General features: G+C 38.3%; 2 protein-coding genes across 2 annotated transcripts; one reads left to right on the plus strand and one right to left on the minus strand.

Moving 5' to 3' along the window:
* Positions 1–859: 859 nt before the first annotated feature.
* On the plus strand, positions 860–35871 carry CHPT1 (choline phosphotransferase 1). Its single transcript, XM_029206136.1, has 9 exons — positions 860–1349; positions 16261–16408; positions 16688–16829; positions 24685–24769; positions 27564–27695; positions 29935–30093; positions 30559–30684; positions 32871–32981; positions 35704–35871. Exons 1-9 carry the CDS (start codon positions 1077–1079, stop codon positions 35746–35748), a joined length of 1221 nt encoding a protein of 406 aa, XP_029061969.1. The 5' UTR covers positions 860–1076; the 3' UTR covers positions 35749–35871.
* Positions 35730–42262, minus strand: SYCP3 (synaptonemal complex protein 3). Its single transcript, XM_029206137.1, is given in 10 exon segments — positions 35730–35783; positions 35913–36017; positions 36978–37076; positions 37715–37814; positions 38643–38760; positions 40459–40493; positions 40660–40726; positions 41089–41231; positions 42070–42197; positions 42200–42262. Coding segments are annotated over 10 exon segments (912 nt in total).
* Between the last annotated feature and the right edge of the window lie 29827 nt (positions 42263–72089).

Below are 72089 nucleotides of genomic sequence, written 5' to 3' on the forward strand. Positions count from 1 at the left end.
ATGACATGTTTATGACAGGCTATCCCCTGTCTAAATGGGGTGCATTGTGAGGTAAGGAGCTGGTGAACTGCCATTGTGTGGCAAGCATGCTTGCTCTGCAGGCCAGTGGAAGATACCACCTGGATCCCTGTCTTTGGGACGAAGGGTGTGTGTAAAAATATCCATTATTATTGGTATCGGATGCTCTGACAAATAGGCATTTATTTGGCTTTCAACGATTCAGTCCCCTTGTTAGACGGTGTTTCTGAGTCCTGAGTGGTAGGTCCAATACCTTGGAATCTGAACCCTGAACCTTGATCCCTGAACCTGCAAGTGAGGGTTCTCTAGAGCTAATACACAGCCAGGGCCCCAGTCCTCGGGGTTGGAAGAAAGAACTGTGCCCGTGTGTTTATCAGGCGGGACCTCTCTTTGGGCCGACGGATGGAGACCTCATGCCGGTGACCCAAGACGTGCAAAAATCATGTTCTCACACAATACCTCGCTCCCCACCCCCCGGCTCTGCAGGCTGCGGCGTCCTGCAGTGTGGCTAAAGGCCAGAGCGTTCGCACACTAGATCTGAGCTGTGCACACCGCATGAGTTAGAGCAACCCGCTTCTAACTGTCCAGCCGTCGAGACTTCCCTCTGGGGAGCGTCACCAGCCGTCCCCGGAGAGGAATCGGGTCTTAGAAGCAGGTGCATCAGGCTCTTGGGGAAGTCTGGGCCCTTTTCGCGCCAATTAGAAAGTGACGATCGGCGGAGCCACCCCGGTGACCCGGTGGCCAGTGCGGGCCTGTCCCACCTGCCCCGACACCTCGCAGGGCGGAGGCGGCCCCTCCCCCTCGCCCTTCCCCCTCGCCCCTCCCCCTCTCCCGGAGCCCTCCCCGAGGCCCCGCCGCCCCGCTGCCGGCAGCTCTGGGGGCGGGGCCCCGGGACCAGGGGCGGCCCGGCCTGACCTCGACCTCCGCCGCGGGCCCGACCGGCGAGTCCCACCGGGCCGGCGCAGGCCCGGGCCCGCGAGCCCCTCCCTCCACCTGTCCCCGACCGGGCGCCCGGCTCGAGCTGCGCTCGCTCGCAGCGGCGGGGCCCGCAGGCGGCCATGGCGGCGGGCGCCTGGGCCAGGCCGGCGCCGCGCTGGCTGAAGGCGCTGGCCGAGCCGCTGAGCGCGGCGCAGCTGCGGCGGCTGGAGGAACACCGCTACAGCGCCGCGGGCGTCTCGTTGCTTGAGCCGCCGCTGCAGCTCTACTGGACCTGGCTGCTCCAGTGGATCCCGCTGTGGATGGCCCCCAACTCCATCACCCTCCTGGGCCTCGCCGTCAACCTGCTTACCACGCTCCTGCTCATCTCTTACTGCCCCACGGTCACCGAGGAGGTAGGGCCAGCCGCCCGCCCGCGGACCCCCAACTGCTCTCCCCCGGAGCCCCGCGTCCCCGGCCCGAGCCGAGCTCGCCCCGCCCCGGGTGCGCCTCTGGAGTCGCCCGGAGAGCCCCCCGCGCGGCCGAGCCTCTCGGGGCCGCGGAGGGGCTAACCCCGCCTCTGCCCCAGCGCCGCAGTCGCCCCGAGCGTTCCCCGGCCCGCCCGGAGGCTGTCACGCCGCTACCCTGTCCCATGTCCACCCCGAGCCTCCCCCGGACGGCGGAGGGGCTGTCAAGGTCACTGCCCAGTCCCGTGTCCACCCCCATTCTCCTTCGGGCGGCGGACGGGCGGTCTCGGCCACTGGGAGCGGGGGGCGCCTGCCTGCCTGGCCGCCGCCCCATCCCGCGCCAAGCTGGGGGTGGACAAGCAGTCGGTTCCTTTGCGCACTGGGCACTGAACACCCACAGCTCCGTCCCGCCTGGCTCCGGGGATTGTGGTTGGGTTGGCCAAGCCCGAGATGCCCATTGAACACTTTTATACTCAGCCGTCCGTTTCTCAAATGTTGCGCTAGTGATCCTGTAATTACTGGTAGCATTGATCAGAGATAAGTTACTTTTAAGAGGTTACTTCCTCGTTGCTTCGTTGACTTTCTCGTGGAAAACAAAAGTATTAGAAAGGTATTAATCCTTATCTTCACGACCCAGGGATCGTAAAAGCCATCGGATTTTATTAGCAATAAATATTTGACCTATGTCCAAAATAAGACGAGTAAATAGTGCGGGCTTTCTATACTTGGTAATCAGGAACATCCCTTGGGCTGAGTGTGATGGGGGACAGGAGGCAGGGGGAGCTACTCCCATATATAGCTCTTTAGAGTACATGGGATAAATATTACACTGCACCTTTTGTGACATGGCTTTCTTTTCCCTCAAATAGAGAACTCCGTTTATAATCCTATTTTAGGATAGGTCCTGTGGAGAACTAATTCGAGATGAGGTTGGATAGCAGGAATACAGTGGAAATGTTTCATGCCCTCCATACCTGGATCCATTTTTTAAAGTATTTGATGACCTACATTTTAAACGTATTGAATATCTTGCTGATTGATGGATATGTTATTATATATGGTTTTTCAGCAGACGTTCCCGTTGTTAATTCATTTACATATTGTTTTTAAAAAAGTAAGTTGCAGCCTGTTTGCAGAATTCCCCAGAGGCAGTGCGCCAGAATGAAAAGTGCACTGGGTTAGAAGTGAAGGCTTGGTTCTAATGTGGCTCTGCCACAGCATGGAGTGACATGTGAGTCTTGCTTTCCCTGTGTAAAATAGAAATAATACCTGCCAAACCAATTTCACAAGAATGCAGTGAGGACTAAATGATATATTACACGCAGATAAATGTAGAAAATTAGAATTTGTTCAGCATGTTAAAAATATTACTGGTATTAAAAATGTCCTGAAAACCTATAATAAAATTTAGCTTTTACTGGGCCTAGATTTGTCTAACAGCATTTGGATATTTCTGATATTTGCCAGTTAAGTTGTGAACTTTTCAATGTTATTATTAATTTAAGAACCATTTGTTGAGCACTTCCAAAAGGCAGGGCATACCAAGAAGTCCAAGAGAATCTGTTTAGGGATGTCGGGGTGAGGGTGGGGGGCTGATGGAAAAGGTAAAATTATGATTAAATTAATTTTTAGGCTATGCTTCATTTAAAAAAAAAAAAAGGTGGCAGGTGGGAAGAATCTGAGGCACTTTTCAAAAAAAAAAAAATATATCGCAATGATCCAAAAGTGGGAAGTAAGGGTTGAAATAATAAAATGAAACTGAGTTTCTGAAATGTAATTAGATCCTGCACTGCTTCCAGGTGGCTGAAGCAGTGAGGGGAAACACCATTACAGGATTCACATTGCCTGTCTGATAAAATCCCAGCAATAGCACAAAAGAAGCATAGCAGTTCAGGCTATTTTGCTTTCAGGCCGCAGAGCTAGTAAATGACAGGACCTGGTAGGGTTCAGACCCAAGTTGGTCTGAGTACAAAGCCGGATTCTTTTTACCACATACCACCACCATCTCATCTGCAGTTCTTGCCTTTCTGTGTGATGTGTAGGAAAAATACCTTGGGTTCTATGTAATGCTTATTAGGTATGTAACGTGCGTTCACATCCATTATTGCATTTGTGTCTTATATCAACTCAAGGAGTCTGGCAAGTTTTTTCCCTTCCTAGAATGGCCATCCTACCATTTTAGTATTTCTTCTATCCATCCATCCTGAAGTAATAGTAACATACATTTTTATTAAGAGGAAATTGAGGCCTGGAGGGTTAAGTGACTTTAACTTGGCCTGAAACTTGTTTTCTGATTCTTAGACTTAAGAATTCTTAGTGCTTTTTCAGACTTGACAAATTGCTTCCAGAAAAGGTCAGGGAAAACCCATATGGTTTTTGGACTCTGATGCTTGGATTTATCTACCCATTGAGGACGTAATGCTGACTACATATCTATATTAATAATAACATTTGATCTATTTTTTAACTGTGTTGATATTTCTAGGACATGACGGGATGAAGGGAAATTAATAGGAAAAAAGTTAAATGATTTATATTAAACTTCTACAGTGGTGTTCTGAACTGTATTTCACACCACCATTTCGTTAAGGAACTTTCCGCTCCAGCCAAATTGAACTACTTCTTTTTTTTTTGACTGTGTTGGGTCTTCCTTGCTGCGTGCGGGCTTTCTCTAGTTGTGGTGAGCCGGGGCTACTCTTCGTTGCGATGCACCGGCTTCTCATTGCGGTGGCTTCTCTTGTTGCAGAGCACCGGCTCTAGGCGCGCAGCTTCAGTAGTTGTGGCTCGCAGGCTCTAGAGCGCAGGCTCAGTAGTTGTGGTGCGCAGGCTTAGTTGCTCCGCGGCATGTGGGATCTTCCCCGACCAGGGCTCGAACCCATGTCCCCTGCATTGGCAGGCGAATTCTTAACCACTGCGCTACCAGGGAAGCCCTGAACTACTTCTTATGGCAAAGATTTCTCTCCTTCTTTTCCCTCTCTTTTCTCCTTCCTCTTCCTTTTTCCTGTCCAACTTCATCTCTCAGTGTCCAGTCCTAATGCTACATCCTTAGGAAATTTTTTTTCTTCTTTGGAGTCAAATCAACCACTTAATCCTATAAACTCCCATAATAATGACAATGATTACTAACATTTACCAGGTTTTACTTATGTACCAGGCATTAACTTAAGCTGCTTTTGTCTATTATCTCATTTAATCTTCTCAACAGCTTTAGGTATTATTATTATCCCCATATCATAGATGAGGAAACTGAAGGGAAATAAATTAACCTCTTTAAGCTGATACCAGGATTCCAAGCCAGAAAGCTATACTTCCACCGCAGGTCTTTGTAGGTCTCTTGTGGAACGTCTCCATTTTGTTTTGGTTATGTGTGTGATGTGATTTTGGTTATGTATGTCCTTACTGAGCAAGACAGTCTACCATATTTTAAGTTCAGACAGCAATTGCCCATTTGCACGTTCTCCACAGCATAGTGCCTTGCGTAAAGCAGGTGCTTGGTAAATATTTGCTAAATTATTGCCTGCATGCATGAAATAACAAATTGTAATCTTGGGAGATGATGTTTTCCCACCGTTATTCAGTTTTACCTGGTCTTAGATTAAATAATCAATTTGGCCCGGGGGAATTTTAACACGAGTAAGCAAAAGTTGGGGCAAACAGAAAACAAGAACTGAATTGCATCCCCCTCACCTTGATGAAGCAGTTCTGTCTGAATGCTGCTCTGTATATAGTCCTTGGCCCCCATTCCTTGGCTCCTTAATCCTAAAATAGAATCACAGACTCTGACTGCTTGAAGGACCTGAGAGCCTCTTTAATACAATTCCTACATTTGAAGATGAGAAAACTTGGTGATTCGAATCTGGTTCTTCTGGCTTCAGCTTAGTAGCATTCTCTACCACAGAACACTCATATGCTTGTTTCTGGCTGGAATAAACTGTGGCTCCATTCCCTTTTCAGCTTATTTGAGTAAATATTTTTGCTCTGCCCTCTTTTTTTTCTTTTAACATCTTTATTAGAGTATAATTGCTTTACATTGTTGTGTTAGTTTCTTCTGTATAACAAAGTGAATCAGCTGTACGTATACTTATATCCCCATATCCCCTCCCTCTTGTGTCTCCCTCCCACCCTCCCTATCCCACCCCTCTAGGTGGTCACAAAGCACTGACCTGATCTCCCTGTGCTATGTGGCTGCTTCCCACGAGCTATCTGTTTTACATTTGGTAGTGTATATATGTCCATGCCACTCTCTCACTTCATCCCAGCTTACACTTACCCCTCCCCATGTCCTTAAGTCCATTCTCTACGTCTGCATCTTTTTTTTTTTTTTTTTTTTTCTGTGGTACGCGGGCCTCTCACTGTTGTGGCCTCTCCCGTTGCGGAGCACAGGCTCCGGACGTGCAGGCTCAGCAGCCATGGCTCACAGGCCCAGCCGCTCCGCAGCATGTGGGATCTTCCCGGACCGGGGCACAAACCCGTGTCCCCTGCATCGGCAGGAGGACTCTCAACCACTGCGCCACCAGGGAAGCCCCTCTACGTCTGCATCCTTATTCCTGTCCTGCCCCTAGGTTCTTCGGAAAGATTTTTTTTTTGTTAGATTCCATATATATGTGTTAGCATATGGTATTTGTTTTTCTCCTTCTGACTTACTTCACTCTGTATGACAGACTCTAGGTCCATCCACCTCACTACAAATAACTCAACTTCGTTTCTTTTTATGGCTGAATAATATTCCATTGTATATATGTGCCACATCTTCTTTATCCATTCATCTGTTGATGGACACGTAGGTTGCTTCCATGTCCTGGCTATTGTAAATAGAGCTGCATGAACATTGTGGTACATGACACTTTTTGAATTATGGTTTTCTCAGGGTACATGCCCAGTAGTGGGATTGCTGGGTCATATAGTAGTTCTGTTTTTAGTTTTTTAAGGAACCTCCATACTGTTTTCCGTAGTGGCTGTATCAATTTACATTCCCACCAACAGTGCAAGAGGGTTCCCTTTTCTCCACACCCTCTCCAACATTTATTGTTTGTAGATTTTTTAATGATGGCCATTCTGACTGGTATGAAGTGATACCTCATTGTAGTTTTGATTTGCATCTCTGTAATGATTAGTGATGTTGAGCATCCTTTCATGTGTTTATTGGCAATCTGCATATCTTCCTTGGGGAAATGTCTGTTTAGGTCTTCTGCCCATTTTTGGATTGGGTTGTTTGTTTTTTTTGATATTGAGCTACGTGAGCTGCTTGTATATTTTGGAGATTAATCCTTTGTCAGTTGCTTCATTTGCAAATATTTTCTGCCATTCTGAGGATTGTATTTTGGTCTTGTTTATGGTTTCCTTTGCTGTGCAAAAGCTTTTAAGTTTCATTAGGTCCCATTTGTTTATTTTTTGTTTTTATTTCCATTTCTGTAGGAGGTAGGTCAAAAAAGATCTGGCTGTGATTTATGTCATAGAGTGTTCTGCTTATGTTTTCCTCTAAGAGTTTTATAGTGTCTGGCCTTACCTTTAGGTCTTTAATCCATTTTGAGTTTATTTTTGTGTATGGTGTTAGGGAGTGTTCTAATTTCATTCTTTTACATGTAGCTCTCCAGTTTTCCCAGTACCACTTATTGAAGAGGCTTCTTTTCTCCATTGTATATTCTTGCCTCCTTTATCAAAGAAAGCATGACCATATGTGTGTGGGTTTATCTCCGGGCTTTCTATCCTGTTCCATTGATCTATATTTCTTTTTTTGTGCCAGTACCATACTGTCTGATTACTGTAGCCTTGTAGTATAGTCTGAACTCAGGGAGCCTGATTACTCCAACTCCATTTTTCTTTCTCGAGATTGCGTTGGCTATTCAGGGTCTTTTGTGTTTCCATACAAATTGCAAAATTTTTTGTTCTAGTTGTGAAAAATGCCGGTGGTAGTTGAATTGACTCTGTAGATTGCTTTCAGTACTATAGTCATTTTCACAATGTTGATTCTTCCAATCCAAGAACATGGTATATCTCTCCATCTGTTTGTATCATCTTTAATTTCTTTCATCAGTGTCTTATAGTTTTCTGCATACAGGTCTTTTGTCTCCTTATGTAGATTTATTCCTAGGTATTTTATTCTTTTTGTTGCAGTGGTAAATGGGAGTGTTTCCTTAATTTCTCTTTCAGATTTTTCATCGTTAGTGTATAGGAATGCAAGAGGTATCTGTGCATTAATTTTGTGTCCTGCTACTTTACCAAATTCATTGATTAGCTCTAGTAGTTTTCTGGTAGCATCTTTAGGATTCTCTGTGTATAGTATCATGTCATCTGCAAACAGTGACAGTTTTACTTCTTCTTTTCCAGTTTGGATTCCTTTTATTTCTTTTTCTTCTCTGATTGCTGTGGCTAAAACTTCCAAAACTATGTTGAATAATAGTGGTGAGATTGGGTAACCTTTTCTTGTTCCTGATCTTAGTGGAAATGGTTTCAGTTTTTCACCATTGAGAACGATGTTGGCTGTGGGTTTGTCATATATGGCCTTTATTATGTTGAGGTAAGTTCCCTCTATGCCTACTTTCTGGAGAATTTTTATCATAAATGGGTGTTGAATTTTGTCTAAAGCTTTTTCTGCGTCTATTGAGATTATCTTCTGGTTTTTATCCTTCAGTTGGTTAATATGGTGTATCACATTGATTTGCGTGTATTGAAGAATCCTTGCATTCCTGGGATAAACCCCACTTGATCATGGTGTATGATCCTTTGAATGTGCTGTTGGATTCTGTTTGCTAGTATTTTGTTGAGGATTTTTGCATCTATGTTCATCAGTGATATTGGCCTGTAGTTTTCTTTTTTTGTGACATCTTTGTCTGGTTTTGATATGAGGGTGATGGCCTCGTAGAATGAGTTTGGGAGTGTTTCTCCCTCTGCTATATTTTGGAAGAGTTTGAGAAGGACAGGTGTTAGCTCTTCTCTAAATGTTTGATAGAATTTGCCTGTGAAGCCATCTGGTCCTGGGCTTTTGTTTGTTGGAAGATTTTTAATCACAGTTTCAATTTCAGTGCTTGTGATTGGTCTGTTTATTTATTTATTTGCGGTATGCGGGCCTCTCACTGCTGCAGCCTCTCTCGTTGCGGAGCACAGGCTCAGGACGCGCATGCTCAGCGGCCATGGCTCACGGGCCCAGCCGCTCTGCGGCATGTGGGATCCTTACGGACCGGGGCATGAACCCGCGTCCCCTGCATCGGCCGGTGGACTCTCAACCACTGCACCACCAAGGAAGCCCTAGTCTGTTTATATTTTATATTTCTTCTTGGTTCATTCTCGGAAGGTTGTGCTTTCCTAAGAATTGGTCCATTTCTTCCAGGTTGTCTGTTTTACTGGCATATAGTTGCTTGTAGTCATCTCTCATGATCCTTTGTATTTCTGCAGTATCAATTGTTACTTCTTTTTCATTTCTAATTCTGTTGATTTGAGTCTTCTCCCTTTTTTTCTTGATGAGTCTGGCTAATGGTTTATCAATTTTGTTTATCTTCTCAAAGAACCAGCTTTTAGTTTTATTGATCTTTGCTATTGTTTCCTTCATTTCTTTTTCATTTATTTCTCCTCTGATCTTTATGATTTCTCTCCTTCTGCTAACTTGGGGTGTTTTTGTTCTTCTTTCTCTAATTGTTGCTCTGCCTTCTTGATCTATATATATGAATCCATGTCAGTGTCTGTTAAGAGAGTGTTTGTAGCAGATAGGTGCCCAGCCTAGGGTGGGTCAAAGGGCATTGAATAATTTCTTTCCTTCATGATGATAGAAAGTTGAATCGAAAAGCAAGTGTATCTATGGAAATCAGAATGACCTTAAGAAATGGTTTATTCCCCGTCTAAATAATTCAGATTTGGTTGGATTTTGGACTATAAAGTAAAGAGTTATTTGTTGGGGGACAAAAATAACAGGGTATTTAACTAGGTTATTGGGGGCAATAACCTAGTCAAATTCTTTTATTCTTTTATAGGTTTGGTTTCTTTGAAATCTAGAATATTTCCTCTTTTTTAAAAATCACCTATCTCCCTCTATTTTTTTTTAACCAGTTCAGTAACTTAACAAGCATCGCTTATTAAGGCAGGACTCTTGTAAGAGAGTGGCCTCTCTTACTAAAGCAAAATAACTTGCAGGAGGTGAACATTCTAGAAGCAGGGCACAGAGTAGAGTGAGGCAAGCAGGCATGTGCACGACCCTGAGAGTAGTAAATGCCGCCTTAAATTCTGCAGCCACGGTGCCTTGCTTGCCTCACCCTAAATCCAGCCCTCTCTAGAAGGAGCTTCTGCAGGTAATGTAGAAGTAGCTTTGCTTTGGGGATCGTCCCTTTGATTCCTGTGGCTTTCCTATACTTGATTCCCAAGAAACAAGCTGTTTCTCCTTTAGAATTCTGGTTCAAGTGTGGATAAAACATGGCATTGTGGTGTATAGAAGGAGCTTTAAATCCCACTCCTGGTCGGTTTGACCTGGGCGAGGGTCCGACCACTTGGTTTCTGTGAAGCTAAAGAGCAGAGCAGATGTGAAAGCACCCAGCACAGTTGATGATGATAGATCTGCCCAGGGGATTCTCTTCATTCCCCTCTCCCTGCCTGTTTCCCTTGGCCCAGTGAGAGGCTGGCATTTTCAACAAGGATTCTAATAAGTACTAAAAGAGGTTTTTAAAAAGAATACAACTATTCACAGGAAATTTACAAAGAAAGAAGAATGCCTTTCAAAGTAAAGATTTCTAATGTCCTGAGAAAGCCCCCCCCCCCCCCCCCCCCCCGCCCCGGGGGGTTGGTTTGCCGGGCGTCCCCGCCCCCCCCCCCCCGCCCCCAGCTTGTAACCCGCCTTATTTCTTGAAGGTGGGTGTGCTCCTCTCAAATGCTGGCCTGCACCTGAGCTGAAGCCAAAGCTCGTGGTGAGGCAGTAAGCGGCTAGGGTCTTCCTGCTGGGCAGGACTGAGAATGACCCTACCCTTTGTGACCACCAAGCCTTTGGAGCCTCCCCAGCCTCGGTGACGGGAACCGTCCTTCTGTAAACAAGGAAGTGCCCCTGGCCACAGGTTCAGCTGTGTCACAGGCACATAATACGAGTTAGAGCCGTGTCAGATTAGCAGCCTATTAAAATTGCACGAGTTTAGCTTAAAAATCACTAGAATCACTCGACTGGGTACAAAGTCCACCTCTAACGCCATACCAGCGTTACATTTTTTCACATATGCCTGACCTGTCTTCTGATTTTCTTTCTTCCTACCTCTTATAAATGCAATTTCTATTTTTTATGGCGAGAGAAGTCAATTGATGTTTGGATAATTGAAATCTCCCTGTTACAAGGTGACCCAGTCGTTACTGATTATGTAATACCTTTTGCATCTGTATCAACTTATATCCAAAGCTATTTAAAGCAAAGAGACACTTTTTAAGGATGAAAATTCATATAAATAGGCATTGTATAGTTTCAGTATTTCCTAAATTTTAATTGAGGAAGATTTTTGCTTTTGTGTATTACCTGTGCTATTTTTTATTTACTGTTTTTCTTTACAGCAACTTTAAATCTACTCCTTTTTAAAGACTTACACGCGAAGCCTTAATATCTACAATCATAGATTTGATAGCTATGCTAGATAATTTTTAAATTAATATTTTCCAAAATACATTAAATAAAGACATAAGTATTAAAATGAGAATTTATCTATGAATCACCTGAAATTATCTTATATAGTATCAGAAATAATAACTAAAATATACTGAGCTCCTCCCATATGCCAGGCACTTTTCTAAGCCCTTGACATGTAATAATTCATTTAATTCTCACAGTGAGATAGGAACAGTGATTATTCCCATTTTTCATAAAGGGAAACTAAGGCACTGAGAGGTTAAGTGGCTCATCCAGCTCACTCAAGGATCAGGTGCAGGTGGAATGCAGAGTCTATACTCCTAACCACTCTGCAAGAAAAACCCAAGACATGTATTATTCCTTTTGGAAACCATTTTACCTGATAGGTTACCAGGTAACCTGTTAACCTGATCAGTTGATTTTAATCATCTAGTTATTTAGCTCTCATGGTATAAACAGCAGATTTTAAAAACAGAGAACATACCTCCTACTCTTGAGTGGATTCTAGTTCCATATTAAAGATGGGGCCTTAGAGACTACCTAGTCTAGCATCTTCATTTACAGAAAACCTAAGAATGTATTCCCCAAAATTCAGTATTCTAAGTTCTGAGCTGTAAGTAAAATTTGTCCAGTGAGCAGAAATGTCTTCACTGGGACTTCCCGGGTGGCACAGTGCTTAAGTACCCACCTGCCAATGCAGGGGACACAGGTTTGAGCCCTGGTCCAGGAAGATCCCACATGCCATGGAGCAGCTAAGCCCGTGAGCCACAACTACTGAGGCTGCGCTCTAGAGCCCGCAAGCCACAACTGGGTGCCTAGAGCCCGTGCTCCGCAACGAGAAGCCACTGCAATGAGAAGCCTGCGCACCGCAACAAAGAGTAGCCCCGCTCGCCGCAACTAGAGAAAGCCCACGCACAGCAACGAAGACCCAACACAGCCAAAAGAATATAGATAAATTCATTAATAATAAAAAAAAGAAATGTGTTCATTGATCACATTCTAAATCTTTTCGTCCTTTTCCTGATGTGTGTGCTCATTCAAACACGTATAAAAAGGGGTATAATACCCAGGATAAATAATTGATCTATATATGAGTGTTCTCTCTGATCCAGAGTTACTTTGAACAAGAATAATTGCCATACGGTCTGGTTCAAATCTCTGGTTTCTCTAATCCTTTATTTCAAGTAACTGGAAAAAGTAAAATATCCCAAATACTTAGTTGTATGCAGTTCTTTTTCAGTGATGTAACTGAAAAGCAATTTAAATGTATGAGTGTTTTTTTTTTAATGACTAGGGCTTATGATTGATCCTTAGTAATTATTTTGTTTTCTAGAATAAACTTATATAATAATCTTTCACACAGTCGTGTAAGATTCATCATTAGTGAGTTATTACTTAAATTGTGATATAGCCACATAATTGAATACCACGCAGTCATGTAAAAGAATGATATAGATCTTTATGCTTGACCTGGAAAGGTTTCTATGATGTAGTATAAAATTCCGATCTTAAAGGATACAGTAGATATTATAAAAATTATATAATTAAGAACTTTAAATATTAAGAATCTAATATGATCTGGAGAAGTTCCACTTTTTATATAGTCTCCTTCTGCAGAAGTATTCTGATATATTGCTTAAGACTTTGTAATCCACACCTGATTTTCCCATGCTTACATTTAAAATTTTTAAAAATAAGTTAACATGAAAACTAGAATTGAGTTGGGGTGGCCCTGTAGATCCTGCTTCCACCCAGAGTGTCTTCTGTAGTGACACCCACGTTAAGTAGACTCCTGGAAGGAAGGGGCATGCTGCTCCCGGCAAGTGGATCTCCCGGCTGGGGCCTGTTTTGCAGAGATAACAAGTGAGAAAAGAAGTTGAAAATTTGCAGACTGTTTCATAGCTCCCAGGTGGGAATGGAGGTGATGACAACAGAGTAAAGAGAAGATAGGTCCAGCTCCTGTGGCCTTGGGAAGACTGGAAAGATAGCGAACAAGCAGCTGGCGGACTGGTATGCCTTTCTGGGCTTAAGAGGAAAGAAGTGTCTCTCAGCTGCAGCGCTTTCCCACCCGTCTGGTTCACTGCACCTGGAATTGTATTATGGGGGCAGGAAAGTGCTTCTCAGCAGGTTTGAAAGAATAGGTAAGAATCCAGGTGGGAAGCTGCATCCAGTCTGTGTAGCCTGCAGCACGACCGATCTGATAGATCTACCATAGGGCGGGTCAGAAAACCTGGGTTTGATTCCTAGACCCAGTCTAGCTACTCTTCTCAATGGAACTTTATCACCCCTCCCTAAATTTCTCTTTTATCTGTAATGCAAAGAACATGATAATGCCTTGTCCGCCTTGTCTCTGTGGATTGCTGTATCAAATACAATAATGCATTTTTTAAATATTTATTTATTTATTTTTGGCTGCGTTGTGTCTTCGTTGCTGTGCGCAGGCTTTCTCTAGTTGTGATGAGCGGGGCTACTCTTCTTTGGGGTGCGTGGGCCTCTCATTGCGGTGGCTTCTCTTGTTGCAGAGCACGGGCTCTAGGTGCATGGGCTTCAGTAGTTGTGGTGCATGGGCTCAGTAGTTGTGGTTCGTGGGCTCTAGAGCGCAAGCTCAGTAGCTGTGGCACACGGGCTTAGTGGCTCTGCAGCACGTGGGATCTTCCCGGACCAGGGCTCGAACCCGTGTCCCCTGCATTGGCAGGCAGATGCTTAACTACTGTGCCACCAGGGAAGCCTTTCATAAGTCTTTTAAAGCAATTAATAGTGTAGTCATTAATACTGGGCATGTGATATTAACAAATGATGAAATGTTTATTGAAGTTCAAAGTAAACTTCTACTTACTTAGATTGAAGAATGAGGTAGCAGGTTGATTGGTATTTGCAGAATTACCACATAGACCATACATACATTGATATTTTAAAAACTATATTTGCCACTAAAAATATGCAAAACACAATTTAATGACAATAGCTAACTTTTTTTTTTTTTGGCCACTGTGTGCAGCTTACAGGATCTCAGTTCCCCAACTAGGGATTGAACCCGGGCCACAGAAGTGAAAGCCCAAAATCCTAACCACTAGGCCACCAGGGAACTCCCTACAATAGCTAACCTTATTGAGCACTTACTATGTGCCAGGCTCTGTGTAAAGAGCCATCTAAGAATATTTTTCATCAGATACAACTGCAAGTATTATTCACATCTTACAAATGAGATAACCAAAGTTTAGAGAGTTTAAATGACTTTCCCAGGGTCACTTGGCTATTAAATAACAGAGCCAAGAACTCAAACACAGATCTAACTTTAAAACCCTAGTCAACAATTTTGCTGTACTTCCTCTCTGAGACATAGAATTCTGGGTTGACCATTGCTATCGTCACACAGGTCCCTGAGGAAGTGGAGTACGTTTATAAAGTGCTGAAAGAAAAGAATGGTCATTTTTAAATCTTTTTTCTCTCTCTTGTTTAAATTGCATCATTTCTATTGATCTACCTTCAAGTTTACTCTTTCCTCTGCCATTATTATCTATGCTTCTGTATGTAATGTGTCTTTTTCCTCTGGCTTCTTTAATAATTTTCCCTTTATCACTGGTCTTCAGTGATTTGATTATGATGTGCCTTGGTGGGTTTTCAAAAAAAAACAAAAACTTATTCTGCTTGGGGTTTGTTGAGCTTCTTGGATATGTAAGTTTATAGATTTTTATCAAATTTGGAAATTTCCAGCCATCATTTTTTATTATACGTTTCATGTCCAACCCTCTTTCTTCTCTCCTTCTGAGATTTCAATTACATATATGTTAGACTACTGTAGTCTCACAGGTCACTGATGCCCAGTTCAATTATTTTTAGTCTTTTTATTTCTGTGCATGATTTTGGGTAGTTTCTGTCGGTACTCTGCAAGTTCACTGATCTTTTCTTCTGCACTGTCTAATACGCTGTTAATCTCATCTAGTATATTTTACATTGAAATATTGTACTCTCCATTTCTAGAGGTTACACTGTAGTCTTTCATGTTTTCCTCCACCTTCTTGAACACATGAGGCATATTTATAAGAACTTTTAATGTCCTCATCTGCAGATTTCATTATCTCTGTCATTCCTGGGCCTGGTTCTGTTGATTGATTTTACTCCTAGTTGTAGAGCATATTTCCCTGCTTCTTTGAATGACTAGTAATTTTTATTGGATGCCAAACATTGTGAATTTTACATTTTGGGGTACTAGGTTTGGTGGGGTATTCCTTTAAGATGTTGTACTTCGTGTTGGCTTTAGTTAAGTTACCTGGAATCAGTCAGATCCTTTTGAGGCTAGATTTTACATCTGTTAGGGCCTTTGGTCTAGGGCTAATTAACGCCCACTGCTAAGGCAATACACTTCTGAGAACTCTACCCAGTGCCCTAAGTATTACATGGTCTTACATGCTGTGCCTGGTGGGAACATAAACCATTCCCAGCTTTGTGTGGGCTTCAAGAATTGTTTGTCCAGTGGTTCTTTCCCTGGCCTTGGTTAGTAGTTTTGTCTCATTAGGCACAGGTCACTTCTCAGCCAAAGACTCTAGATCTCCACAGTTTGTGCCTCTCTCCTCTCCAGTGCTCTGCCACACAGATTCTAGCTGCCTTGACCTTCCTGACCTCTGCTGCGTTTCTCCTCAGCACAGCAGGATTGCTGGCCTCTGTTCCGGTTCCCCACTCCTGTACTGTGGCCTGGAGACTGCCTATAGGCACTAAGCTGGAGCAGTCACAGGGCTCAGGTCATTTGTTTCCCTTCTGTCAGGGATCACAGTGCTGCACTGCCTGCAGTGTCTGAAAATGGTTGTTTTATTTATTTTATTGCTTTTCTAGTTATACAAGATGGGAGAGTAAATCCAGCCCCTGATACTCCATCATGAAAGGAAGCTGGGGTCTGTGGTTTGTCTATAAGATCTTCTTTCATAGCAGAGACTTACTGAATAATTTCAAATCCGTGCCATATATGAATAGTGTTATATTAAAAGAGCTGTGGACTAAGAATCAAAATCAGGGTCCTAATCCTTGCTTGGTCATTTAACTTTCGGCCTTTCACAGTACGGACTTTTGTGACACGCTACCCAGATGACCTAGAGCAACTCACTTCTCAATTTAATTCTCATCTGTAGGAGGAAGGTTATAAATGTTCCTTGTAACACACTGAGGTGATACAAAGTACGAACATAAGAAAATGTGTCACTTGGCTTGGGTTGAGCTATTTTCAAACAGAAGCTAGCTTATTGTCACTCACCAGTCTTCACTGTTTACATTTCTTTTTAGGCACCGTACTGGACATACCTTTTATGTGCATTAGGGCTCTTTATCTACCAGTCACTGGATGCTATTGATGGGAAACAAGCCAGAAGAACAAATTCTTGTTCTCCTTTAGGGGAACTTTTTGACCATGGTTGTGACTCTCTTTCCACAGGTAAGGTTTTAGTGGAGGTTTTTTTCCTATAGTTGTTTTTTGTTTGTTTGTTTGTCTTTTAATGATGGCTTAAAAACTGAGCTGTTTGGTTTGTTTTGGTTTACAGTTGGAAGCAGTTTTGCACAGTGTATTTTGAAAGTCTGTTCAGGAATTTATTTTGTTTAGTGTGCCTTATTTTCATGCCAAGATTATGCACCTTAAAATTCTGTATTTCTAAACAGTCAATGGCAATTATTTAATTAATTATTTTAAATTCTTAATGGTTCTTGTTTCTTTCAGTTTTTATGGCAGTTGGAGCTTCAATTGCTGTTCGCTTAGGAACGTATCCTGACTGGTTGTTTTTCTGCTCTTTTATTGGGATGTTCATGTTTTATTGTGCTCACTGGCAGACTTATGTTTCAGGCGTGTTGAGGTTTGGAAAGTAAGTATGTATTTTAAGTTGTACATTTAAAAATATAATCAAATTCATTTTCACTATCTGTCATACTTCATTTATCCATAGTAAGGGGGACAAAGTGTCAATCAGGAGTTCAAGTTACCTTTTAACGTATTGAAGCATCCATAAATGCTACACCTTAATTTTAATCTCTCAGGTATTTTTCATGTTATAGGTACATATTTGATGATAATTGTATTTATTTCCCTCTTCTCCAACTTACTAACCCAAGTTTACATTAGACAGGAGAAAGAGAAAAATAAGGGACCTGAATAATATAGAAAAAGGATATGCAGTACTTTAAAAAGTAGCATTTACAGCAAAGGAAAGAATAAACGAGACGAAAAGACAACCCTCAGAATGGAAGAAAATATTTGCAAATGAAGCAACTGACAAAGGATTAATCTCCAAAATATACAAGCAGCTCATGCAGCTCAATATCAAAAAAACAAACAACCCAATCCAAAAATGGGCAGAAGACCTAAATAGACATTTCTCCAAAGAAGACATACAGATGGCAAAGAAGCACATGAAAGGATGCTCAACATCACTAATCCTTAGAGAAATGCAAATCGAAACTACAATGAGATATCATCTCACACCGGTCAGAATGGCCATCATCCAAAAATCTAAAAACAATAAATGCTGGAGAGGGTGTGGAGAAAAGGGAACCCTCTTGCACTGTTGGTGGAAATGTAAATTGATACAACCACTGTGGAGAACAGTATGGAGGTTCCTTAAAAAACTACGAATAGAACTACCATATGACCCAGCAATCCCACTACTGGGCATATACCCTGAGAAAACCATAATTCAAAGAGTCATGTACCAAAATGTTCATTGCAGCTCTATTTACAATAGTCCGGAGATGGAAGCAACCTAAGTGTCCATTGACAGATGAATGGATAAAGAAGATGTGGCACATATATACAATGGAATATTACTCAGCCATATAAAGATACGAAATTGAGTTATTTGTAGTGAGGTGGATGGACCTAGAATCTGCTGTACAGAGTGAAGTAAGTCAGAAAGAGAAAAACAAATACCATATGCTAACACATATATATGGAATCTAAAAAAAGAAAAAATGGTACTGGCGAACCTAGGGCCAGGACAGAAACAAAGACACAGATATAGGGAATGGACTTAAGGACACGGGGAGGGGGAAGGGTAAGCGGGGATGAAGTGAGAGAGCGGCATTGATATATATACACTACCAAATGTAAAATAGATAGCTAGTGGGAAGCAGTTGCATAGCACAGGGAGATCAGCTCTGTGCTTTGTGACCACCTAGAGGGGTGGGATAGGGAGGGTGGGAGGGAGACGCAAGAGGGAGGGGATATGGGGATATAAGTATACGTACAACTGATTCACTTTGTTATACAGCAAAAACTAACACAACATTGTAAAGCAATTATACTCCAATAAAGATGTTAAAAAGTAAAAAAAAGCATTTGGCTTATGTGATAAAATAATGAGATATGGAATCTAAAGGTCCTTTTTGGTCAAATTTTTGTGTGTCCAGAAAGGGTAACCCCTTTACAGCAGTCACCAACAACAGTAATCATGAGACTCTCAGCTGTGGTAGACTGTTGATGAGATGATGTAATAACATTGTAATATTTGCCCCGATGCCTCATTCTTAGACACCAGGAAATAGTGCACAAGGCAGGAACTCTGTTCTCTATCCCTCTTTCCATCAGCTCCCTTTCTGCCTGGTCCTTTAATAGCTGTCTGCCATTGGCTCATTCTCTGCTTTGGCTTCCCCGTCTACTGATTCTTTTTAGCCACACTTTATTGCTGCATGGGAAAAACAGTAGCTCTGAAAAAAATCTCTGATAATGATAAATGAAAGAAGCTCAAAACTACGGATCGTTATCAGAGTGAAGGCCTTTGGCAATTTTCCACATTGACTCTAAATTAGGGAATAGTCACAGCTATCACCTCTTGAGCACTTGCATGGTTCTGGCATTGTACTCAGCGCTTTACATGCCTTATCTCATTTATTCCTCACATTAATCCTGTAAGGGTATTACCGCCACTGTACCAATGAGGCAGAGAGGTTCTGTAACTTCCTTATACTGCTAAAAAGTGTAGGGCCAGGGTTAAAACTCAAGTCTCCAAACCCCACACTCTTAACGACTGCTGCTCAGTACTGTGGGATTATCAATGTATTAGGTACTGTGGAAGGATACAAAATACATTTTTAAAAAATCCGTTTAAGGAACTATATAGTATACTGTGTTAAAGGGATAGGATAATACTTCTGTGACACTGCTAATACAGTCCATAACCATGTGAAAAATGACCTGCTTTAGGTTTCCATAGCACTGAAGAAATCCTAAGTAAGGAGAAGCTGGCTGTAGGCTGAATTCGTTTAGGAAAGCTTTTATGGAAAATGTGAGTCTTCAGCTGATTCTTTACCTACTGGTCAAGAACCCAAGGATCAAATTCCCAGGCTAGGGAATTCCCTGGCGGTCCAGTGGTTAGGACTTGGCGCTTTCACTACTGGGGCCTGTGTTCAATCCCTGGCCAGAGACCTAAGATCCTGCAAGCCGAGCAGCCAAAAAACAAAAAAGCCAGGCTGAAAATTCAAGGCAAGAATGTAAAATTAAGAATCTGTACCTATGTATAGATTAAAATAGGCTAAAACAGAAACATAGCTTTGCAAAGTCTAATGCATTTTAGTTAATATGGTGAACTTGCTATGGTAAACTGGAGTCATATAACAATGCAATGTTCTGGTTAATTGTTATTTAATGACAAATGCAATGTTCTGGTTAATTGTTGTTGTTATTTAATGACTTCGACTTTACCTTTCTGGCTTATAACTTCATTAAAAATCTTTCTGAAATGAATCAGTTCACATTCCTGGCCCAGTTGTATATTTTATACTCATTTGCTATTGACTGAGAGCCTAATGTGTGCCTAGAACTGCACATACGAAGATGAGTCACTTGCCGATGGAATATGCCAGACAGATTGGGGTAAAAGCATTCTAGGCAGGAGCATGAGGAAAGGAAGTACTCAGAACATTAGCGGAATGGCTGTTATGGTTGAGCACCATGCATGTCACGGACTGGAGGAGATCCTGCAGTGCCCAGGGGTCAACCATGTAAAATACTTACTCTGTATGGCACAGATCCTAATCTGTGTATTTTTTCACTTTACCAAAGTAAAGATGCCATTGAGCATTGAGTAGGATACATTGGTTCCAGCTTAACACTATAAGAAGGATCTGTATGTAGGACATCAACCAAGCCTCTGGAAATGCTTACAAACTCAGTCAGTATCAATTGTTGACTAGGACATATTTCCTGAAAATCTGTCAATTTTTGAGAGGTTTAATTTTTATGGTGTTTATGTTATTAGAATACAGATAAATGATACAGATATATGAAACCAGGCTAAACAATCTCAGAATCTACTGTGGAAATTTGTTTTATGAATGTATTCTTGGTTTAAGCCTACTTAACGTGGTTTCCCTTGTTCTGAAAGACTGAAGAAAAATATGCCAAATGAGAGCTTAATTGGACTAAAAAACTTACTACATTTTGCTGTTTAATTTTTTTCCAATTTTCAAAGACCTTTAAGTTATTTATTACTATTGCTCCTGTTTTAAGTTTACTAGTGAAAAGCATAGGCTCTAGAATCAGATTGGGTAGAATCAAATTCTGTCTCCAAGATACCAGTTGTTTGACCACAAATAAATTATTTAACCTCAGTTTCTTCATCTGTAAAATGAGAATAATCATAATTGTGTTAAAAGGTTATTGTAAAGATTAAATAATAATGTATATAAAGGACTTAGTACAGAATCTGGAGGACAGAAGTACTCAGTAATAAGGTTAGCATTATCATGACATATCCTTTAATTTAATTCAATTTCTTTTGTATGTTTACTCTGAGTGACATTAAAAAGTAACTCTTACTAAAAGAAAATCAGATGTCATGTATTAATCAGTAAGTTACTGATAAGGAACTAATTTCATAAGGAAATAAGCATACAGAAGAAACTGAGTTAAAATAAATTTGAGGATGGAAGGTCAATATAATTTGAGTGATTTTATTGAATACTGATATAATATTTTTACAATGAATTTTAATAAATATTTTTGCAGTATTCATACAAATATTTATTAAGCATCTGGTATATGCCAGGCCTTGTTCTAGGTTCTAGGGTAACATGAGTAAACAAAATATGAGTAAACAAAACAGACAAAAATCCCTGCCCCCCTTGGAGTTTATGTTCTAATATGGGAGACAGACAATAAAGCAAGCTAAACAAGTAAATACTGCACATAACACATTAGCTAGTGAGTGGTAAGTGCTCTGTCATGAACTGTAAAGAGTCTGGGATTTTACCCTTACAAGCTTCCGAGTGAGCCGGTTAATGTTTCATGAATGCTGAGAGAAGACACAAAACTCCTCGGTCAGAGGCAGAGGACAACTTTATAACTCAGGGCAAAAGCAGCAGCCTAAGGTTCAGGTTCATGCCGGCTTCCCTTGCTCCACTCCCAAGTCCCATGGGGTCATGCGGTGGGACTGGATGAATGCCTGCACATGTGGTGGGTGGCATTATGGGAGAGGAACACTGAGGGATCTGTTGCTTTTATAGTAAGTGGAAGCAAGCCTGCTCTTTGCAGGGAGATGTAACCTCATCCTTCAAGGTTGCTCACTGCATACACAGCCCTGAGAAATGGCCCGGGTAAAGAGTGCTCAGGATCTTGGATTCCTTGCACACCCCACAGGAACATGCAGGGATGCTCAGGGTTCATGGCAGAGTGCCTCTCCTAACTGTATGAAGAAAAATTAAACAGAGAAGGAAGAGAGTTACTAAATACTATTCTGTTTTTCTTATGAACATTAAAATACTGTTTTATACTGTTTCATAGAACAGAAAAAGAAATACTATTCTATTTTACTTGTAGATATTTTGTTATATGTTTTATCTCCTGAAAATATGTAGATTTTATTACAAATATGAATTTGTTATCTTGAATAAGATAATTTAAATGACAAAACATTAATAACTATCTCAAACTATAATTTTCAACTTTTAATTAAGGATTTTTTAAAGTTAATCAGTGATATATTAGTATTTTCCTTAGTATAGTTAGTGAAATAATTTACAGGATAACAGTTAAAATCTGTCCCTATATTAATGCTTGCCATGTGAGATAAGGCATATCTTATTTATAGCATATTTGCTCCCATGTATCAAGGGTCTGCTTCCATGCAATTCAATATAGCAAACAATCCTTAAAGTTTAATTAAAAAATCTAAACCAAGTCCAATGTTGACTTGTATTATGTGGTACTTTGTTATTTACATGTGAATATTTAGACTCGGTGTTAATTTTCTCTTCTTTCAAAATCCTTAGAATTTCCATATGGTATTATGTCCATTTTTCCACATATTTGTGGTAAAGAACTAATTTCTACCCCGCCCGCCCCCCAAATCCATCATGGAGAGATAACATGCAATTAAAAAATTAAAAAACAGACTTACAAAATGCAGTCCCCAATATTTCATTCAATTCAAGAGATACAAAATTACTCTATCAAACTATGATGAAAGTTTCTAAATGCTTACTCTCAATTTCTATACTTATTGCAGACTGTAACAAACCCTAGACCACACTTTGAAGAGCACTGTTGTAGATTGTTCTCTATAATAGTTTGAGAATGTACCTACACCATATCCCCAGTATCCATCTTTCTTGGATTTTTTATGTCTTTGGATTTACTTTTTAAAATCTTGGACCCCCTAATGAGTTCTCTAAGTTTGTAAATTGTTATACAGATTATTCTTTTATTTGTCTAATATATCTTTCAAGCTTCAACTGGCTCTTCATATTTCAGATATTTAAGGATTTTGTTAGTGATTCCACCCTTTTTACCATATTCTTTCAGCTTTCTTTTTTCCAGACTCAAGAATTGTCATTTAACATACATGCATGAACACCAACATTCTTCATTGTAAAGAAAAAAATTACTGAGAAAAAATAAAAATTTCCAAAATAAATTGTCATTTATTTAGTTTATCCTTAAAAGGCAGAGAGGAAGAATGAAGCTTTCAGTTTAATTTAAAATCTGTGGTGTGAATGATGCATATGTGAAACCAAGGTTCCTAGCTCAATCCCTGTATGTGTCATTTAGTTCAGAGAAAGTTCTATAATTTCTGTCAGCTTTTCTAGTTGCTTCTGGTCACTAATCATATCCTGGAAAAATTATGGATCAACTTAATGTAATTCTACCACTGTTACTGGAAAAAGAGTGCACAATTCTAATAATAAATCATAGGTGTAGTAGCAAGAATGTTGGCTCTGGAGTCTTTTTACTGTAGTAATATCCCCTGTTTCAATACAGGCATGAAAAAATCATTTCAATTTCCCCTTCCGAAAAAACAGGCATAATTTATAGTTCATAAGACTCATAACTGATCTTAGTAAATGTTATTACTTTTCCTCCTTTTTCTCCACAAAATACCGTACATTGTATTATTACATTTACCTTTTTCAACTAACTTGACTATTTCTCCATGCAGCCTGGAGGCCTTGGTTTGCCCAGCACTGATCTTACAAATACTGGATGTTATTATTTTCCTTTTATTTATGCGTTAATGTTCCATTCACCTTCTCCTTCTAAATGCCCCCAAAATAACTCAGTTGGGAAGTCTTTTCTTCTATATCTGGATCTGTTCCTTACATTTCTTATATTTGCAGAACAATAAGTATTCCTCTAGCATCTAAAAACTCCAGGGCATCCAAATGGAGATGCAAAGTAGGTAGACAGATATAAAAATTTGGAGCTTGGAAAAAAAAGATGTGGATTAGGAGAAACGGATTTAGAGGTCATTAGCATATAGATGGTAGTCTTAGGTATACATGTAATACTCAGAGAATCTAAAAAGAGAAAAGAGGAATTCTGGAAACAGTAGCATTTAAGATGTGGAGGAAGGAGCCTGGGAAGAGCTTCCAGCAAGCTAGGAGAATCACGAGAGAACGTGGCAATAAAAACATAGCAAAGCATTTCAAGAAAAAGGGAGTGATCAGCATTTTAAATATTGAGAGGAGTTATGCGAGATAGTAACTGAAATGTATCCCTTGCATTCAACAAATTGAAAGTCACTGTTTACCTTAAACAGTTTTAATAGAATGGGGCCAAAAACTGGACTATAATGGATTAAGCAGCAAATATGAAGAGAGGAGGAAATTACAAATGTGGACTACTTCTCAGCCTGTTTTTGGAGCAAAGCAGAGGAGTTGATAGCTGCAGGGGATGCAGATTAGAGACTGATGTTGGTTTAGTGGGTTTTTGAAAGAAGTTTGTTTATATATAGGGGGAAAATGTCTGTGGAAACCAAAAAACTATAATGACTATTAGTAACATAATGAGAAAAACTGTTGTAATTTTCCCTACTTTTTAAATGAAATTGACTTGAGAGTGTTTAAGAATTTGCCTTAAATCATCTGGTTGTTTTTATATTATCATAATTTTTCCTGATTACAAGAGTAATACATGATTGTTATTAAAAAATTCAAACTTTGTAGAAGTATGTAAAGTAGAAGATAAAAGCCTTCTGTAATCTCAGTGATAACTGTTATTAGCAATTTTATATATGATATACAAGTTTTTTACCTATATGTAAGTGCATTGTTCTGTAGGCTTTTTCACTTAACAGTGTAGTTAATTGATAATTCAGTGATGAAACTAAAGGTAAAAATAAACTAAGCCTATAGAGATTTTTACATCTTTTGATTTTAATATAAGGTTATTTAAGCTTCATATTTAGGAATTTGATTTACAAACATCTGTTCTTTATCTTTCCTCTTTAGAGTGGATGTAACTGAAATTCAGGTAGCTTTAGTGATCATCTTTGTGTTGTCTACATTTGGAGGAGCAACAATGTGGGACTATACGGTAAATCTGAGGATTTAAATTTATATTTAAGTACTTTAAAAATATTTAGGAAAAATATTGCATTGTTAATTTTCTTCAGAAATCCTTGGAGTTGTATTTAATAGTCATTCCATTTCTTAACCTTTTTTCTTCATTTTATAATTTTACTATTCTATATACCTTATTACAGCATGAATATACTACCCTATGCATGAATGTACTACCACATAAAAGAAAACGACCCCATTTCCCTAATATAAAATTAAACAGACTAGTTGAACTACCTTTTCAGGCCAAAACTTATCTCATAAAATAGATACATAAAACGTAAATTCAGTAAAATATTTTATGTTTGAAACTTGTCCCTCAATATTAGGAAAGTAAAGTTGCTAATTTGCATTTTTTATAACCTACTATAGTGAAGTTTCCCATGTTAAGGAGTGTTTTTATTTTCTGCGTGGTTGGAGACCTCAGTATTTTGATAAAAGCTGATTCTCAGGAGGCCACTGTTATAAATTCATGCTTTGTATAGGCAGAAAATTTATGAAGAAACTATTCTGTCTCTACAACCTAAGTTTACAGTATTGGCTGACTAAAACTTCATGCCCAGAGAGTTAAGAATAGTAATAAGGATAATATCAATAGTCAACAACTAATACTTACTCAACATTTACTGTGTTCCTAAATATTTTACTATCACTGTTTTCATCTGACCCTCAGAACAACCCTGTGAAATAGATACTGTCATTTTTGTGTTTTATAAATAAGTCTTAGAATGATTAAGTAATTTGTCCAATGACACATAACTAGTAAGTAAGTACTGGAGCTGATTCCAGACTCTGTTTTTAATCACTAAGCTATATAACCCTGGTAAAAATAGTAAGAGATACAAAAATAAACATACTCTTACCATAGCATCCAGCAACTATGCTTCTTGGTATTTACCCAAATAAGTTAAAAATTATGTCTATGCAGGGAATTCCCTGGCAGTCCAGCGGTTAGGACTCTGTGCTTTCACTGCCGTGGGCCCAGGTTCAATCCCTGGTCAGGGAACTAAAATCCCACAAGCTGCATGGCACAGCCAAAAAAAAAAATTATGCCTTTGCAAAAACCTGAATACAGGTATTTATAGCAGCTTTATTCATAATTGCCAGAACTTGGAAGCAAGTCCTTCAGTAGATGTCCTCTAGTGGGTGAATGGATAAACTATGGTACATCCAGGCAATGGAATTGTATTCAGTGTTAAAAAGAAAGAGCTATCAAGCCATGAAAAGACACGGAGGAAACGTAAATGCATGTTATTTAGTGAAAGAAGCCACTCTGCAAAGGCTCCATTTTGTATGATTCCAATCATACGATATTCTGGAAAAGGCAAAATGATGGAGACAGTGAAAAGACCTGCTATTGCCAGAAGTTATGGGGTTAAGGAGGGATAAATGGAGAAAGTCCAGGGGATTTTTAGGGCAGTGAAACTATTCTGTGTGATACTATAATGGTGGATACCTGTCCACCTGTCATTATGCATTTGTCATTTATGCATTATGCATTGTCATAGAACGTACAACACCAAGAGTGAACCCTAATATATACTATGGACGTTAGGTGATAATGATGTGTCAGTGTAGGTTCATGGATTGTAACACATGGATTGTATCACTCTGGTGGAGGATGTTGATAAGTGGGGAAGCATGTGTGTATGAGTGCAGGGAGTATATGGGAACTCTGTGTACTTTCCGTACAGTTTTGCTGTGAACCTAAAATTGCTTTAAAAATTAAGTCTGTTTTTCAAAAATTGTAAGAGATTTCCCTGTGGCATTTAGTTTCAGAATTGCCAATCACAGTTCATATCACTAGGCTCAGAAATAGACTTTGAGCATATTTTTAAGTAGAGGAACATTCCCTGAGATATTCATATTCCTTCTTATCATGTAAGAATAAATAATAGAATCAAGGATACATAGGCCTCTAAAATATGCTAGAGGGATGTGATGTGTCTTTCATGGTACCTGTTCAGCCAGTACCCATTAGAAGGGGAATGTGGACTTAGAGGCAGTTAGGCAACTCTGGTCATTGTCAGATGTGGTGTTTTAAATTTGGAATTCTGATTTGGTTATACTGGGGAAGAATTTAATTTTAAAATCATTTCATTCAGTGTTTTGGCAATACCATAGGAAGAAAGCATACCTACTTATTCTCATCAATAAGAATACTTAATTTAGATATAGATCTTCTAATTTTAATTGCTGATCTGTAGTTTCCACAAATTTTGGTGCAGTATTTCAAAGTATATTTTCAATACACAATAGCCTACAGCTTTTGGCAATTCATTGTTACTGTCTTTTAAATCCTTTGCTGCCTTTGGAAGTTTTCTTGAACAGCAATTGACCAACAGGTAAATATATATTGCTAGAGATTTAATCCTGGATATTAACTACACAAAACTTTTGCATGCATACACGTTTGTCACCTTCATGATGCAGACCATGGTGTCTGACTGTCCTGTGATGCTGCCTTTTAGACGTACTAAAGTCAAGTGAACTATCCTTTTTCATGTTTCTTTAAGTCAGATGAAGGCTTGTGAGATGAAATACTTCATCCCACTTATTTAAATAGACTTACCTGGATTTTTCACTTTAAGAGATAAAACCATTAAAAGAAAAGTTACCACTTCAGGTTACATTCCAGAAGTTAAGGTTTGATTATAAGAAAAAGAATAGCTTATTGTACAGGGCTGTATCATAATGCTTCTTTACTTTTTAACAGGAAAAGAAATTCTATTTTCTTAATGATGTGTTTCTTTCCTCTACCCTTAAAGATACCTGTTCTAGAAATAAAATTGAAGATCTTACCAGTTCTCGGAGTAGTAGGTGGAGCAATATTTTCCTGTTCAAATTATTTCCATGTTATCCTCCATGGTGGTGTTGGCAAGAATGGATCCACTATAGCAGTAAGACATTAATTTCATCATCATTCAGTATTAATTTTATGATCAATTTTCTTTTCACCCAGCTACAGAGATACTAAAAATATGACAAAGTTCAAGAATAGGGAAGGAAACTAAATATCTTAAAAGAATTCTTTTTCGGCACATAACACAAAAGCACTTTTAAAACAGTTTAGACTGATGTTAAAGAGTCTTTCCTCCTTCTACAGCCTTTCTCAGAGTAGACTTCCGTGACATTCGATTTAATCATCTGCTCTTTCATTACTGGTCATAATCAAGAGTTGCCATTTGTCTTCTTGCTCGTTGTGCCTGGCCCTGATAGAGGAGAGGAGGAGGAGGACGGAATGAGTTCCTGGTTGAATGTCAGGAAAGCTGCCAAAGGTCATGGTTTCACATATGGGGCAATTTATTAGTCATGATGTAAATTTTACTGAAATTTCACTGAAATGTATTTTTTAAAACTATCCTAATATTCTAAAAGGTAAACATTTTAACCTCAGTTCTGGAGTCGGTACAACTTGTATTTGTGTTCTTTACACTTTGCTCATCTATAATTCTTTTGTATTTATTCATATTTGTTTTTTAAAACTTCTTCAATACTTTTACACAGGAAAGAGGCAGAAAGGAATTCTGCCCTGTTTTTTAACAAATATAACATAATATCCATGTGTTTAAAAAAACATATTGTCATCTTCAAGGTAGTTGATCACAAGAAGATAAGTACTTATTCCAGTGATGCCATCTTCTGTCAAAACATTCTTGGAATGCCTTTAAGCTATAGTTCATTCTCTCTAATTTCTTCAGTGCTGTAGTTCAAAATTTCTATCTTTTAAGGGTGGGTTTGATTTTGAGAAAAATCAAAGTCATTTGAAGCTAGGTCTAATAAATAAGAGGAGTAAAAACATGAAATATAGCATTTTTAGTTTAAAAAAAGACTCATTCTCTTAAATGACTTATAAATTGGCTCTTAAGGCTATTTCAAAGGAATCCACATAATTCATAAATTATCAATCTTTATGAATATATTTTATATACATAATTCAAAGGCAAAGTATTAAACTCACTTAGATACATAAGTTCTGATATATTTGGAAATTTTCATTTGTTGTGTTTTGAGGTGTCTTGTCAGTTAACCTCAGAATTGCTTTAGAAATGTTAAAGTATTCTGCATAAGATGCTTAAGAATACTTTTTGCTTGACCATGGACGATAAAATAGAATACTTGCAGGAACAGGAGCTCCACTAAAGATGATGAGATCTAGTGATGATCAGTGTCCACTTTAGAATATTTTACTAAGACATAATTCATTAAATGTTTGAAGGAAGACAAGAAATCAAACACTATGTCTAAGGAGTGGTTGATTTCAAACTCTTAAACTGGTGGTTTTCCAACTTTTTTAGCAGCAGATTTCCTTGAATAAAATTTACAGAACCAAAGTACAGGTAAAAGCACTGTTTTAATAATCCAAATATTTATAACATTACTATATAGTATAGTGTTTTATTAAGGTATGATTTTGTAATATTTATAATATTATTCATGTAATTTTATAGTAAGTTCTAATTTATAACATATAGACTTAATAAACAAGAATAAGCCTGCTTTAATGGATACATTTAAATTGGTGGTTATATATTTAGTAAGCCTTAAAATCAAATTTATTTCAATATTTTGTTTAGGATAAGCAGTGCTGAGAGCATCCTGATTTGCATAGATAAAAATGTAATGGGTCGGGTTGTACAATGTTACGTAAGAGGGCATTTGTAGTCTAAATGCAAAAGGCAGGGGCAGGGGTGGGATACTGGTATAGAGAGAGACCAGGGCAGATTTAAACTCCTCCTAATCAGTGATTAAGATTGTGAAAAAGTGGCAGGTTAAGCTTTATTTCAATATCTGCACAAAAATATGTTAACTTGGCAACTGGAGTGTTGATGGCCTTCAGCATGGTAAAATTTGGTATGGGATAAATCATGTTATTTTTTTAGTGGTTATTAGTTTAAAATGTGTGTTCATATAAAATTGGAACCAAACATCTAAGCACTGTATTACCTCTGTGTAACCCTAGGTTTCTGTGGAAGTTTGAAAAGCATGGCTAAGGTCTGTATACTCCTTTAGGCCATACATTATCATACTCTTCTCTAGGTCTCTAGATCCTAACACAAAATAGATGCTTAGAAAATATTTGCATTGTAATAAATGCATTTTTAAAATTTGGTGCTGATTTTCTGCTTTATCCATTAGGGTACCAGTGTCTTGTCACCTGGACTCCACATAGGAATAATTATTTTACTGGCAATAATGATCTATAAAAAGTCAGCAACTAATTTGTTTGAAAAGCATCCTTGTCTTTATACCCTAATGTTTGGATGTGTCTTTGCTAAAATCTCACAGAAATTGGTGGTAAGAAATTCTTTTAATTTATGATTCATGGTATAAATATGTACTTGTTCCTCAAACACAAAGCTGGAAACTATTTCATACAATGGGTAGGTTTTTTATGGTGTTATCATCACAATAAATAGTTAGCTCTTTGTGCTCCAAGTAATACTGTAAATGAATGTTAGATTCAGAGACAGACTCCTTAGTATAGTAAGTTCTTTTAATTATTTGTTTAGCAATGATTATCAATTATAACTTTCTGATATCAAGGAATTTAAATATTAGAAACTTTAATAAGCTACCCAGTCATGAATTTGAGAAATTTTAGATTCAGTATTCCCATATCAAATGTGAGATTAAATAAATGGTCTCTTTATCCTTATTTGTCTTAATAGTAAATTAAAGTTCTAGGTAATTCTATCCTGAAACTAAAAGCTAAAACATTTAAAATTTAATGGTGAAATTATTTTGTTTACTTTTTTATAGATAGCTCACATGACCAAAAGTGAACTGTATCTTCAAGACACTGTCTTTCTTGGCCCAGGTCTTTTATTTTTAGACCAGTACTTTAATAATTTTGTAGATGAATATGTTGTTCTATGGATAGCAATGGTAAGTGCTTTTTTGGTAAGATTTTTATTTATTTTTAACAAATATCAGATAATACTATGCTTAAATGAGTCATTTCAGTGAGATATCAGGTAGCCTGACTTTCTAATCTATACAGTAACTGTTTCTGAACATTTAAAATTACTTCTTTAAAGCTTGCTTTATATTGTGTTTGAAAATGGCCCACATATCTGGAGATCAGGGTTCCAACAACCTAAATCCTTAAAAACACAACTGTGTACCTTAAAAGAATAGTACCAAAAAAACAGTACTAAGATGTCAAAAATCACTTCAACTCTCTGGCAAAGGACTACAGACATGTATTACTGTCTGACATATTTAATCCAGCTTGTTAGAATTATTATGAGCTTATAGCAGATAACAGGTAAATTAAATGTAGTTGGTGTTAGCAGAGGTGGGCACTATTGTATCAAGAACTGTCAGCTAATACTGAGGAAACAAAACAAAACAGAACAGACAGTACTACCCAGTACAAGGTTCTGGGACCATTTTATGCTAGAAGTAAGCAATGCTACGTATCTGTATGGCCCTTGAGGATAGTGCAAAATTTATATTAATAATGATGCCTCTTATCAAGCAAATTAAATTCTCATTAATTGCATCCTGCTTAAAAAGTGATTTGGATAATACATATATTAATTTCTGTTCAAAATGATTATAAAATAGAATTATGGTGCATAAGAGAGAAGCTTTAGCCATCTGAGGAAAAGAAAATCATTGTTGGTAACATTTTAATCACACAAGTGGATAAAGGAGGCATTACTAAATTTTTTATTTTACTAAGACATTATCTTTATGGTTGGTCTTCAATTAATGGTAGTTCTGGACAATTTTGCTACCTCCAGACCTCACTGGACTTCACCAAATTGTTAGTGATATACAAAAACTAATATTAAAGTGAGCTAAAAGAAACACTGAACCTTTTGATAATTTAAATGATCTCACACTATTTGTTAGATAGAGGTATTAAAACAAAGCCTGTCTGTTCTGTGCATGGACCCCTGGGGTACATCTGATCATCCTTTATACTAGGTTCTATAGTATTATACTTTTTTTTAGAGTAAGTTAATAACTTAATATCCATTCAGAAGTCTTCCATTCTTCAAATAGTGGTGAGATGTAAATCTTAGTCCTTGAAAGTTTCTCAGGCAATATTCTAAAAAATATCTGAAAATCAGAATAATTTCTTTTAATTTGGTATCCACTATAAATATTATTAGGGCTCCAAAACAATCTAAATGTAAGAAATAGGTGGTGATTTTTCAAAATATCTGAAAATTCAATGTAGGGTTTCTTTTAGTGAACGTGAAGTATTACCAAATGGAATTAACAGAATTAAAATTTGAGCACCTCATTTGTAATGAGTGAGTTGGCCTGGTTTTACATCAGTGGTGGAGATTATGGTGAGAAAGTCGAATTCAATTTTTCTTTAAAACACTTTGTGGACCACAATTAAAAACAAACAAAAAAACACTATGTGTACCAAAATAAGCGTATTGTGCCCTTTGGCATCCTTAGGGAAAAGGTTCTTGCTTCAGAGAGAAAAGAGTCAGACGGAGTTTTTCAAGTAAATGATAAGGAGATTTTTTTCCCCCCATTGGTGAGAATTCCCTCTCCACCGGCAGAGCTGTGAGGCTCCTTTTTCTAAAAGGAAGCATTTCCCCCCAGCCTCTGGGAAAGTTCTTAAATAGTGTGCCTCCCTGCTTAATTTTGTAAAGAACACAATTTTGTATATGCCTTCCCTCAACTATGATGTCTCTTCCAGGCCTTTACTTTCTTACAGCTACTCTCAAAGGAATAAGAAAAGTATATGGTGAAGTGATTTCATTATAATGACTGATAGCCCCTTCTAGTAGAAAATTTTAGGCTTTGTTGCACAGTAGAAAATTGAAAGGATATGGAGTCAGAAGACTTGAGTTCTGTTGTTTTCCAGCTTTTGTAATTTATACCTTTTACCACTCTGAGCCTCAGTTTCTGTAACTGTGAAATACCCTGCATATTCTAGAGGACTACAGTGAGGTCCAAATATGAACTATAAAATGTAATATTTTCGGTGAAGAATTTTTGGTTAAGGTTTGAGTTTAGGGGGTGAGGGGACAGAAAAATAGCTGCTGCTTTAGAAAAGATAGACCATAATCCATTTTATATTTTCTTTTTTGCTTCTAAAGGTCATTTCTTCATTTGATATGATGAGGTACTTTAGTGCTTTGTGCCTGCAAATTTCAAGACACCTTCATCTAAGTATCTTCAAGACTTCATGTCATCAAGCACCTGAACAGGTTCACAAGCATTATTGACTAATAGCCCAAGGAAAAGAGGAGAAGCAGTTAGGGGAACCTAGGAGTGAAGGGAATCCCCTCTTTCAGGAGGCTAGTATACTATCAAATAAGGTTATATTTTAATATAAACATTAAGTCCTGTAGATTCCATTATGTCTGTTTCAGTGGCAAAGCCCTCGTTGTGTAGCAACATTTTTTATCAAGGTATTATCAGAGTAATACAATCTGTAAATTAATTAGAAACAAAACCGAAGAAAGAAATTTCAATTTTCTGAGTATAAGAAAGTGAACCACTATAATTCTAAAGAGCAATCTCTTTGTCTCAGAAATCCTTATCAGACAATTGGGGTTTTCTCTGCCAAAGGATTACATAAAAATTCAGGACTTAAAGGATTTTAGCCATCTTGAGGGTGATGCTTACTTCGCTAAAAATTGACAAGTGCGTTCATAATATTGCATAAGTGCATGAATTGTAATAGTGTAATTATTGAGTCAAATGATGTTATAGGTATTTTTATTAGCCATTTTCAAAAAAGGTACATTAATTACTATTGTATAAAACAAAATACTTGCTTTAGTATACCAACTTCTGTAATTTGTAGTCAGTAAGAGGAATTTATCTTACCAGTTCAGAAAAACAAATGAATCTTTACAGTGAGGGCAACTTGTTCCTTGATATTCTGAGTTTAAACTTCACTGTCACAAAAAAAGAAGACATTAAACATTTCCCTTTGTGAAAAACAAAACAATAGCCAAAGCACAATTGACATGTAAGAAAATTAGTAATTTATGAAAACATAGCAAAACTATCTTCCCTTTAGAATATCAGCTAAAGCTACTTCAAGTACACTTTTACTCATTTGAGGTAAAATGGGGATAAAATAAGTATCTGTTATTCAACAACTAACTACATTATGTACTGATTCTCATCTTTCCACTCTCACTTAAAAGTGTTTACCTTGCTCATTATGAATAATAGAACTATCACATGGGTCTTTGGTGATCCAAATCCTCGGACTCCCATCTTACCTGTTTGTAATTTTATCCAACAGTTCTGTAGACCATAAGCCATATGGTGAAATATTTTTTTTAAAAAAAGGAGTAATGAACATGTACTATATCTTAATATGCAAGAAAAAGGCATACTGAAAAAGAGTGAAAGTTGATATTCCTTAAAAGGAAAAAATAGGGACTTCCCTGGTGGTCTAGTGGCTACAACTACATGCTCCCAATGTGGGGGGCCCGGGTTCGATCCCTGGTCAGGGAACTAGATCCCACATGCCACAACTGAGACCTGGTGCAGACAAATAAATATTTTTTTTAAAAAAGGAAAAAATATATATTTATGTGAATTAAGTACACAGACAATACTCTGGAGGACTTATTTTGCCTCTGAAACAACTGGTAAATTCAATAAGGACCTTCTTAATTTGAATAGTACTTAAAACTTAAATTTTATAATACTTAAAATTTACATTCCAGCATGTACTTTGGCTTAAAAGGCTTTACAAAATGCAAAAATTTAGGAAGTAAACTGTCCCCTTAATGTCAGATATTTGTTAATGGTGGAGGACTAATTTCTTCCTACATAAGTTAGCAGTTAGAAAAAGAGAATTAGTATGGATTCATTTTTAAAAACTTGGAAGACCTAAAACTAAGATAAGTGTGGGTTATGCAGCAAAAATTAGAATTTAAAATATGGAAAAACAGGACAAAGTCACTCCTTTCTCCGTCTTTTGGGCATATTTTTTGTTTTTGAATGATTCAGTGAAAGTAGTTTCAGCAAAAAATAGTAAGTTTAACTCAAATATTTCAAACAAATGCTGAAACAATTTAATATTTATTAAATCAAGAGTTTCATATGTTTTTCTATGTTAAAAAATGCACATTTTAAAATACAGGATATAGGAATTAACTGTTCAAATTTGGAAGTGAATGTAAAAACATCCATATATTTACTGAATATTAAAACTGAAAAATAAGACATTCTGTGTAATTTATAGTTAAAGACAGATGTGAAATACTTAAACCATAAGTAATTAGGTATGTTAATGATATGCTCTTAATCATTACTAAGGGCATGTGTCATTTAATTGTGGACTGAGCCAAATTAAATGGCATTTTGATGTTGTGGAAATGACATTCACAAATCCATGTCTTAAAATGGATTATTTATATATCTTGTTCAGTTGTGTTAATGGTTTTTAGCAGTTAATTTATTCCAGAACGGAAACTTAAGTTGCGTTTAATAAATTTTGTAAGTCAATAGAATGTATTTTCTTTTGAAATCTTATTTTCATTAGAATTGGTAGTGTAACTTAATGAATATGCATGGAAGGGTGTACGTATAAAACAGATTTTGTGGGTTTTTTTCTTAAGAACAAAATTAATTAACCATCTATACCTGTGCTTTCTACCTTTTGGAAGTGATACAAATACACTGAAGCCAAAACTTGAAATTAAATCATATTTATTGCTAAGAGTTAATTGACAAATGTTAGAAAAAATCACTATTAGTATTAAAGAGCTGAAAGCACAGTGGTACATATAATTCAGGAATTGCTGCTACTCACATAACTTCATTATTTTATTTGGAGGTGAAGAAGGGTCTTGCACTTAAGCTAATGATTAATATGATGTAATATTTTAAACCAGAATTTTCAACCACTCTAAAAACTTACATGCCTCTTAGCTAATGTTATAATTGTATCATATTACTTAGGTTCAAGTTATTCCTTCAAAGAGTCTTCAGAATAACATGGACTGAAGAGACTTTCGAACATTTGCCATCTCTTGCTGCTGCTGTCAAATGAAAGGAGATATTAAACATTTGTTTAATTTTTAGATAAGTGTTATACATATTTCAGCAAATAAAATATTTCAATGCTTACAATAATCCTTATTTTTTCAATTTTAAATATAATAACTTACCGTTTCCATCATAATTTTTTTTTGCAACATAGCCATTTCTTTTCTAAGTTCATTTTGTGCACCAGTAAGTAGATAATCGTGATTCTTCTCCAAGTCCTCCATACTCTAAAACACAAAAGGCTAGTTCAGTTACAAACCACCACTTTTCATCTCGGGTTCAAAACTTATACAATTAATTTTCAAAAGCAGGAACTTTTTAATATCCAACAATGCACATTATTTATCTCAAATAAAAATATTCTAATACATGAAAACCAAAATATCCACTGAAGGAATAGAAAATGTCAGACGTAAATCAAATATTATTAAAGGAGGTACAATAGTAGTGTACCTTCTCACTGGAAGAAACAAACAAAAATAACACAAAATTTTATAAAAGGAATAGAAGCAAAACTTCCTGTAGCTATATAGTAGAAAATGGGGACTTAATTCCAATTTAGTTGGCAAAAGAATAAGACTGAAAGGAAGGTTAGGAAAAGGGGTTAAAAGTGTTCTAGGGCAAGAGCATAAACAAAAGCATGAAAGTGCAAAGTGAGTGAGTTCAGAGAAAGCCGTTATGTGGAGGGGGTGGAAGTAATGGATGAATGTAGTAATTGGAGCATTAAAAAAAGAATCATATTTTTGGGGGGTGAATCTTGAATACCTAAGAATGTAGAATGAGAAGCTACTGACAGTTTTTCAGGAGGGAAAAGGTAATGTCATAGAAAGAAAATATGGCAGACCCACGAAGGATGGGTTGGAAAACAGAAATCAGTTAAGAGTTTTCATAGTATAAGCAAAGAATAATGAGGTTCTGAACTAGGGCAGTAGCAGTGGATGTGAAGAATAAGAGAGATGGAGGAGTCAAATATAGTACTAAAGTTCCTACACCAAGTGGTAATACTTAGTGATAGCATTTAGCACTTAAATTAAATCGAAAACAATGCATTCAAAATGGAAAACTGTTAAGAATTTAAAATGTATAAGCAAAATGTTCTTCCCTTAAACTGAGAAAAAATTTATCTTCTACTTCCACAAATGAATTATATTTTATAAGAATGTATTATGTTACCAAATACAACAAACCTTTATGAACTGCTCATATAATTGTTTAATTGTTTTCAGTCTCTGGTTCTGAACAATTCTAGACTGTTGAAAAACTTTCTGTTGCTGTCGAAACATATTCTACAAATGTAAAAGAAAAAATTATGAAATAACAATTTGGGTAAAATTTAGCAAAAATTAATTCTACATTACACTTAAAAGGAATAGTTTTTAAATCAATATTTTTAAGATTTTAGCATTTACTATGACTGAGTTTAGATAATTTGTGTTCACCACTTATATACAATAATATAATAACCCTACCGGTCATTGAGTAGGAAATCTCAACAGTACTCAAAACATATTTTAATTCTTGGTGCTTTCAATGTCAACACAGATGATCCTTACAATATTGCTGGTCTTTCAGTTTCTTGGCCTGTTTTCCACCAATGATTTTTGTTCTTCACCCTACTTTAGCCATCCACTTACATACGCATACCCTAGATTTTGTCATTACCAAAAACTATAACCTCTGCATAGTATTAATAATAGCAAACTTGATATTAACAATATGTTACGAAGCAAAGACCAACAGCTTTTATGAGTATGGTATGTGCCTGTACTTCTGCATTCAGCAGAACCAAACTCATAGCCAGCAATGGGCAATGGAACCTGGCTAAGGTCCATGGATGTACTGCAAGGCCGGCCTCTCCCTTCCTACTTGACACTTGGTAATAGTAGATTAATTATAAAGCTATAAAGCTAAGCATAATACTAACAGTTAGTTTTTCTTCTTGTTCATCAGCTTTCTGCACATCTATATCCCACTGCTGGAACAAAGTCAGAAACTGCTGAGAATATTCTTGGTTAAGCTTCTGCCTGTAAAACATAATGAATATTGTCATATTTCACATCAATATGGAAAGACTTTCAAGACAAAACTGATTTGACTAATTATACTATAATAAAAAAGAATATCAAATTTTCAGATGTGAAGCCAAGAAGTAAAGTTATGATTTATGATGATTCAGAAGTATTTATTTTCCTAACCAACTAACAGAAAAACCCTCTCATGTACTTTAAGCTCTTGAAAACTAAGGGAGTTTTATTGTACATATACATTTTCCAGAAAAGTCCATTTTATCTCCAAGCAATTTATTTTTCATTTTCTCCTACTGAATATAGGTTGTGATATGATAAATAGATTCACTGAAGTTATTATATTTATCATATAAGATTTCCAAATAGAAATATTTCACTTAATTTTTCCTCATTTTGGTACAATGATTTTGTACAAAAGAATAGTTAATTCAGCTAAAATATACAAATTATAATACATAAGGTTGATCTTTTTCTACACTGTTAAACAGTTAACTATCATAAGACTAATGGTTTATATGACATTTACTTTTTATTCAGCTAGTGTATTTTTAGAATGAATATAAATTACCTTTATTGTTAAAAAAACCCTCAAACATTATTTAAAAGGGGAAAAAGGACATCTTTATTGATTTCTAGGAAATATATCTCAAGTCTGTGAAGGAATGAAGTTATAGGACTAAAGGACTTAGAGGAAAATCAAGCCAAATATACTTTTTTACTAGAGATCCCAATAAGTAGAAGATGATAGTACTTCTCATAATTTGCACCAATGAATACTAAGAAATGATGCAAATGTTGTGGCAGTGAAAAAAACAACATCCTTACCTTTGCTCTTGTTGGGTTTTCCAAACGTTTTCAATTTTCTGGTTACTGGTTTTGAGAGAAGCCTTGGTATACATTTCTAGTCTTTTTCTCTTGGCAAGAAGAGCCTTGTTAATATCAGCTATATTGAAAATAAATATTCATTAAATTTAATGTGGAAGAAAGTTACTTTGTTCCCACGTATTCAAATAAACATGCATAAAGCTGGTTCAAGAGTTTTGAAAAGATCTTTAAAAATACACATAATATCAAAAAGCAAGATTATTTCCTTGCTTTTTTTTTCTGAGAAAACTTTTAGTTATTGGTATCCCAATTCTGATTTTCCTAACTAGAGATAATTTTTTAATTTAGAGGTGATTAAAAAGAGCTAATAACTGAAAGAAAGGGTCTGAAGGACAGACTTTAATTTCTTCATAAGAAAACACTAATAAAGGCTAAATTTAGAACTCATTATATGAAACGCAAAACTATTTCAAAAGAGTCTAAAAAGAATAAAAATAGTTAAAGAAAATACTTTTTTAAAATATAGTCAGTTGATACTTTAAAAAATATTTTTACTAAAAGAGACAAAGACCAACCAAGCATAGGAAAATCTTATTTTAAGTAAATATCTAAATAAATTCATTCAAGAATCCTTTTAGGGCTTCCCTGGTGGCGCAGTGGTTGGGAGTCCGCCTGCCGGTGCGGGGGACACGGGTTCAAGCCCTGGTCTGGGGGGATCCCACATGCCGTGGAGCACCTGGGCCAGTGCACCACAACTCCTGAGCCTGCTCTCTGGAGCCCGCGAGCCACAGCTGCTAAGCCCATGCGCCTGGAGCCCGTGCTCCGCGGCGGGAGAGGCCACCGCAGTGAGAAGCCCGCGTGCTGCAACGAGGACCCAACACAGCCAAAAAGAAAAGAAAAAGAAAAAAGAACCCTTTTAAATACATTTTTATGGGACATTTTACCAATAATATAAGTACTGCGTTTCATAAACTTTTTAATACTTCAGGTAATCCTTTGCTAGGCACGTGCATATGGATCTACCATCAATAGTTACTTTTCAGTAATCATGATGAGGTGACCTACACTATTACATAAACGTTTTGTATTTCCAATATCCATCTATAATAATAAATTTATAAGACAGATTATAAAACAAGCATTTTGTTACTACCAAATAGGGCAAAGCTTTCAAAAAAGACTTGATTATATGAATAACACTAGAGAGGAGCCAAATATTGACTCTTTTATAAGAATACTATCCCCTAACACAGTTAATGTAACTGATATTTGACATACAATTTAAAGTTTATGAACTTTTTATCTGATCTCTTGCTTACTAGCAAGGTGGTCTTTAATTCTCAACTACATAATTTAATAATGTAAAAATAAAAATAAAGTTATTTTAAAGGCTTAAATTTACACTGCCCTTCCTAAAGAACACAGGAATGCCATAGAAAATAACTAAATTGAGAAAATGAAAAACTGACATATACAGATATGTGCGTGTGTTTGTATCACTTAGTCCACGAAAGTCCAAACAGAGGGATAGACACTTTTCCCATCCATTTTTGCTCTAAAATTTCATAGTCCATTAAACTCACACACCTATAAAGTAACAGGACCATTCTTAACTCACCATCGTTAGCACCATCTCTTTTCACGTCAACAACTGGAAAAAGTTAGTAAGGAAATCTATGAAGCCGAACCACATATACTTGTGCAAAATCTTACATATGAGAACAAAGCATTAAATAACAGTCTTATATTCCACTGATTATTATATAAATTATATGGTTTAAAACAATTTTGAATACAAATATCTCCTACAACATACCTCCAAATCTTTCCAGCATATTCTGTACTTCACCCCTGTGAAAAAAAATACATCAAAAAACTTTTAATTAAGGATCCATAAAATATCATTCTTGTTTTGGAAGAAATATCACACGCCCAGTATTTTACATGCAATACTCATTGGACAACCAAACAGACTTTTCTTAAAGCCTAAGAGGTGAAAATTGTTTAAGCATATTACCCCACGTCTTCAACTTTTCCTGCAGAAGTCCTTTTCTTCCCATGTTTATCAAGTGCTGGAGTCTTCCCTGAATTGACAATAAAAAAAGAAAAAGTTGAAATTAAGTATGCTATTTTGGTAATTTTTAAATGGAGTAATATCTTAATTTCGAGGTTTTTTGAGGCTTTGTGCCAAGACAAGTTTTTAAAACACACATATAAATGCACTACTTTCTCTGCAGGTTAGATGGAATTAAATCAGGATCCAAGACCATTTTATGGGAACAATTTTGCAAGTCTTCCTGTGTTAATGTCATAATAATCTATGTACTGTTTATCAGACATCAGGCGAAAGATGCTATAGGAGCTTCACTAAGTCCAAATAAGAAACATGAAGTACATGAAAATAAATGCAGGACATGGTCACTGCCCAACATTAGCTATACGGTACCTTCGATGACATCCTCTGAACCAATCAGATGTTTTTTATCTGCTTTCTCAAAGTCACAGGCTCTTATAACCTGATCCTCCATGAATGTCTTCCCAGATTTCCCGGTATGTTTTCTTCCAGAGGGCACCATTTTTCGATGTTTTCTGATTAAAAAAAAAAAAAAAAAATCAAACCTGCTGAATCCAAAGACACCACTTAAATAAACTGGCAAATTTCAAAATGAGAGATATCAAATAAAGATGATTTTAGTTGAATACCACTTTAGGAGTCTCTTCATTTATTCTGTTGGACCAAAAGTTAACAGAAGAAGATAATGACTGCGCCGCCCCTGACACCGGCGGTGGTTCGCCTCTGAGGACTGGGAGGGCGGCGGAATCCTAGCCCGGCCAGGTTCTGGCTAAATCGGGGCAAATCTAGATCCAGCTGATTTCAGTCACAATGTGAAAATCGTAATTACTGACAGGATGGATCACGAGCCCGCCCCAAAGAAGTTGCCAGCAACAGAAATACAACATAAAACGTTCTGCGTCCTGGGCCGCAGAAAATAACGTCCCGTAAGATTTCCACGACCCAGGCCTCGAGGACCAGTGAAGGGGAGACCTGGCTTCATCTAAATGGTTTCTGCGGGGTGTGGGCCCGCTGACGAGGGCCCACCCTCCTCGCCTGCTGTCAACCTGTCCACCCGCCCAGCGTCGCGTCCAGTCCCGAGGCAGCGCAGCTAGCGCCTTTCCGCCCACTCACGGCCCTGCGCGCAGGGAGCTGTACTGCCTTCAAATTCCTGTCAGGGGCCCCAGGGAGACCCAGCGGGTAAGATTTACCTCACAGGTCAAGAATAACCCCTGGCTCACATTCCCGCGCGGGACAAACGCTCCCCTCCTCACACCTGAAAAACACCCCAATGGCCGACGACCACAGTTATACGCCTCAGTACAGGAGTCCCCGCCGCTCCCGCCTCCCCTGCCCCAACCCCTCAGACTTCACCTCTTCACAGCCTCGAAGCTATTCTGAAGCAGGTCAGAATTCTCGCGGAAGAAAAGCCGGCCTCGCCTCGTCCGGGAGCGTCTCTGATTGGCTGGCAGGAGGGCACATGCGTGCGGCGACCCTGGGGGGCCTCCGCTCCCTCGGACGCCACGCCCAACGAGAGTGCTGACCCAGAGCACCTTGCGGGCGGCATCTATGGCTAGAACACCGGAAACGAGGCACTTTCCAGTTTCTTTTTGTAATTTAAGTTTAAAATTTTCACAATATTTTAATAATAATGTTGCAAAAGAATATAAAGAACACACAACTTAATTTGTGAAGTACAGTTTTACTAGAGCCTATTGCATCTCCTCAGGGAGTCCTTTCCCTCCCATCCCCTCATTCTCTACTCAGAGATTTTTTTAAAAAATTATCTTGAATTTTGTGTTAATCATTGGATCCTCCCATTTTCTAAGTTTTGTTACCGCATGTATGTGCCCTGAAACAACTCTGCTTAGTTCTGTTTGTGTTTGGGTAGTATAGAAAGTTGTACCATATTCTATGTAGTATTCTGTCATTCGCTTTTCAAACTTAACATTATGTCACTAAGAGAATGTAGATTACATGTAGCCATAGTTCTTTCATTTTCAATGCTGCAAAATATCCCATTGTGCCTCTATTCCACCATTTATTCATTTATTTTCTTGTCTGTGGACATGTGGGTTATTTTCAGATTACAGCCTGTATAAACAATGATCCTATGAATAGTCTAATCTCCTGCATATATGCTAAAGTTTTTACAGAGTATCTGGGTGTGAAGTTTCTCGGTCATAGGCTAGATGATGTAAAAGCCAAATTGGTTTCAAATTTATACTCCCACCAACAGTGAGTTCCCATTGTTCAATGCACTCATCATCACTTGGTATAGTCAGATTTCTTAATTTTGCCATTCTAGTGGGTGTAAAATGATATTTCTTTAGGGTCTGCTTTTGTATTTCTCCAATCACTCATAAGATTAAGCTCTTGTTATGCTTATTGGCCATTTGCATTTCCTTTTCCTTAAAATATCTATTTGGGTTTCTGGCTCATTTTTCAATTGGGTTATGTGTTTCTTATTGATTTGTAGCTCTTTATATATGGGAGTGGTGTTAATATTTATGACTGCTTTCTGTATCTTTTTAAATGAATTTATTTTTATCCTGAAGTCATAAAAATACAAAAGTTTTAAGGTTTTATTTTTCATTTTTAAGCCTTTGTTCATCTAGAATTTAGTTTTGTGCCTGGTGACAGGTAGGGTCCAATTACTCCCCCCCCCCCCCCCCCGCCCCTCACTGTGGAAACCAGTTTATTGAATAGTGCATGCTTTCCCTTTAACAGCTACGTCATCTGTCATGTTTCTGTATGTTCTTGAGTCTGCTTCCCTAGCCTGTTCCACTGGTCAGTTTGCCTATTCCTGTGCCAAAGTCAGTTTTCATCATTCCAGCTTTATTAAAGGTTTGGCATCTAAGAGGGCAAGTCACACCTTATTTTTTCTTCAGGAGTATCCTGTGTATTCTTGAACTTTTGCTTTTCTAGTGAATTTTAGAATCACTTTTCCAAGTTCCAGGAAAAAAAACAAAACAAAACAACCTACTGGATTTTAATTGGAATGGCAATAAATCTATACATCAATTTGGAGAGAACTAAGTCTTCCGATTCTTGAACGTAGCATATTTTCCATTTATTTAGAACTTCTTTAATATAATTCAATAAAGTTAATTTTTTTTCTCTGTGTAGAGTTTGCACTTTTATTAGATTTATTTATAAATAACTTATATTTTGTCTCTATTTTTTTCAAATTGTTATATAATTTTGTTCTAATTGATATATAAATATCCAATTGATTTCTGATATGGGTCTTATTTCTTTTTAAATCCACATTTTAAAAGTTTATTTATCTGCTTATACACAACATTGTTCCAGAAAGGGTTTAAGGTGGCTTAAAAGACTCCATAAAATACACCAAGGAATTAGTAATAGAAGAACCAGGAATGAAACGTATGCAAAATGCTTATATAATCCTACTCATTTACTCTGGGTGGACCACAAATTTGGCTCTAAGTTTTCAGCAGGCAGTCAGAAAAGGAAACTTAGTTACATCATTTACAGTGTTCATAAAGCAAAACCAAACCAGTTACCCAAGCGAAGCACTGTTATTCCTAATATTAAGACCAGAAAGAAATTTCTCTTGAGAGGCTTCATAAAGAGGTCAGTGTATGATGTAATTAAATAATCAGTGTTCTCAGTAGCAACCTAATGGGAGACACAAAAATGAATTTCACAGGGCTCTTTCTTCAGTACAGGCAGATGGCATCACATCAACTTGAAAATCAGGAAAAGCAATTTTATCATGAGTTTGGAGGTTGATGGGGGGAACAGGGAACACAATATGATATGGTCAAGGTACTCAGCTCTTTGCTCTGCTCAACAAAACCAAAGATACATTTTGGAACAACAGAGTTGAATCCAGTACCCAGAATGTCTCCGGAGAAGTCCCGAAACCCTTAAAATTCTATGCAACATTGTCTGAATAGGTGCTTTTATTCTTCTTGCCAGAGAAAACATAGTTTATCAGATACACTGCACTCAGCGTACCCAGGTGATACACATAAATTAGGAACCATTTCTTTAGAAAATCTAGAGAATTAGACTACGAATCATTCATGCTATTCAGATACTTATGTTTTCTTCTTATAGCCTAGCTTATTTTTCCTCTGCAAAAAGAACTTTTTTATTTCCATGTGGTGCCACGGCTTGGGTCAAGGTTTCAGGGTGGTTAAAAAAGGTTGCCTCCTGGCTGGAGGAAGGGGCTCGGGCAGAGATCTCGAGGCGGGGGAAGGCAGGGGCGTCTCGCAGAGGCCGCCGGGCTCTGGAGGCTCCTAGTTGCGCTGACAGGAGAGCCTTTCGAAGAGATACTCGCCCAGTTCGGCCTGGGGGCCCGGCCAGACTGCGCAGGTCTGTCAGGTGCACGCCCATCTTCTTGAGGAGCTTCTTGATGAGCTCCTCCTGCAGGAAGTGGCTCTCCAGGAGCTCGCAGAGCTGGGCGCCTGCGCTCGCAGAACCCAGGGCCTGCAGATCCAAGAGCGCCCGGTCCAGGCTCCTCTCCAGGACCGTGGCGGCCTCCGTGGCGCCCACGCTGGTGCCCCACTCCTCCGGGGACAGCGCTGGGCGCCCTTGCGCTTCTCCATAGACAGCTCCCGGAAGAAGCGGCCCACGCCCCACGCCTTCGAAGTAGAGGCTCAGAGAGAGGTAAGTGGACGAGGCCCGAGGTGCAGGTTGATCAGGCGGCTGACGGCGGCCTCCACCTCGGTGGAAGGACTCTGCTGGATGGGGGGTCACGGTGAGTCAGCAGTGAGGAGGACTTCCCCGTAAAGTGTGTTGTGAGGATGGACCCGGAAGCAGGGACCTGGGTCTTCTTCTCTCCAGCAACTTGCTAAACACTTTTATTACTTCCAATAATTTGCAGAGTCTGGGATCTTATAATAATATCATCTGTAAATAATGACATTCTCGTGTCTTTGTAGTTCGTAGGCTTTTTTTCATTTTCTGCCTGCACTGATTAGGATTTTCAGTACGAAGATGAATAAAAGCATGGATACTAGACATTTTTCCTAATTTTAAAGGGCATATTTCTAAAGTTTCTATTAACAGTGATGATACTGAAACCGTGGGTTAAATCCATTTCACCTGCCGTCACTAATCAAGGTCGTTTTAAGATTTGCCTGACCTCCAAGCTGCACTTAGCCTAGACAATAAGGTGTTTGCCCAAGTTGTTTTCCAGGAACTTGGAGTCAGCTGCCATAGTTTGAGCTGAGCTGGGTGAGTCTGGATAGGACCACCCACCCTTCAGCTGGGCATTCCAGAGTGTCTGCTTGGTGATCTTTTGACATCAAAGGGCTAAAAACTCTACCCTCAGAACATGCAGAGGCCTGGAGCCTAGTTAAACCTGCTCAGGATGTCAGTTACCACACCTTTTTCCAATCACCTTTCCCCACACTCCCCATACCTTGGACCGCCCTGCTTCTTTATTCTTTATCCCATAAATACCCTGAGCCCCTTGCCTTGGGAGGCAGAGCTCAGATTGGTTCTCCTGTCTCCTCGCTTGGCTGTCTTCTGAATAAATACCCTCTTTGCTGCAAACCTCGGCATCTCAGTGTTTCATCTTGCTGGGCGTCAGGCGAGACAAACCTGGTTCGGTAACATATACCATGTGTGTGATTTTGGTAGTTGCCCTTTTTGAAAGCTTAGCTTCTATTTTTAGTTTTCTAAGAGTTTTTTGTTTGCTTGTTTGTTTTATTTTTTTTAATCATGAATAAGTGTTGCATTTTATTAAATTCTTTTCTGTATCTATTGAAACGATCTTTTAAATTTGTTAATGTAGTGAAAAAAATGTATATCATCTCCTAATGTTAAACCAAATCTACATTCCTGTGACAAACCCAAGTTGATCACGATGTACTAACTTTTTAAGCACATTGCTGTGTTTGGGTTGTCCAGCTTTTTGTGTCCATTTTCATGACTGAGATTGGCTTGTAATTTTCCCTTAGCCTACTGTCCTTATCTGGTTTGTAATCAAGGCTATGCACATGGCTTGCTCCCTCTTCAAGTCTTTGCTCAAATGTCACTGTTCATCTCAATGAGGCCTTCTGTGCCTCCATTTTTAGATATTGTAATCGTATACTCAGCACCTTTATTTCTCTTCTTTCCCTAGTCTCCTTCCCCAGCTACCTTTTTCCTACCACTTACTGCTTTCTGTTGTATGTAATTTGATCATTTACTTAACGCCAAATGTTTGAAATTCTTTTGTGAAACTATCTGAACCTAGTGACATCATTGGAGTAGATCCTTGAAAGTTTTCTTTTTTATCTTTATTTTTTTAACATCTTTATTGGAGTATAATTGCTTTACAATGGTGTGTTAGTTTCTGCTTTATAACAAAGTCAATCAGCTATACATATACATATATCCCCATATCTCCTCCCTCTTGCATCTCCCTCCCACCCTCCCTATCCAACCCCTCTACGTGGTCACAAAGCACTGAGCTGATCTCCCTGTGCTATGTGGCTGTTTCCCACTAGCTATCTATTTTACATTTGGTAGTGTATATATGTCCATGCCACTCTCTCACTTCATCCCATTTTACCCTTCCCCCTCCCCATGTCTTCAAGTCCATTCTCTATGTTTGTGTCTTTATTCCTGTCCTGCCCCTAGGTTCTTCAGAACCTTTTTTTTTCAGATTCCATATATATGTGTTAGCATAACACAATAACTCAGTTTCGTTTCTTTTTATGGCTGAGTAATATTCCATTGTATATATGTACCACATCTTCTTTATCCATTCATCTGTTGATGGACATGTAGGTTGCTTCCATGTCCTGGCTATTGTAAATAGTGCCGCAGTGAACATTGCGGTGGACTCTTTTTGAATTATGGTTTTCTTAGGGTATATGCCCAGTAGTGGGATTGCTGGGTCGTATAGTAGTACTTTTTTTTTTTTTTTTTTTTTTTTTGTGGTATGCGGGCCTCTCACTGTTGTGGTGTTTTGGCCTCTCCCATTGCGGAGCACAGGCTGTGGACGCGCAGGCCCAGCAGCCATGACTCACGGGCCCAGCTGCTCTGCGGCATGTGGGATCCTCCCGGACCGGGGCACAAACCCACATCCCCTGCATCGGTAGGCGGACTCTCAACCACTGCGCCACCACGGAAGCCCGGTATAGTAGTTCTCTTGATAGTGTTCTTGATTTTTAACTTTCTTCTGTAGAAATTGGTCTTTTTAAGCATTTGTCTCTATTGGGGTCAACTATAGTAAACTGTTTTTTCTAAGGAATTCTCTATTTCATTTAGTTTTATAAACTTACCTGCATAGAGATGTATACAGTAGTCTCCTTTGATTTTTTAAATTCTTCTGCATTAATAGGTATTTCCCCTATGCCTGTCTCTTCTTTCCTTCCTTCCTTCGGAGTTAGATTGATTCTCCCCCTTCGCCCCCCAATTTCTAAGCATTTTGTGGACAGGGTTTCTAGTTCAAGAGCACCTTCTTCTGTCAGTATAATGAAGTGCAGTTTTTTTTTAAGCAGTAATGGAGTTGGGGTGAGGAGGATAAGTTGATGCGTCTTGTTTCACTTTTGTTTTTGCAGGATTTTTAATTTTTCCTCTATTGTCTTTCTTTCTCATAGCTCCAAGAGGCACCACTTCTTTTTTTTCCTAATATTTATATTATTTATTTATATTTATGTGTTTATTTTGGTTGCTGCAGGTCTTAGTTGCAGCATGAAGGATCTTCCTTGCAGCATGCAGGCTTCTTAGTTGCGGCATGAGGGCTTCTTAGTTGCAGCATGCAAGCTCTTAGTTGCGGCATGCATGTGGGATCTAGTTCTCCAACCAGGGATCGAACCCCGGCCCCCTGCATTGGGAGCACGGAGCCTTACCCACTGGACCACCAGGAAAGTCCCAGGCGCCACCTCTTATCTGATTCTTCTCCAGAAGCAATGTTTCTTTAAGGCTGCCACCACTATTGGTCCTGCTTTCTTTCAAAACCCAACCAGTACTAGCAAGTCCCTGGCCTGTCTTCCTTGTTTTGATTCTTAGTAGTATTACATTTTGTCGTTCTAGGAGTTATTTTATCTTTACTTCATCTAGGTCTTCTGCTCCCCAGCACTCTTTTGCATATAGTCTCTTAAACTTCCCCTCCTACAGGCTCATACTGTTCCCACAGGCTGACAGCAAGAGCTCTGTTAGAATTTGTTGTCTATTTCTCTACTAGGAGAAGTTCATTGTATTCTCTGTCTCCTGATAACGTGGAAGGTGTGGGTTATGTGTGAAGCCTTACTTTTCTATTTCATTAATTTCTGCTCTTACCTTTATTACCTCCCTACTTTCTTTTATTGTTCTTTTTCTAACTTTTTATGTTAGACCATTAGGTTGTTCATTTCCAGCCTCCTTTTCCAAGATGCTCATTTAAGATGATAAATTTCCCTCTATGTATCATTTAGCTGAACCCCACAAGTTGTGATAGGCAATATTTTCATTCCCATCCAGTTCTAAGTATTTTTAAGTTTCCACTATAAGTTCTTCCTTGATTCATGAGTTGCTTAATATGTGTTTTTAGGCTTTCAAACAAATTTGGTTCTTAAAATTTATTGTTGGGCTATTCTAACTGGATACCCCTATAATCTGAATCATACCTATGATTTGAAATGTGTTAACTAACACAAGGTCCATCTTAAAAAAATATTTTATCCACGCTTGATAAGAATGGGTATGCTGTAATTTGGAGGTGCTGGGTTCTAGATATATCCAAGATATATCAAACCTTTTAATTGTGTCATTCAAATCTTTTGTCTTTGCTGATATCTTTGTCTCCTTGGTCTACGAATAATTGAGGAATGACTGGATATGTGTTAAAATATACTCTGATAGTGGATTTATAAATTTTTAAAAAAATTTATTTATTTTTGGCTGCATTGGGTCTTCATTGCTGCATGCGGGCTTTTCTCTAGTTTTGGAGAGCAGGAGCTACTCTTGCTTGCAGTGCGCGGGCTTCTTATTGCGGCGGCTTACCTTAGTTGTGGAGCATGGGCTCTAGGCGCACGGGCTTCAGTAGTTGTGGCACGCGGGCTCAGTAGTTGTGGAGCATGGGCTCTAGGCACGCAGTCTCAGTAGTTGTGTCACACGGGCTTAGTTGCTCCACGGCATGTGGAATCTTCCCTGACCAAGGCTCGAACCCGTGTCCCCTGCACTGGCAGGCGGATTCTTAACCACTGCACCACCAGGGAAGTGCGGATTTATAAATTTTTCCTTATAGTTCTATCAGCTTCATTTTTGTATTTTGAACCTATTTAATTAGGTGAATACAAGTTTAGAATGCATACATCTGTCAGTTGAACCTTTTTTAAAAAACATCTTTATTGGAGCTTAATTGCTTTACAATGTTGTGTTAGATTCTGCTGTATAACAAAGTGAATCAGCTATATGTATACATATATCCCCATATCCCTCCCTCTTGTGTCTCCCTCCCACCCTCCCTATCCCACCCTTCTAGGTGGTCACAAAGCACTGAGCTGATCTCCCTGTGCTATGCGGCTGCTTCCCACTAGCTGTCTGTTTCATATTTGGTAGTGTATATATGCCCATGCTACTCTCTCACTTCATCCCAGCTTACCCTTCCCCCTCCCCGTGTCCTGAAATACATTCTCTACGTCTGCATCTTTATTCCTGACCTACCCCTAGATTCATTAGAACCATTTTTTTTTTAGATTCCATATATGTGTTAGCATACAGTATTTGTTTTCCTGTTTCTGACTTACTTCACTCTGTATGACAGACTCTAGGCCCATCCACCTCACTACAAATAGTTCAATTTTGTTTCTTTTTATGGCTGAGTAATATTCCATGGTATATATGTGCCACATCTTCTTTATCCATTCATCCGTCTATGGATACTTAGGTTTTTCCATGTCCTGGATAGTTGTGCTACAGTGAACATTGTGGTACATGACTCTTTTTGAATTATGGTTTTCTAAGGCTATATGCCCAGCAGTGCGATTGCTGGGTCATATGGTAGTTCTATTTTTAGTTTTTTAAGGAACCTCCATACTGTTCTCCATAGTGGCTGTATCAGTTTACATTCCCACCAGCAGTGCCAGAGGGTTCCCTTTTCTCCACACCCTCTCGAGCATTTACTGTTTGTAGATTTTTTGATGATGGCCATTCTGACTGGTGGAGGTGATACCTCATTGTAGTTTTGCTTTGCATTTCTTTAATGATTAGTGATGTTGAGCATCCTTTCATGTGTTTGTTGGCCATCTGTACGTCTTCTTTGGAGAAATGTCCATTTAGGTCTTCCACCCATTTTTGGATTGGGTTGTTTGTATTTTTGATATTGAGCTGCATGAGCTGCTTGTAAATTTTGGAGATATATCCTTTGTCAGTTGCTTCGTTTGCAAATATTTTCTCCCATTCTGAGGGTTGTGTTTTGGTCTTGCTTATGGTTTCCTTTGCTGTGCAAAAGCTTTTAAGTTTCATTAGGTCCCATTTGTTTAATTTGTTTTTATTTCCACTTCTGTAGGAGGTGGGTCAAAAAGGATCTGGCTGTGATTTATGTCGTAGAGTGTTCTGCTTATGTTTTCCTCTAAGAGTTTGATAGTTTCTGGCCTTACACTTAGGTCTTTAATCCATTTTGAGTTTATTTTTGTGTATGGTGTGAGGGAGTGTTCCAATTTCATTCTTTTGCATGTAGCTGTCCAGTATTTTCAGCACCACTTATTGAAGAGGGTGTCTTTTCTCCATTGTATATTCTTGCTTCCTTTATCAAAAATAAGGTGACCATAAGTGCATGGGTTTAACTCTGGGCTTTCTATCCTGTTCCATTGATCTATATTTCTGTTTTTGTGCCAGTACCATACCATCTTGATTACTGTAGCTTTGTAGTATAGTCGGAAGTCAGGGAGCCTGATTCCTCTAACTGCATTTTTCTTTCTCAAGATTGCTTTGGCTATTTGAGGTCTTTTGTGTTTCCATACAAATTGTGAAATTTTTTGTTCTAGTTCTGTGAAAAATGCCAGTAGTAGTTTGATAAGGATTGCGTTGAATCTGTAGATTGCTTTCGGTAGTAAAGTCATTTTCACATTGTTGATTCTTCCAATCCAAGAACATGGTTTATCTCTCCATCTATTTGTATCATCTTTAATTTCTTTCATCAGTGTCTTATAGTTTTCTGCATACAGGTCTTTTGTCTCCTTACGTAGGTTTATTCCTAGGTATTTTATTCTTTTTGTTGCACTGGTAAATGGGAGTGTTTCCTTAATTTCTCTTTCAGATTTTTCATCATTAGTGTATAGGAATGCAAGAGATTTCTGTGCATTAATTTTGTATCCTGCTACTTTACCAAATTCATTGATTAGCTCTAGTAGTTTTCTGGTAGCATTTTTAGGCTTCTCTATTTATAGTATCATGTCATCTGCAAACAGTGGCAGCTTTACTTCTTCTTTTCCGATTTGGATTCCTTTTATTTCTTTTTCTTCTCTGATTGCTGTGGCTAAAACTTTCAAAACAATGTTGAATAATAGTGGTGAGAGTGGGCAACATTGTCTAGTTCCTGATCTTTGTGGAAATGGTTTCAGTTTTTCACCATTGAGGACAATGTTGGCTGTGGGTTTGTCATATATGGCCTTTATTATGTTGAGATAAGTTCCCTCTATGCCTATTTTCTGGAGGGTTTTTATCATAAACGGGTGTTGAATTTTGTCAAAAGCTTTTTCTGCATCTATTGAGATGATCATATGGTTTTTATCCTTCAATTTGTTAATATGGTGTACCACATTGATTGATTTGCGTATATTGAAGAATCCTTGCATTCCTGGGATAAACCCCACTTGATCATGGTGTATGATCCTTTTAATGTGCTGTTGGATTCTGTTTGCTAGTATTTTGTTGAGGATTTTTGCATCTATGTTCATCAGTGATTTTGGCCTGTAGTTTTCTTTCTTTGTGACAACCTTGTCTGGTTTGGGAATCAAGGTGATGGTGGCCTCGTAGAATTAATTTGGGAGTGTTCCTCCCTCTGCTGTATTTTGGAAGAGTTTGAAAAGGATAGGTGTTAGCTCGTCTCTAAATGTTTGATAGAATTCTCCTGTGAAGCCATGTGGTGTTGGACTTTAGTTTGTTGGAAGATTTTTAATCACAGTTTCAATTTCAGTGCTTGTGATTGGTCTGTTTATATTTTCTATTTCTTCCTGGTTCAGTCTTTGGAAGGTTGTGCTTTTCTAGTATTTGTCCATTTCTTCCAGGTTGTCCATTTTATTGGCACATAATTGATTGTAGTAATCTCTCATGATCCTTTGTATTTCTGCAGTGTCAGTTGTTACTTCTCCTTTTTCATTTCTAATTCTGTTGATTTGAGTCTTCTCCCTTTTTCTCTTGAAGAGTCTGGGTAATGGCTTATCAATTTTGCTTATCTTCTCAAAGAAACAGCTTTTAGTTCTATTGATCTTTGCTATTATTTCCTTCATTTCTTTTTCGTCTATTTCTGATCTGATCTTTATTATTTCTTTCCTTCTGTTAACTTTGGGGTTTTTTGTTGTTGTTCTTCTTCTTTCTCTAATTGCTTTAGGTTTAATGTTAGGTTGTTTATTTGAGATTTTTCTTGTTTCCTGAGGTAGGATTGTATTGCTGTAAACGTCCCTCTTAGAACTTCTTTTGCTGCATCCCATAGGTTTTGGGTCGTCATGTTTTCATTGTAATTTGTTTCTAGGCATTTTTTGATTTCCTCTTTGATTTCTTCAGTGATCTCTTGGTTATTTAGTAGCATATTGTTTGGCCTCAATTACAGTTTTTTTCCTGTAATTGATAGCTAGTCTCATAGCATTGTGGTTGGAAAAGATGCTTGAGATGATTTCAGTTTTCTTAAATTTACCAAGGCTTGATTTGTGACCCAAGATATGAACTATCCTGGGGAATGTTCCATGAGCACTTGAGAGGAAGTGTATTCTGCTGTTTGGGGATGGAATGTCCTATAAATATCAATTAAATCTATCTGGTCTGTTCTGTCATTTAAAGCTTGTGTTTCCTTACTTATTTTCATTTTGGATGATCTGTCCATTGGTGAAAGTTGGGGGTTAGAGTCCCCTGCTATGATTGTGTTACTGTCGATTTCCCCTTTTATGGCTGTTAGCATTTGCCTTATGTATTGAGGTGCTCCTATGTTGGGTGCGTATATATTTCTAATTGTTATATCTTCTTCTTGGATTGATCCCTTGATCATTATGTAGTGTCCTTCCTTATCTCTTTTAACATTCTTTATTTTAAAATCTATTTTATCTGGTATGAGTACTGCTACTCCAGTTTTCTTTTGATTTCCATTTGCATGGAATATCTTTTTCCATCCCCTCACTTGCAGTCTGTATGTGTCCCTAGGTCTGAAGTGGGTCTCTTGTAGACAGCATATATACGGGTCTTGTTTTTGTATCCATTCAGCCAGTCTGTGTCTTTTGGTTGGAGCATCTAATCCATTTACATTTAAGGTAATTATCAATATGTATGTCCCTTTACCATTTTCATAATTGTTTTGGGTTTGTTATTGTAGGTCTTTTCCTTCTCCTGTGTTTCCTGCCTAGAAAAGTTCCTTTAGCATTTGTTGTAAAGCTGGTTTGGTGTTGCTGAACTCTCTTAACTTTTGCTTATCTGTAAAGGTTTTAATTTCTCTGTCGAATCTGAATGAGATCCTTGCTGGGTAGAGTAATCTTGGTTACAGGTTTTTCCTTTCATCACTTTAAGTTTGTCCTGCCACTCCCTTCTGGCTTGCAGAGTTTCTGCTGAAAGATCAGCTGTTAACCTTATGAGGATTCCCTTGTATGTTATTTGTTGCCTTTCCCTTGATGCTTTTAATATTTTTTCTTCGTATTTAATTTTTGATAGTTTGATTAATATGTGTCTTGGCATGTTTCTCCTTGGATTTATCCTGTATGGTACTCTTTACACTTCCTGAACTTCATTGACTATTTCCTTTCCCATTTTAGGGAAGTTTTCAACTATAATATCTTCAAATATTTTCTTCGGCCCTTTCTTTTTCTCTTCTTTTGGGACCCCTATGATTCGAATGTTGGTGCATTTAATGTTGTCCCAGAGGTCTCTGAGGCTGTCCTCAATTCTTTTCATTCTTTTTTCTTTATTCTGCTCTGCAGTAGTTATTTCCACTATTTTATCTTCCAGGTCACTTATCTGTTTTTCTGCCATAGTTATTCTGCTATTGGTTCCTTCTAGAGAATTTTAAATTTCATTTATTGTGCTGTTCATCATTGTTTCTTTGCTCTTTCGTTCTTCTAAGCCCTTGTTAAATGTTTCTTGTATTTTCTTCATTCTATTTCCAAGATTTTGGATCATCTTTACTATAATTTCTCTGAATTCTTTTTCAGGTAGACTGCCTATTTCCTCTACATTTGTTTGGTCTGGTGGGTTTTTACCTTGCTCCTTTATTTGCTGCATATTTCTCTGTCTTCTCATTTTGCTTAACTTACTGTGTTTGGGGTCTCCTTTTTGCAGGCTGCACGTTCGTAGTTCCCGTTGTTTTTGGTGTCTGCCCCCAGTGGGTGAGGTTGGTTCAGTGGCTTGTGTAGGTTCCCTGGTGGAGGGGACTGGTGCCTGTGTTCTGGTGGGTGGGACTGGGTCTTGTCCTTATGATGGGCAGGGCTGCATCCAGCAGTGTGTTTTGGGGTGTCTGTGAACTTAGTGTGATTTTAGGCAGCCTCTCTGCTAGTGGGTGGAGTGGTGTTCCCGTCTTGTTAGTTGTTTGGCATGGGGCGTCCAGCACTGGAGCTTGCTGGCCATTGGGTGGAGCTGGGTCTTAGTGTCGAGACAGCAATCTCTGGGAGAGCTCTTGATGATTGATATTATGTGGGGCTAGGAGGTCTCTGGTGGACCAATGTCCTGAACTCGGCTCTCCCACCTCAGAGGCTCAGGCCTGACACCCAGCTGGAGGACCAAGACTCTGTCAGCCACATGGCCAGGTATGTGGGGAGTTTCTTGCCTTTTGGAAGACTGAGTTCTTCTGCCATCGTTCAGTAGGTGTTCTGTAGGAGTTGTTCCACACGTAGATGTATTTTTGATGTATTTGTGGGGAGGAAGGTGATCTTTACATCTTACTCCTCCACCATCTTGAAGGTTCCCCTGCAATAGGAGACTCCACTGAAGACACCAACCTCTGCAAGAACTAGAGGTGTAGAGACATTTTTTTCAGAGGGTTTGCAGCTTGCTTTTTTTTTTCTTTTCCTTTGTGCTTTGTCTAGTTTCACATGTTCACAGGGTGCTTCATGTAGAGGCCTCGCACCCGGCACTTCAGATCAGAGTGCCTAGTGAGAAATGGCTGCGCTGACACCTTAGCTGCATGGGCCGGTCCCTGTCAGTTGAACCTTTAATCATTATGTAGTGATCCTAATAATGCTTTTTGTATTAAAATTCTATTTTGTGTGATATCAATAAAACTTCTCTATGTTTTTTTTGTTTTGTTTAATATTTACCTAGGACATCTTTTCCCATCCATTTACTCTCAAACTTTCCATATCCTTTTATATTCATGTGTATCCCATAGTGCATATGTGGGTTTTTTTTATGATACAATATAATAGTGGTTTTGTTTTATGATACAATAGTCTATCTTTTAACTGGTAAGTTCTGTCCATTAACAGTTACTGTGACTAACTCACACTTCTGAGCTTCTTCCTACCATGTAGTACTTTATTATTTTTTTCTTACGTTTTCTTTTTCTCTTGTGTGCTTTGTGTTGAATGGAGTGTTTTTGTTTCTGTTTTAATCTCACACTTTACCCACCTCTACTCATTCAGAAATTATATGTTCAACTTCTAACTCTTGTAGTTTACCATTCACACTTAAAATCTAAAATTACTCAATTCCATTTTCTTTATAGAATTTTAAAAATTTTATTTTTGGCTGCATTGGGGCTTCATTACCGCGTGCAGGCTTTCTCTAGTTGCGGTGAGTGGGGGCTACTCTTCTTTGTGGCACACGGTCTTCTCATTGTGGTGGCTTCTCTTGTTGCAGAGCCCGGGCTTCAGTAGTTGTGGCATGTGGGCTCAGTAGTTGTGGCTTGCAGGCTCTAGAGCACAGGCTGAGCAGTTGTGGCACACGGGCTTAGTTGCTCCATGGCATGTGGGATCTTCCCAGACCAGGGTTCGAACCCATGTCCCCTGCATTGACAGGCAGATTCTTAACCACTGTGCCACCAGGGAAGTCCTCAGTTTCATTTTGAACAGCTTAACTTTTGAACACTTTGATTCCAATCATCCCTTACCAGTCATCATATATATACATTCCAATGTATACAAAATACACTATTGTTATCCATTATTTCTGGCTTTAATCCCTGAAGTTAGACACTATTATTATTGTAATAATATATACAGACAGTTGATAATTTACTTATATATTTGCCAATTTCTGCACTCAGAAAATACTCATTTTTGGATCTTAGACCATCCTTCTGGCATCCTTTTCCTTCTTCCTGAAATAACATGCCTTAAAAGTTCTTTTGGTAGTAAACTCTACTTTCACTTATCAGAAATTGTCCTTATTTGCCTTTTATCTTAAAATAGCATTTTCTGATTAGATATTTTTTCTCAGCAGTTCAAATATATGCCTCCACTGATGCTGTTAGGAAGTCTGCTTATTGTTGCTTCATAGGCAGTTTATTAAATTGTAGTTCATTTTTATGTGATCTGAATATTCTGTCTTGCTACTATGTTTTTTAGTGTTCTGTAGTTTCATTACAATGAGTCTAGTTGTGGATTCTTTTTATTTGTCCCCTTTGGTTCTTCGTGTATCTGTAGATTCAATTGTTTCATAGAAACAAATTTTATGGAAAATTCTTAGCTATTCTCTCTTCATTCTATCTCGGACTCTAATTAAATTATATTAGATCTTATTACATCCACGATATCTATAAACTTCTATCAATTATCTGTTACTACATAGTAAACCACCCTAAAGCTTAGTGGCTAAAAGCAAACACCATTTTATTTGTTTGCAATTTTATGGGTCATCGCTTTGGGCTGATCTCACCTGTAACTCATGTGGCAGCAATCATCTGGCAGGTCTATGGGGACTGGATGATCTAATATGTCTTTGCTTACATGTTTGGGGATATGCAGGCTATTGGCTACGGTGCTTCAGTTCTCCTCTAAGTGGGCTCTCCAAGAGGCTGGCTCAGGCCCATTCACATTAAGGTTTCAAGGTTCCAACTGAAGCCAAAAGAGGGCAAGCCCAAAGTACAAACAGTTTTTAAGCCTCTGCATGTGATGTGTTCCATGTGCCAAAGCTATTCAAATAGCAAAGCCAGCTTTAAAGGGTGGAGAAATAAATTCCAGTAAATTGGTGGGAGGAACAGCATAGTCACAGTGCAGAAGTCTGTGCATACAGGGACAGGAGGGATTATTGTGGCCATCTTTACAAATAAGCTATCACAAATCTCTTTCAATTCCCTGGTGGTCCAGTGGTTAGGACTCTGTGCCTTCACTGCTGAGGGTCTGGGTTCAGTCCCTGGTTGGAGAACTAAGACCCTACAAGCTGCACAGTGCAGCCAAAAAAAAAAAAAATACAAAGCCAAAACAAATCTCTTTCATATTTTGCACCTCCCTGTATCTCTGCTGAGATGTGTGTATTTATTTTTGGTTAGTCATCATGTGAAATGCAGCCAAATGCAGTTCTGAACAATATAGAGGTAATAACTGAAATTCCTTATTTTACCTAGTTTGCATTAGCTAAAATGGACTCTTACTGGGAGAAATCCAAGCATATATAATGACTCAAAAATTTTATTACTTCTGTAACAGTGCTGGGCAAGTGAGTAGGTCCTTGGGCCAGTTTTCATCCATGTGGTCAGTCAGGGACCCAAGCTGATAGAAACTGCCGTCTTCAACATGTGACTTCCAAGTTTGCCCTAGAGGTGGTCTTCGTACTCTTTTCCCCTTCTGGCTGGCGGGGACGGAGGTTTTTATGGGCTAGGCTTGGAAGATGTAAGCAGTTGACACATCATTTCTGCTCACATTTTATTGGTTAGAACTTGGTTCTAACCAAGTCACCTGGTCACACCTAACAGTCAGGAAGACTGGCAAATGTTGCCAACCTGAGGGCCCCGGAAGAGAAGAACGAGGAGTAGGTGAGTAGCTAGCAATCACTGCTTCCTACCAAGAAGAATTCCAAAAAGAATCTTAGAAGTTAAGTATAATATTACCCAAGGAGAAACTCATTCAAATGGTTTAAAATGTGACATGGGGGCTTCCCTGGTGGCGCAGTGGTCGAGGGTCCGCCTGCCGATGCAGGGGACCACGGGTTCGTGCCCCGGTCCGGGAAGATCCCACGTGCCGCGGAGCCGCTGGGCCGCTGAGCCATGGCCGCTGAGCCTGCGCGAAGCCTGTGCTCCGCAACGGGAGAGGCTGCAGCAGTGAGAGGCCTGCGTACCGCAAAAAAAAAAAAAAAAAAAAAAAAAAAGAAAAAGTGACATGAAAATCTAGGACAAAATGAAATTGGGCTCTGCCACTTATTAACTGTGAGAACTTGGTCAAATGACTTGAGTTCTCTAAGCCTTCACTTTCTTCACTAACATAATGGCCATAATAATAGTATTTATCTCAGAATTTTTTCTTTGAGAAAAGTGAAGTAAATGCGTAAAAACTCTTAGGTACTCAACAGCATATAGCCAAGGACTCAGTAGATATAAGCTATCGACATTGATAATATTATAATGGGTACTTGTTGAGTCACTGGTGTAGTATTTCCTGAATATCAAACATATGAATGTCTACCAACACCAGACATATTTAACATAAATAAAAATTTTATATTAAAAATTAGAAGTAATATTTTATCAACAAATGTAGATTTTTAGATGGAAATATAACAGTTCTTTCAAATAGAAGAGTTACTTAGGTTATGTAGAAAGCATCTGAGTCTTTAAGGAAGTATTTCCAAAAGAAGATCTAAGGGGACTTCCCTGGCGGTCCAGTGGTTAAGACTTCACACTTCCACTGCAAGGGGCACAGGTTCAATCCCTGGGCAGGGAACCGAGATCCGGCATGCTGTGCAGTGCAGCCAAAAAAACAAAAAAAGGATCTAAGAAGTTGACAGCTATTTAATCAAAAGGAAAACTGTTTGCATAGACTGGTTTAGAAGAACCCTATGGTAGTCACTGCTTTCACAATCTTAAGGCCAGTCTCATTCCTTATCCCATCCAATTCTGCCTATAATTGGCAAATTATATTGATTTTTATTAAGTTTAGTGAACTGACACTTTGCACATCAAAGAGAACAACTTCCTAGACATCCCTTTAACCAGGGAGCCCTTTCCCTCCAAGACCCTGTAGGAAAGCTTCATGGAAGCTGCCAGTTCCCTCCCACTGTGTCTCCTACTTGCTCGCCTCCCCACTACACCTTTATTTTTCCTTTTTCCTGTTACCCTGGATCTTCCCTTTTGTGTTCTTCTATAATTTTCTTTTGTAAACAAGATAACTTTCTCATGCTTTTGTTGCATCCCCTCTATTACTCCATTCACCAAAACAAAGGAGCCTCCTAAGAAGGTCTGAAAAGGACAAGATTATATGTAAGTATTGATATTTTTGCAATCATAGTTAAAAAGAAAGCTTAATTTGGAAAGTTAATCTTCTAGGCAGACGTCCCAAGCAGCCTTGATATGAACCTCTTGGTCACTCCTGTTCACTCACTGAGCACTATGGCATCTGCCACAATCTTCTCATGTTGACTCCTGCTGCCCTCGTCCTTTGGCCTCTCCGTTCCTTAAGATTCTTGTCTAAGTGACCTGCCCCTGCACTCCATGCAATGTCCTCCAACTCCTGTGGCCATACCTGAAGCTGTTCCACCTTCAGAATTCCTCTTTCAGAAATCCTACCCTCAAACCAATTCCTCCTACCTTTCTAGCTCAGTCTCATCTGTTCCCACTATAACCATTTGCCAGCCTCATAAGAACTTCCAATCCTTTACCTTTTTATATACTTTTCCTCTCTCCATGAGCCCCACTCTTGTTGTCTTAGACTCAGATTCCATCATTTCACTCAGTCTCTTGCAAATAACAACCTGTGCTTCCACTGCATTTGTTTGGCAAAGCGTTACTCCTGCAAAAATCCAACTGTCTTTCTTATGCCTACCCCAGCTCTGGTGCCTCTGAAGAAAATTACCCAATGGGGCAAATGTGTAACATTTAAATTTATGAGTTCTGGCTTCATTTGGGCCCTCAACATTGCCCCAAATTCTCCCATTTCCCTCTAGCCAATTCATTCTCTCCAGTAAGCCTTTTCTATGCTATTCAACCTTTAACCCTACCACCTCCCTTCATGCTTAGTATTTGTTCCTCTTCCTACTTTTTTCTGAGGAAATGTTGAGACTGAAACCCCCAAAACTCCTGCCATCCAACCTACAGCCTACCTGCATCTGTGTCCATCCTTTCTTCCTCTTAGACTAAGGAAGATGTCCCTCCTCCTGTGATCTAACATCTATGGCCTCTTGTCTTCCAAGATTCTTATATTATCCATTATTTCTCTCTTTCTCTGCTCAATCCTTCCCATTAACATTTACAAATACTCTCTCAGCTTAATTCCTGAGCCTTATTTCCAAACAAACTGCTACTGTCCTATCTCTTCCTCTTAGCAGCCAAAGTTCTAGAAAGAATTATCTAAGTTTATTGCCTCAGTTTCTTCTCCTCCCATGTGTGCTTTAAGCTACTTTAAAACAACTTTGGCCCCTCCCACTAATTCAAAATGGTGATCGCTCTGAAGTGACCAGTTATCTCCGTGTTGCTGAATTGAATGGACGTCCTCTGGTCCTCACCTCACTTGACTCTCAGCGACAGTCAAAACTATCGCCCACTCTTTCTTCCCTCATTCTGTCTTCCTTGGGCTTCTTCCACAGCTACACATTCTCTTGTTCCTCTTATCATGGCAGCTTCTCAGTACTTTGCTAGCTCTTCCTCCTCTAATGGACCTTTAGATGCTGGAGTTCCCCAGGAATTGGTTTTACTGGTGTTTTTTTTTTTTTTCTCGGTTGGCATTCTTTCTCTAAATGTTTTCATATATACATATGGCTTCAAATATCAGTTTTGCAAAGTGTGGTTCATGGGCCAGCCTGTACCAGGATCACTTGCAGAGGGTGAAGTGGGGCATGTGGCGGAGCGGGAGAAAGGAATGTTAAAATTCAGATTCCCTGGCCCAATCCAGGGCCTACCAAATTAACTGTGGGCAGAGACTGGGAATCTGCATTTTAAATTCATTCTCCAGGTTATTCCCATACCAACTAAAGTATGGAACCACTCATTTGATTTGTCACATTAACAAGGACAGCTCAACATCTCCATCTGCTGACTTATTAAAATCATTGCCTTATTTTCTCAAATGTTAGGAAACAAAAATCAGAAAAACAGGAACAAAGTAAGGAACAAAAGAGATGAAAGAATTATCTGCCTCATGAATAATCAAGATTGGATTATGTCAGCTTTTGACTTTCCTAGCTCCAAATGGGAACTGTTCTATATTGGGGTTTCAATTTTTAATCCTTATCCAACTGAATAAAAATGTAAGAATTGGAATGACTATTTCATCACACACAGTCTCTTAAAATGCAGCATTTTATTCTTTTGTTATTTCTGAGATATACGTTTTAAAGTAATAACTAGAATTATGACTTATAACATTATACCAGAACATATAAGATTTTTAGAAATTTCATGTAATGTCTGAAACATTTATATTAACATATTTCCATACAAATAACCCAAAGAAAGTTTAGTATTAGTTGTTTTTTGTTTGTTTGTTTGTTTATACTGCAGGTTCTAATTAGTCATCAGTTTTATACACATCAGTGTATACATGTCAATCCCAATCGCCTAATTCAGTACACCACCATCCCCACCTCACCGAAGTTTTCCCCCCTTGGTGTCCATACGTTTTTTCTCTACATCTGTGTCTCAAATTCTGCCCTGCAAACCGGTTCATCTGTACCATTTTTCTAGGTTCCACATACATGCGTTAATATACGATATTTGTTTTTCTCTTTCTGACTTACTTCACTCTGTGTGACAGTCTCTAGATCCATCTACGTCTCAACAAATGACTCAGTATCGTTACTTTTTATGGCTGAGTAATATTCCATTGTATATATGTACCACCTCTTCTTTATCCATTCATCTGTCGATGGGCATCTGGCTTGCTTCCATGACCTGGCTATTGTAAATAGTGCTGCAATGAACATTGGGGTGCATGTGTCTTTTTGAATTATGGTTTTCTCTAGGTATATGCCCAGGAGTGGAATTGCTGGATCATATGGTAATTCTAGTTTTAGTTTTTTAAGAAACCTCCATACTGTTCTCCATAGTGGCTGTATCAATTTACATTCCCACCAACAGTGCAAGAGGGTTCCCTTTTCTCCACACCCTCTCCAGGATTTGTTGTTTATAGATTTTCTGATGATGCCCATTCTAACTGGTGTGAGGTGATACCTCATTGTAGTTTTGATTTGCATTTCTCTAATACTTAGTGATGTTGAGCAGCTTTTCATGTGCTTCTTGGCCATCTGTATGTCTTCTTTGGAGAAATGTCTATTTAGGTCTTCTGCCCATTTTTGCATTGGGTTGTTGGTTTCTTTAATATTGAGCTGCATGAGCTGTTTATATATTTTAGAGATTAATCCTTTGTCCGTTGATTCGTTTGCAAATATTTTCTCCCATTCTGAGGGTTGTCTTTTCGTCTTGTTTATGGTTTCCTTTGCTGTGCAAAAGCTTTAAAGGTTTATTAGGTCCCATTTCTTTATTTTTATTTCCATTACTCTAGGAGGTGGATCAAAAAAGATATTGCTGTGATTCGTGTCAAAGAGTGTTCTTCCTATGTTTTCCTCTAAGAGTTTTATAGTGTCTCGTGTTACATACAGGTCTCCAATCCATTTTGAGTTTACTTTTGTGTATGGTGTTAGGGAGTGTTCTAATGTCATTCTTTTACATGTAGCTGCCCAGTTTTCCCAGCACCACTTATTGAAGAGACTGTCTTTTCTCCACTGTATATCCCTGCCTCCTTTGTCATAGATTAGTTGACCATAGGTGCGTGGGTTTATCTCTGGGCTTTCTATCTTGTTCCATTGATCTATGTTTCTGTTTTTGTGCCAGTACCATATTGTCTTGATTACTGTAGCTTTGTAGTATAGTCTGAAGTCAGGGAGTCTGATTCCTCCAGCTCCGTTTTTTACCCTCAAGACTGCTTTGGCTCTTCGGGGTCTTTTGTGTCTCCATACAAATGTTAAGATGATTTGTTCTAGTTCCGTAAAAAATGCCATTGGCAATTTGACAGGGATTGCATTGAATTTGTAGATTGCTTTGGGTAGTATAGTCCTTTTCATAATATTGATTCTTCCAATCCAACAACATGGTATATCTCTCCATCTGTTGGTATCATCTTTAATTTCTTTCATCAATGTCTTATAGTTTTCTGCATACAGGTCTTTTGTCTCCCTAGGTAGGTTTATTCCTAGATATTTTATTCTTTTTATTGCAATGGAAAATGGGAGTGTTTCCATAATTTCTCTTTCAGATTTTTCATCATTACTATATAGGAATTGAAGAGATTTCTGTGCATTAATTTTGTATCCTGAACTTTACCAAATTCATTGATTAGCTCTAGTAGTTTTCTGGTGGCATTTTTAGGATTCTCTATGTATAGTATCATGTCATCTGAGAACAGTGACAGTTTTACTACTTCTTTTCCAGTTTGTATTCCTTTTATTTCTTTTTCTTGTCTGATTGCTGTGGCTACGACTTCCAAAGCTATGTTGAATAATTGTGATGAGAGCGGACATCCTTGTCTCGTTCCTGATCTTAGAGGAAATGCTTTCAGTTTTTCACCATTGAGAATGATGTTTGCTGTGGGTTTTTCATATATGGCCTTTATTATGTTGAGGTAGGTTCCCTCTATGCCCACTTTCTGGAGAGTTTTTATCATAAATGGGTGTTGAATTTTGTCAAAAGCTTTTTCTGCATCTGCTGAGATGATCGTATGGTTTTTATTCTTCAATTTGTTAATATGGTGTATCACATTGATTGATTTGCATATATTGAAGTATCCTTGCATCCCTGGGATAAATCCCACTTGACCATGGTGTATGATCCTTTTAATGTGCTGTTGGATTCTGTTTGCTAGTATCTTGTTGAGGAGTTTTGCATCTATATTCATCAGTGATATTGGTCTGTAATTTTTTTTGTAGTATCTTTGTCTGGTTTTGGTATCGGGGTTATGGTGGCCTCATAGAATGAGTTTGGGAGTGTTCCTTCCTCTGCACTTTTTTGGAAGAGTTTGAGAAGGATGGGTGTTAGCTCTTTTCTAAATGTTTGATAGAATTCAGCTGTGAAGCCATCTGGTCCTGGACTTTTGTTTGTTGGAAGATTTTTAATCCCAGTTTCAATTTCACTACTTGTGATTGGTCTGTTCATATTTTCTGTTCCTTCCTGGTTCAGACTTGGAAGGTTATACCATTTTAAGAATTTGTCCATTTCTTCCAGGTTGTCCATTTTATTGGCATAGAGTTGCTTGTAGTAGTCTCTTAGGATGCTTTGTATTTCTGTGGTGTCTGTTGTAACTTCTCCTTTTTCATTTCTAATTTTATTGATTTGAGTCCTCTCCCTCTTTTTCTTGATGATTCTGGATAATGGTTTATCAATTTTGTTTATCTTCTCAAAGAACCAGCTTTTAGTTTTATTGATCTTTGCTATTGTTTTCTTTCTATTTATTTCTGCTCTGATCTTTATGATTTCTTTCCTTCTGCTAACTTTGGGTTTTGTTTGTTCTTCTTTCTCTTGTTCCTTTAGGTGTAAGGTTAGATTGTTTACTTGAGATTTTTCTTGTTTCTTGAGCTAGGCTTGTATAGCTATAAACTTCCCTCTTAGAACTGCTTTTGCTGCATCCCATAGGTTTTGGATTGTCGTGTTTTCATTGTCATTTGTCTCTAGGTATTTTTTTATTTCCTCTTTGATTTCTTCAGTGATCTCTTGGTTATTTAGTAACGTATTGTTTAGCCTCCATGTGTTTGTGTTTTTTACGTTTTTTCCCCTGTAATTCATTTCTAATCTCATAGTGTTGTGGTCAGAAAAGATATTTCATATGATTTCAGTTTTCTTAAATTTACCGAGGCTTGATTTGTGACCCAAGATGTGGTCTATCCTGGAGAATGTTCCATGTGCAGTTGAGAAGAAAGTGTAATCTGCTGTTTTTGAATGGAATGTCCTATAAATATTAAGTCTATCTGGTCTTTTGTGTCATTTAAAGCTTCTGTTTCCTTATTTATTTTCATTTTGGATGATCTGTCCATTGGTGTAAGTGAGGTGTTAAAGTCCCCCACTATTATTTTGTTACTGTTGATTTCCTCTTTTATAGCTGTTAGCATTTGCCTTTTGTATTGAGGTGCTCCTATGTTGGGTGCATATATATTTATAATTGTTATGTCTTCTTCTTGGGTTGATCCCTTGATCATTATGTAGTGTCATTCCTTGTGTCTTGTAACATTCTTTATTTTAAAGTCTATTTTATCTGATATGAGTATAGCTACTCCAGCTTTCTTTGATTTCAATTTGCATGGAATGTCTTTTTCCATCCCCTCACTGTCAGTCTGTATGTGTCCCTAGGTCTGAAGTGGGTCTCTTGTACACAGCATATATATGGGTCTTGTTTTTGTATCCATTCTGCAAGCCTGTGTCTTTCGGTTGGAGGATTTAATCCATTCACGTTTAAGGTAATTATCAGTATGTATGTTCCTATGACCATTTTCTTAATTGTTTTGGGGGTTTTTTTTGTAGGTCCTTTTCTTCTCTTGTGTTTCCCACTTAGAGAAGTTCCTTTAGCATTTGTTGTAGAGCTGGTTTGGTGGTGAATTCTCTTAGCTTTTGCTTGTCTGTAAAGCTTTTGATTTCTCCATCAAATCTGAATGAGATCCTTGCTGGGTAGAGTAATCTTGGTTGTAGGTTTTTCCCATTCATCACTTTAAGTATATCATTGCACTCCCTTCTGGCTTGTAGAGTTTCTGCTGAGAAATCAGCTGTTAACTTTATGGTAGTTCCCTTGTAGGTTATTTGTCGTTTTTCCTTTGCTGCTTTCAATAATTTTTCTCTGTCTTTAATTTTTGTCAATTTGATTACTGTGTGCCTCAGCTTGTTTCTCCTTGGGTTTATCCTGTATGGGACTCTCTGTGCTTCCTGGACTTGGGTGGCTATTTTCTTTCCCATGTTAGGGAAGTTTTTGACTATAATCTCTTCAAATATTTTCTCTGGTCCTTTCTCTCTCTTTTCTCCTTCTGGGACCCCTATAATTCGAATGTTGTTGCGTTTATTATTGTCCCAGAGGTCTCTTAGGCTGTCTTCATTCCTTTTCATCCTTTTTTCTTTATTCTGTTCTGCAGCAGTGAATTCCACCATTCTGTCTTCCAGGTCACTTATCCGTTCTTCTGCCTCAGTTATTCTGCTATTCTTTCTAGTTTAGTTTTCATTTCAGTTATTGTATTGTTCATCTTTGTTTGTTTGTTCTTTAATTCTTCTAGGTCTTTGTTAAACATTTCTTGCATCTTCTCCATCTTTGCCTCCATTGTTTTTCCGAGGTCCTGAATCATCTTCACTATCATTATTCTGAATTCTTTTTCTGGAAGGTTTCCTATCTCCACTCCATTTAGTTGTTTTTCTCGGGTTTTATCTTGGTCCTTCATCTGGTATATAGCCCTCTGCCTTTTCATCTTGTCTATCTTTCTGTGAATATGGTTTTTGTTCCACAGGCTGCAGGATTGTAGTTCTTCTTGCTTCTGCTGTCTGCTCTCTGGTGGATGAGGCTATCTAAGAGGCTTGATGGGAGGGACTGGTGGTGGGTAGAGCTGACTGTTCCTCTGGTGGGCAGAGCTCAGTAAAACTTTAATCCACTTGACTGTTAATGGGTGGGGCTGTGTTCCCTCCCTGTTGGTTGTTTGGCCTGAGGCAACCCAACACTGGAGCCTACCTGGGCTCTTTGGTGGGGCTAATGACAGACTCTGGGCAGGCTCAGGACAAGGAGTACTTCCCAGAGCTTCTGCTGCCAGTGTCCTTGTCCCTACGGTGAGCCATAGCCACGCCCCCCTTTGCAGGAGACCCTCCAACACAAGCAGGTACGTCTGGTTCTGTCTCCCCTGGGGTCACTGCTCTTTTCCTGGGTCCCGATGCACACACTACTTTGTGTGTGCCCTCCAAGAGTGGAGTCTCTGTTTCCCCCAGTCCTGTCGAAGTCCTGCAATCAATTCCCACTAGGCTTCAAAGTCTGATTCTCTAGGAATTCCTCCTCCCGTTGCTGGACCCCCAAGTTGGGAAGCCTGACGTGGGGCTCAGAACTTCCACTCCAGTGGGTGGACTTCTGTATAAGTGTTCACCAGTCTGTGAGTCACCCACCCAGCAGTTATGGGATTTGATTTTACTGTGATTGTGCCCCTCCTACCATCTCATTGTGGCTTCTCCTTTGTCTTTGGATGTGGGGGATCATTTTGGTGAGTTCCAGTGTCTTCCTCTCGATGATTGTGCAGCAGCTAGTTGTGATTGTGGTGTTCTCGCAAGAGGGAGAGAGAGCACGTCCTTCTACTCTGCCATCTTGGTTCCTCAAAATGCAGCATTTTATGGATTTTCAAAGTTAGCTTTCCTGGGGTTGGCTAATAAAAACCATTGTACTTTCCATTAAAAATTTAACATGTGTCACTATAATTCTACCTAATATTTATTGTTCTTGTTTTAAAAGTATTCATTCTAAAACAATTTTTAGAAGATAAATAATTTATGAAGAAATGAAATTCACTCACTACCAAGAGACAATACACAGTTTTAAATTTGGGGTATTATTTCCTTTCTTCTGTACATAAATGTATTTCCCCCCAAATAATGTAAAAGTATATTTTGACTTTTGTACACGCCTTAGTTTACTACCAGTTCTGTAATTTATTTGTTTGTAATTATATATTTTTACCTCTTTAAAATTTGGCAACACTTCAGGATTTTATTGATGTTGATCATACTTAAGAGACTGCCTAGTTCAAGCCTCAGGGCTAATTCTTAGGAGACCACATTGTTACTACTCCTCCATATATGTCATTTGCCCGTTTATTCTCTCTAATTACCTGGATTCCTGACAAAATGTTTTCTTATTTTCTCTTTTTTTAATTGTTGCACATTTTATCATTGAAGTATAGGTGATTTGTAATATTGTATTAGTTTCAGGTGTACAGCATAGTGACTTGGTACTTTTGCAGATTATATTCCATTATAGGTTATTACAAGATAATGGGTATAATTCCCTGTGCTATCCAGTATATCCTTATTGCTTATTTACTTTATATATAGTAGTTTGTATCTGTTAATCTCATACCCCTAATTTGTCCCTCCCCACTTTCCTCTCCCGTTTGGTAACCACAAGTTTGTTTTCTGTATTTGTGAGTCTGTTTCTGTTTTGCTTATACATTCATTTGTATTATTTTCTAGATTCTATATATAAGTGATATCATATAGTATTTGTTTTTCTGTCTGATTTATTCTCTAGGTCCATCCACGTTGTTGCAAGTGGCAGTATTTCTTTTTTTTTTTTAACATCTTTATTGGAGTATAATTGCTTTACAATGGTGTGTTAGTTTCTGCTTTATAACAAAGTGAATCAGCTATACATATACATATGATCCCATATGTCTTCCCTCTTGCGTCTCCCTCCCACCCACTCTCCCTATCCCACCCCTCCAGGCTGTCACAAAGCACCGAGCTAATATCCCTGTGCCATGCGGCTGCTTCCCGCTAGCTATCTAACTTACTACGTTTGTTAGTGTGTATATGTCCATGACTCTCTCTCGCCCTGTCAAAGCTCACCCTTCCCCCTCCCCATATCCTCAAGTCCGTTCTCCAGTAGGTCTGCGTCTTTATTCCTGTCTTACCCCTAGGTTCTTCATGACATTTTTTTTTTCTTAAATTCCATATATATGTGTTAGCATACGGTATTTGTCTTTTTCTTTCTGACTTACTTCACTCTGTATGGCAGACTCTAGGTCTATCCATCTCATTACAAATAGCTCAATTTCCTTTCTTTTTAAGGCTGAGTAATATTCCATTGTATATATGTGCCACATCTTCTTTATCCATTCATCCGATGATGGACATTTAGGTTGTTTCCATCTCCGGGCTATTGTAAATAGAGCTGCAATGAACATTTTGGTACATGACTCTTTTTGAATTTTGGTTTTCTCAGGGTATACGCCCAGTAGTGGGATTGCTGGGTCATATGGTAATTCCATTTGTAGTTTTTTAAGGAACCTCCATACTGTTCTCCATAGTGGCTGAACCAATTCACATTCCCACCAACAGTGCAAGAGTGTTCCTTTTTCCCCACACCCTCTCCAGCATTTATTGTTTCTAGATTTTTTGATGATGGCCATTCTGACTGGTGTGAGATGATATCTCATTGTAGTTTCGATTTGCATTTCTCTAATGATTAATGATGTTGAGCATTCTTTCATGTGTTTGTTGGCATTCTGTATATCTTCTTTGGAGAAATGTCTATTTAGGTCTTCTGCCCATTTTTGGATTGGGTTGTTTGTTTTTTTGTTATTGAGCTGCATGAGCTGCTTGTAAATTTTGGAGATTAATCCTTTGTCAGTTGCTTCATTTGCAAATATTTTCTCCCATTCTGAGGGTTGTCTTTTGGTCTTGTTTATGGTTTCCTTTGCTGTGCAAAAGCTTTTAAGTTTCATTAGGTCCCATTTGTTTATTTTTGTTTTTATTTCTATTACTCTAGGAGGTGGGTTAGAAAGGATCTTGCTGTGATTTATGTCATAGAGTGTTCTGCTTATGTTTTCCTCTAAGAGTTTGATAGTTTCTGGCCTTACACTTAGGTCTTTAATCCATTTTGAGCTTATTTTTGTGTATGGTGTTAGGGAGTGATCTAATCTCATACTTTTACATGTACCTGTCCAGTTTTCCCAGCACCATTTATTGAAGAGGCTGTCCTTTCTCCACTGTACATTCCTGCCACCTTTATCAAAGATAAGGTGTCCATATGTGCGTGGGTTTATCTCTGGGCTTTCTATCCTGTTCCATTGATCTATGTTTCTGTTTTTGTGCCAGTACCATATTGTCTTGATTACTGTAGCTTTGTAGTATAGTCTGAAGTCAGGGAGCCTGATTCCTCCAGCTCCTTTTTTCGTTCTCAAGATTGCTTTGGCTATTCGGGGTCTTTTGTGTTTCCATACAAATTGCGAAATTTTTTGTTCTAGTTCTGTGAAAAATGCCAGTGGTAGTTTGATAGGGATTGCATTGAATCTGTAGGTTGCTTTGGGTAGTAGAGTCATTTTCACAATGTTGATTCTTCCCATCCAAGAACATGGTATATCTCTCCATCTATTTGTATCATCTTTAATTTCTTTCATCAGTGTCTTATAATTTTCTGCATACAGGTCTTTTGTCTCCTTAGGTAGGTTTATTCCTAGATATTTTATTCTTTTTGTTGCAATGGTAAATGGGAGTGTTTTCTTGATTTCACTTTCAGATTTTTCATCATTAGTATATAGGAATGCCAGAGATTTTTGTGCATTAATTTTGTATCCTGCTACTTTACCAAATTCATTGATTAGCTCTAGTAGTTTTCTGGTAGCATCTTTAGGATTCTCTATGTATAGTATCATGTCATCTGCAAACAGTGACAGCTTTACTTCTTCTTTTCCGATTTGGATTCCTTTTATTTCCTTTTCATCCCTGATTGCTGTGGCTAAAACTTCCAAAACTATGTTGAATAAGAGTGGTGAGAGTGGGCAACCTTTTCTTGTTCCTGATCTTAGTGGAAATGCTTTCAGTTTTTCACCATTGAGGATGTTTGCTGTGGGCTTGTCATATATGGCCTTTATTATGTTGAGGAAAGTTCCCTCTATGCCTACTTTCTGCAGGGTTTTTATCATAAATGGGTGTTGAATTTTGTCGAAATCTTTCTCTGCATCTATTGAGATAATCATATGGTTTTTCTCCTTCAATTTGTTAATATGGTTTATCACATTGATAGATTTGCGTATATTGAAGAATCCTTGCATTCCTGGAATAAACCCCACTTGATCATGGTGTATGATCCTTTTAATGTGCTGTTGGATTCTGTTTGCTAGTATTTTGTTGAGGATTTTTGCATCTATGTTCATCAGTGATATTGGCCTGTAGTTTTCTTTCTTTGTGACATCCTTGTCTGGTTTTGGTATCAAGGTGATGGTGGCCTCGTAGAAGGAATTTGGGAGTGTTCCTCCCTCTGCTATATTTTGGAAGAGTTTGAGAAGGACAGGTGTTAGCTATTCTCTAAACTTTTGATATAATTCACCTGTGAAGCCATCTGGTCCTGAGCTTTTGTTTGTTGGAAGATTTTTAATCACAGTTTCAATTTCAGTGCTTGTGATTGGTCTGTTCATATTTTCTATTTCTTCCTGATTCAGTCTTG

Source organism: Monodon monoceros, unplaced genomic scaffold (genome assembly GCF_005190385.1).
Source record: "Monodon monoceros isolate NGI ecotype Baffin Bay Population unplaced genomic scaffold, NGI_Narwhal_1 Super_Scaffold_6, whole genome shotgun sequence".
NCBI lineage: Eukaryota > Metazoa > Chordata > Mammalia > Artiodactyla > Monodontidae > Monodon > Monodon monoceros.

Coding starts and splice junctions, on each gene's coding strand:
- CHPT1 (XM_029206136.1), top strand. CDS start 1,077: ATGGCGGCGGGCGCCTGGGCCAGGCCGGCGCCGCGCTGGCTGAAGGCG. Junction 16,830..24,684: donor GGCGTGTTGAGGTTTGGAAA/GTAAGTATGTAT, acceptor TTTCCTCTTTAG/AGTGGATGTAACTGAAATTC. Junction 27,696..29,934: donor AGAATGGATCCACTATAGCA/GTAAGACATTAA, acceptor TTTATCCATTAG/GGTACCAGTGTCTTGTCACC.